At 33.6% G+C, this 72,089-nt stretch overlaps 3 protein-coding genes and 1 pseudogene across 7 annotated transcripts; all 4 read right to left on the bottom strand.

Annotated features, from left to right (window-relative positions):
- Window positions 1-16,238: 16,238 nt before the first annotated feature.
- LOC108204383 (serine/threonine-protein kinase STY46) lies at window positions 16,239-34,787 on the bottom strand. Of its 5 annotated transcripts, none has more exons than XM_017373784.2 (16): window positions 34,310-34,787; window positions 33,056-33,170; window positions 31,913-32,031; window positions 31,574-31,693; window positions 29,391-29,457; window positions 29,095-29,205; window positions 28,682-28,732; window positions 23,280-23,407; window positions 23,079-23,186; window positions 20,931-21,004; window positions 19,209-19,384; window positions 18,495-18,590; window positions 17,828-17,908; window positions 17,665-17,715; window positions 16,772-16,916; window positions 16,239-16,688 (listed from the first exon to the last, which is right to left on the bottom strand). In XM_017373784.2, exons 1-16 carry the CDS (start codon window positions 34,489-34,491, stop codon window positions 16,666-16,668), a joined length of 1,647 nt encoding a protein of 548 aa, XP_017229273.1. In that variant the 5' UTR covers window positions 34,492-34,787; the 3' UTR covers window positions 16,239-16,665. The 5 variants fall into 5 exon arrangements, with proteins under 5 accessions (XP_017229273.1, XP_063948268.1, XP_017229271.1 ...); XM_064092198.1 differs by having other exon boundaries at window positions 16,776-16,916; window positions 23,280-23,377; XM_017373782.2 differs by having other exon boundaries at window positions 16,776-16,916; window positions 34,310-34,785.
- Window positions 34,788-44,783: 9,996 nt separating this feature from the next.
- Window positions 44,784-48,650, bottom strand: LOC108218384 (probable protein kinase At2g41970; annotated as a pseudogene).
- An 8,854-nt stretch (window positions 48,651-57,504) lies between these two features.
- Window positions 57,505-60,257, bottom strand: LOC108208259 (abscisic acid 8'-hydroxylase 3). Its single transcript, XM_017378781.2, has 9 exons — window positions 59,693-60,257; window positions 59,300-59,618; window positions 59,059-59,211; window positions 58,700-58,966; window positions 58,541-58,627; window positions 58,352-58,430; window positions 58,155-58,261; window positions 57,952-58,070; window positions 57,505-57,848 (listed from the first exon to the last, which is right to left on the bottom strand). Exons 1-9 carry the CDS (start codon window positions 59,893-59,895, stop codon window positions 57,758-57,760), a joined length of 1,425 nt encoding a protein of 474 aa, XP_017234270.1. The 5' UTR covers window positions 59,896-60,257; the 3' UTR covers window positions 57,505-57,757.
- A 557-nt stretch (window positions 60,258-60,814) lies between these two features.
- On the bottom strand, window positions 60,815-63,884 carry LOC108208270 (transcription factor VIP1). The gene is made up of 4 exons (XM_017378792.2): window positions 63,354-63,884; window positions 62,942-63,074; window positions 61,781-61,865; window positions 60,815-61,288 (listed from the first exon to the last, which is right to left on the bottom strand). Exons 1-4 carry the CDS (start codon window positions 63,764-63,766, stop codon window positions 61,023-61,025), a joined length of 897 nt encoding a protein of 298 aa, XP_017234281.1. The 5' UTR covers window positions 63,767-63,884; the 3' UTR covers window positions 60,815-61,022.
- Window positions 63,885-72,089: the final 8,205 nt, after the last annotated feature.

Genomic DNA, 72,089 nt, shown 5'->3' with positions numbered 1-72,089 from the left:
TGTTCCTTTTCTTTGAATAATGTTACCTGTAGGGTTGCACGTTTATTTAACGATTTATATGTTCTTGATTTGGATACTCCCATCTATAATGTGAATAATAAATGTCTTAAAACTGATGACCCAAATAAAACATACCTTTGGCACTGTCGTTTAGGCCATATAAATGAGAAGCGCATTTCCAAGTTACATAAGGATGGATACTTGGATAAGTTTGATTTTGAATCATACGAAGCATGCGAACCATGTCTCATTGGAAAAATGACTAAAGCACCTTTCACTGGACAAGGTGAGAGGGCCACTGAACGATTAGAACTAATACATACTGATGCATGTGGTCCTATGCGTACAATGGCAAGAGATGGCTTTTACTACTTCATAACATTTACTGATGATTTCAGTAGATATATGTATATCTTATGAAGAGCAAATCCGACTCTTTTGAAAAGTTCAAAGAGTACAAAGCTGAAGTAGAAAAGCAAACTACCAAAAGTATTAAAACTCTGCGATCAGATCGTGGAGGAGAATACTTAAGCCAAGAATTTAAGAATTTCTTAAAAGAGTGTGGTATCGTATCACAACTTACTCCTCCTGGAACACCACAATGGAATGCAGTTTCCGAGAGGAGGAATCGTACCATGTTGGACATGGTGCGATCAATGATGATTCATGCAGATCTTTCAATTAGTTTCTGGGGCTATACCCTAGAAACGGCCGCCTACACACTTAACCAAGTTCCTACTAAAATGGTCCAGAACACTCCATATGAGATATGGACTGAGAAACGTCATAGCATGTTATTTATGAAAATTTTGGGATGTGAGGCGTTTGTGAAACGTCAAAATCCTGACAAGCTAGGACCTAAGTCTGATAAATGTAATTTTTTGGGATACCCAATTGAAACAAGAGGTTATTCATTCTATAATCCTTCTGAGAACAAAGTGTTTGTTGCTCGAACCGCTGTGTTCCTTGAAAGGGAGATGCTTTCTAAGAAAAACAGTGGGAGCATAATAGATCTCGATGAAATTCGAGAGCCACATGATAACATTGAACCAGAACAGGAACCTGAGCAGGATATTGAGAGTAATCATGTTCCAGAAACACAGGTCGTTCGTAGATCTAGTAGGATTCGCCATGAGCCAGAGAGATATTATGGTTTTCTCTTGACTCAAACTGGTGATGTGATGCTTATGGATAATGATGAGCCTCTATCCTACAAAGATGCTAAGAACACTCCAGATTCTAAGAGATGGCTTGATGCCATGAAATCTGAGATGGATTCCATGTATGAAAACCAAGTATGGACGTTGGTTGATTTACCCGAGGGAGTTAAACCTATTGTGTGTAAATGGGTTTTCAAAAAGAAAACCGACATGGATGGAAATGTTCAGACCTATAAGGCACGACTAGTTGCAAAAGGTTTCAGACAGATTCATGGTATTGACTATGATGAAACCTTCTCACCAGTTGCTATGGTCAAATCCATCAGGATTTTGCTTGCAATAGCTGCTTACTATGACTACGAAATCTGGCAGATGGATGTCAAAACCTCCTTCTTGAATGGAAGCCTAGAAGAGGATGTGTATATGACACAACCTGAAGGTTTTGTCGATCCGAGATTTCCCAAAATGGTTTGTAAGTTGCGACGATCTATATACGGATTGAAGCAAGCCTCAAGGAGATGGAATATTCATTTTGATGAAACAGTCAAAGAGTTTGGCTTCATTCAAAATGAAGATGAGCCTTGTGTTTACAAGAAAGTGAGTGGGAGCCATGTGGCATTCCTAGTGCTATATGTGGATGACATATTACTAATGGAGAATGACATAACTTCTTTACAGGCTGTTAAGACTTGGTTGAGCAAAAATTTCTCGATGAAAGACTTGGGCGATGCGACCTATATATTAGGGATCAGGATCTATAGAGATAGACCAAGAAGGCTGATCGGTCTGAGTCAAAGTACATACATTGATAAGGTATTGCATCGATTTGAGATGCAGGAGGCAAAAAAGGGATACGTCCCAATGTCTCACGGGATATTGATCTCGAAAGAGAACAATCCTAAATCATTGGATGATAAGGACTGTATGAGTAAAGTTCCATATGCTTGGGCAATTGGTTCTATAATGTATGCAATGATATGTACTCGTCCTGATGTCTCGTATGCCTTGAGCATGACGAGTAGATACCAGTCTAATCGAGGTGAGGGTCACTGGACGGCAGTCAAGAATATTCTTAAGTACCTAAAGAGGACTAAAGATCAATTCTTGGTATATGGAAGAGAGGAGAATCTAGTTGTAAAAGGTTACACAGATGCTAGTTTCCAAATAGAAAAAGATGATTCGATCTCTCAGTCTGGTTTTGTATTTTGTCTAAATGGAGGTGCTGTTAGTTGGAAAAGTTCAAAGCAAGAGACGGTTGCCGTATCTACAATGGAGGCTGAGTATATAGCTGCTTGTGAAGCAGCCAAGGAGGCTGTTTGGATCAGAAAATTTCTTACAGGACTTGATGTGGTTCCTTCAGTATCAGATCCGATAGATTTGTACTGTGACAATAATGGAGCCATTTCACAGGCTAAGGAACCCTGATCTCATTCCCGCACTAATCATATGCTCAGACGATACCACCTGCTCCGAGAGATTAATACTCGAGGGGATATACATATATGTAAAGTGCATACAGATGATTACATTGCAGATCCACTTACCAAGGCTTTGTCGCAACAGAAGCACGAAGGTCATACTAGTTCCATGGGTATTAGATACATCAGAGATTGGCTCTAGTACAAGTGGGAGATTGTTAGTATTGGTGTCCTAGAGACAATGCTATTATGTTTGAATGTAACCTATTATGGATTATGTTTTATTGATTATTGAATAAATATTTATTATGTTCTTTATTTACTGCGTGATAAATTTATAGCATAATAAATGTCCTTGGAATATGATATGTAATTCTATATCTCTAAGTGCGTGACTTAGAAATGAGATTATGAGAATAGTATCGATATTCCTAAAGGTCCCTAGTCGAGCACTATTATTAAGGGACAATAGTAATGCATTGAGACTAGTGTGTTTGTTGACTGATGATCACATCTCATTGATCATAAGTATAGTGATACTATAGTCAACAACACAAGTGCATGTATTAACACATGGCACGGGAATGACCCACCGTGAGATTTTACATGTTAATAAGTGTCATTAGAAATTCTCACTGTGATAATGATGTAATGATCCTCTGACTTGATATCATTATATTTCTATAAGAGAATTAATATACTTTGGTTGCATTAAAAGTTACCCTTGACCAGGTGATGATAAAATGTATATTGGGTATATTATGAATCATATGAGAAATATGAATGATCTAGAAAGGATTTAACCCTCCTATTTTAGGAGTGATATTATTGGCCTCTTGATTGAGTGAGACTATGAAATGCATGGCCGTGCTCAAATATTAATTTGTTTAATAGTCTACTCATTGATCAAGGAAATTCGGATTAAACGTTGAAGAGGATGACACAATGCATGCCTCGAGTTTGATCTATAATATAAGGTTAAAAGGATTATATTACATTGTACATTATTCACAAAAGGTTTAATTGAATCACCAATTATTATTATTACTTGGGTAGAAATGATTTATTACTAGATGCCGCTCATTATTTATAATTTTATTATGGGATATTAAAATTATTGCCAACGTAATAATAACCTAAAGGGTCACACACTTAGAACGTTTAAAGGAGTTATAATTTAAATTCTGAATTTAAATTAAATGATTAAATTCGAAATAAATTGTTTAGTTGAGCCGGTCTTAATTAAATATTCAGGATTTCGAATTTAATATTAAAACCTAAATCGTATTGGATTTGGAGAAGCCCAAAACCGATTAGGGTTAGGCCCATCTCTCTCCTTTTCCCTATAAATACATAATGATGTATTGTTTTAGGGTTGTGAGTTATAAATTCGTTTTATAAACCCTAGCAGCTCTACATCAGGAGAGGCTAGAGAGAGAGAGAGAGAGAGAGGCTGACTTCGGCTAGTACCGGCTCTGGTGATCATTAGGCGATCAGGCGTTCGTGTGGACTGTTTAGAGACGCGATCCTTAGACCGAGGGCTGCGTGGTGATTGCTTATTCCGGACCTCCATCTTTCACTAACGTAAAGCTTTAATAAGGTATTATTTCGTATCTCCATAATCAGCCATGCATTATAGATGGATCTCGCGGTTAAGGTTTCGGAAATTTTGATTTTACGTTACTTTTCGCTGCGTATTGCCCCGAAACCCAACAGATATATATGTGTGTATATATATATATATATATATATATATATATAGAGAGAGAGAGAGAGAGAGAGAGAAAGAGAGAGAGAGAGAGTTGGGCTCTATGGGGACTATTTTATTTAGAATCATTAGAGACCTATGTCTCTACCGTTGGATGAAAGACAGATCTAAAGGGCAGGATTAAAAATTCAAATATTAATTAAAATCTTTAAAAACATAACAGCGAGCGGAGAAAAACTATCCTATACGAGATTGGCGGGGCTATCTACAGCAGTTACGATTTTTAAAATATCCTCTGCAAGATAATCGTGATTCTCCCCAACTACATATCATCCCAATTCTGAGAGACAAATGCAAGACAACAGCGGAAATAAGCAAAGAGCAAGTGCAAGCATGAGTGAAGGTACGGAGCTCCTACTTTTCTTTAATCAGTTGAATGGTGATTTTTGTTGTATGTTGGGTATTTGTTTTGTGCAAGACAACTTTAAACGATAAGGCATACATAGGTTGATATTATGTTTTGATTTGGCTAGCTTTCAGGAGGAGCACCCACAATCTGTTTGACAAAATTTTGCAAAGAAAATTTTATCTTGTTCTAGTTCTTCTAGTTTGATTATTAACTATAGACCGCTTACATGATGATTATCCTTCACATCCTCTGTAAAGGATGTCTTGGTATAGGTATAGAATGTTTAAACAAAAAAACGCCAGATATCAAGTTATCCCTCACTCCCGCGGATTATACTGTCCCCTTTAAAGAGGCAGACCCGTATATTGAGAAAAAGTACAAATGCTAGTCACGACTTTTTGGCAAAAATATGTTGTCTAGTTTAGTCCGGGATGAGTTTTTGCTTTTCTGATTGGCCATAGTTTTGCCGGTCCTTTGAGTATAACAAATAGCCTAGTTATTACTCTGTTGCAGGACAAGTTTTAAAGTACAGGACAAGTTTTAGAATATGGAGGACAAGTTTTATCCATAAATGGTGACAAGTTTTAAAAAATAAATGGTGATTGTATTTAAGGAAAAAATTTGTCTATACAATTAAACTGTGAGAAAGCTTATGGATAAACTGTTAAAAAAAATTTCTATACAATTAAACTATTAAAAATATATTTTGATGTATGTGTACACTATTTGCAGCGAAAAGACGAAGAAGTAGTAGGCTCATTTGTTCACCGTGGTTGAACAAAGGGACTAAGAGGCCTCCGGTACACGTGGACTTAGACACGGAGCAGAGGTGTTCTGTGGTGGATAAAAAGGCAAGGCATCGAAAAGATTCCAGTGTAGAAGAACTCGAAATTACTTTTACAAGGAACATTAACTGGGGTAGTGGCTTAGGGAGTTTGAGGAAGCCAGAGAGTAAGGATTCCAAACGTAAGAACTCCTGATCGTCAAGCAGTGACCAACGTGAATGTTGGAGATGGTAGTGATGACGATGACTTTGTTACACCTCTGGAGAAATTTGGTAGCATTAGTACGGTTAACGAAGGAGGAACGAGTAATTCAAGGAGGAAGACAAAGGGAAACTCGAATAATCAAGCAATTGTTGTGGAAGCGAACACAACAGCACAACAGAGGACAACTAGGAGTATGAAAAAGAATGCAAAAAGGAATGATCGAAAAAAGACAGAGAATGTCTTGGGGACTAAGAATCAATATGCAGCCAAGGTATTTCAACTATATGTTGTTTGATTGGTAATGGTGACAAAAAGTAATCTAAAAGTCCAAAACTAGCTGAATTAATCTAAACCTGCATAGCTTTTATTCTATAATTTTCAAACTTGTTTATTGAAGTGCAAGACAAGCTGAATTAATCTTTTGTCCTGCATTTAATAATATACTGTAATGCAATTTATCTTGTGCATCATATTACATCATAATTGTTCCTCTTGTACATGTTGTACTAATATGTGAATTAGACTTGCTCCAAAACAGAATGCTTTTCCATATCTCTACTTGAACAGAAAATTATTATAGATTGTCGTACAAACAGTTGTCGTTTGTCCTGCATATAATTTGTAAGGGTTTCGTCGGCTATCAAAGTGCATTTCAGAACCATGTTATTTTTTTCAATACTTATTCTCTATAATGCAAGAGAATTTAGCCAGGCTGCGTACAGTGGTTGTTATTTGCAGGACAAACTTTATAAAGGATTGTCTATCACTTTAATATTCTTCATGTATATGCATAACTTTGTTGTTTAAAATACAGGGTGAGGCTGTTGGCTGCAAGGAAGCTGTAATTAATGAAAAACCACCGGAGAAAAAAGTACGCAGCTATGAAAACTACATTCAAAGGAAGTTCAGGCCGGCTATAATGCGAGAGGTTCTAATCAGTCTATCAGAGGAACAAGTCGCCTGGGTAAAACGCACTGGCTTTGGCGGAATCTTGGATGTGAGGATGGAAAAATACCCACATAGAATGGGATATAATGTGGTTGCTGCATTTAACGCGGAAGAATGCATGTTGAGTATGAAGGCAGGCAATATAAAGATCACTGAAGACATTGTTCACAATATAATTGGGCTGCCAAAAGGTAATGAGAGAGTAATAATTTCCAAGGATAAAGGAGCATATGATTTTTGGGGCCTTCAATTTCCTGGAACGCTAACATGCAAGGTGTCACCTAACATGGTGAAGACAAAGATTCTAAATTCACGGGTGGCAGACAAAATATTCAAGATAAATTTTTTGGTGCTGATGTACAACTTCTTTATAGAAGGAAATCAGAATCGACACTTGATGAGGGATATAGTGTCACATGATCGCATATGCTTTAGACAGATTAACATATACAAAACTTACGTGATTGATCGTGGGATTCCGTCATTGCAGAAGGATGAAAAACAGCGAGAAATTGTGATCGGACAAGATTAGTGCAGAAGATTAGTAACAATGAGAAAATGGTCGTGCTGGTGGGATAAGGTTTTGCAGAGTTTCCTAAAAAACCTCCAAAAGAGAAGAGTTCAGTGTACGTGGTTTCAGCGATGCAGTTATATTTTAAAAAAGAAAAATAAATGAAAACAATTGTGTATAAATAATATGAGCCCTTGGATGTTTAAAAATTGGACGGCTGTGATCCTGTCTCTCCATCCTCCACAAAAACCAGTCTCCATAGAACTATTCTCTCTCTCTCTCTCTCTCTCTCTCTCTCTCTATATATATATATATATATATATATATATATATATATTGAATCTAGTGATTTTACTCCCTATAAGTTACTGAATTTTGCTAATTCAAATATATTTTTTGTAGTCTGTTCGTGAGAAACATTGTGAAGTGGTAAGTAAGAGGAACTATCCACACCATCAAGAAAAGGATATATTGGTTTAAAGGAAGAAAAGATAACGAATGATTAAACATTGTTGCAATTTCGAATATTTGTTTAATTTCTATTAGTGCATATTTTTTGTTTTAGTTTAAATAGATAAGTCTGGAAATCTGGAAGAAGGAAAAGAACTTGATCGAGCCATCTTATGGAAAAAAGGCTCGTAAGCCAAAGCTAAATGATGAAGCGCTGGATAAAGATTTGGAGAAGGTTACCAAAAAAATTGTAAGCCTCTACCTTGTCTAATTAAATCTTTTCATAAATTACACATTTACAAATTTATAAATTAATTTTTTTGTTAGTTACATCTTGTGAATAGGATGATTTACTTTAAAATAAGGTTAATGGTGAATTCCACCCTTTTGGCAGCAATGATGTGCTAATAACTGCATTGGAAACCCCGGAGCATTCTGGCCGAGTTCGTGTTTTTGGAGGTTTTATTAGCCCAAAATCCTACTTCAATTTACCAAGACAAAGAAGGATTACTAAAGACGAGTTATTGGCTCGTGACAAGCAGAGGTCTGAGGAGCTGCAGAAAACAAAGGAGGAATTAATTGGGGAGATTGCCAAACTGAGGGCAATGATCGCTGCTAGAGCGAGTAATTCCTCGCCAGTCTCTAACTAATCCAGTAATTTCATAGCAGGAGAGGAAGCAGTTGCTCTAAAAAACAATATTTTTAAAGAATTGGTGTTTGAGGATGCTCAGAAAGAGATTATGGCCGAGAACGAGATTATGGATATTGACCCTCCTCCACCGAGTAATAAGATGGTAAAACAAAATATATATAGTGTAATGGTAATTTTGTTTTGTCCTTATTTTATATCATGTAATGGAATTTTTTGTTTATTCTATAACTTCAGTTATCGCAAAAATGCGAGCTGGCGGTGGATAACATAGAAAATAAAGTAGCTTTTGGAGTTATTTTTAAAGATGGCACAAGGTTTAGTAATAAGATCCATGGAGTGGATATGATGCCGGGATGTGTATGGGTGTCTGTAGATGGCTGCATAAATCCAAAAGCATTGCTTCCCATACCCGTACCTGGGGAAATGGAGACATTGATACAAGCTATCGGCTCCCATGTCGCATGGCCTGATGAGTTCATAATCTATCAAGACTCCGAACCATCTCAGGTGAGAATGGATTTAATTAAAAGTTTCATTTATTTTAATTATATATGCATGATGTGTACATGTGAATTATGTTAATGGTGGGTGATCAATTTTGCACAGAAAAAGAAAAGAGAAGTGGAGAAAAAGGAGGGAAAGAAGAAAAGTGAGATATCTAAGTTGCAAGCCTTGTTCAAACAAGCGCGGCCAAGTGAAAATGTGCCGAAGAGGTTTCGGTTGTTGTGTAACATGCAACAACCATAATGCAAACAACTGGAGCTTCAATTCAGATTCCTTAGGATGCTGAGGTTTTTGGGACTGTGAAGACAATTTTTGTCTTACAGGAAAATATAATGGCATTATTGGAGAACAAGCCAATCTGTCATATCGGCCTATATGATGTAATTTTCCCGTTATTAAACTTGCTAGAGACGTATCTTTTTAAACTTGCTATATGAATAATGTTGTTGACATATTTTATTTAGGTACTTGCACAATGTTGTACGTGAAAAGAAGAACTGGAGACATTTGCTTTTTTGGATCCAGGAGCAACATTTGGACTTAATGCAGAATTTCAATCTTGTGTGGTAAAGCGATTGACGGAGGGTAATCCTGACAGATTATTTTTCTTTGCTTATAATCAGAAGTAAATATTTAATTATACTACAATCTAATTTCTGATTAAGTCTACATGTTTAAAATTTGATTGGTACTCTTGTAATGTAAATACAGTGTGCACTGGGTTCTTTCTGTAATACGGGAAGGAGAAATTTACATTCTGAATCCATTGCCGCATCCAACACATTTTACAGCTTTAGGAACGCGCATTAACAGAGTAATTGATCTGATTTTAATCTCTTACTAATAAGTGTTTAATTTTTTGATGCATATTTTTTTTATTCATTTTTAAACCATAATTAACATGAAATATATGGCTTACACAGGGCAATGAAGAATTTCAATTGCACAACGGGGAGGGGAACACTCTTCCCAAAGTGAAGTATCTTCCTGTAAGTACTTCACATTTTGTAATGTAGTCGTATTGCATTTTGTAATGTGGTCGTAATATATTGTTTGATTTTGTGTGTACGTCATGGATAGGGATCACCAAAACAACCCGGTGGCCATGAATATGGATACATTGTTATGGATACGTTGTTATGCGCTATACGAAGGAGATAATCGAAGATCACAAGGACCTTAAGTTTACCACAAAGGTATTATATATACTCTGCTTGTACTACAAAACCTTTAATTATTTAGTATGTAAATAATTGTTTATTTTGGTTGTTGCATCTGCTGCATGTACCATATATATAATTATTCCAGTGGGCGTCAAAGAGTCGCAAGTGCTGCACAAGAGACGAGGTGGATGAGGTGCGCTACGAGGCTTTGGATGGCATCCAAGAGTGTGTGTAATATTGACCTATGTACTTGAACTGTATTTTGATTTGGGTTGGTAAATAGTCTAGTTGATTTAGTATCGTATGCCTCTAAGCTACTTTAGAACATAAAATGGTGGATGGAGTGTTTGTGGATGGATATTGTTTGGTTGGGATTTTTGCCGATGGATGGCTAGGTAATAAGTTTGGTATATATTGTCGATGGATGGTTAGGATATTTAGTTTGGTATATTGCCGATGGATGGCTAGTTTGGTGTATTGTTTGGTTTGGATGCATGGTATATTATTTCGGTTTCTATGAATGAATAGAATTTTGGGCAGCATCAATTTTTCCATATTTTTTTTTTTGCAAAAAATTGCAGTAATTACATTAGGCCTTTTAAAAAGTGATGTGCATGTGAATGAAAACTAGTGGCAAAAAACTAAATATACATCATATTCTATTTAAAAAAGACGATGTCAAAAAACACTTAAGACCACACTTAGTAGAACAAAAACTGATGTAAAATCCAACTCTAGCATTACTTTTGATGTAAAAACTGAGGTTATTCTTATGATATACATCGTTATTACAAATAACTGATGTCAAAAGCATACTCAGACAACAGAATTTTAAAGAAAATGATGTTATTATTCGCATATACATCGTTCACTAAAAATAACCGATATATAAAAGAGCCTACCACAACGAAACCTAAAAGGAAACGATGTTAATATCATCTAATTTCGTATGAGTCGCATGTTTAAATTAGTGTTATAGATATAATATTACATTATGCATAACTAAATCATGTAGTTTAACCACAAAAATGACTGATATACATCAGTATTTAAGCTAAAAAAAACGATGATAAAAGCCACAAAGACATTAGTTTTTGGCCGATGTCTTTGTATATGACCTTTAACATCACTGACCTAGACATCGGTGGCTAATGCACAAAGACATCAGCCAAAAACCGATGTCTATTAACTAAATTCTAGTAGTTAAATATAATCAAATAGTTGATAAGATTCAATTCATTGTTATAGAATCGTCCGGTCAAAATAATTATGGCATCCAACAATAATAAAAAAATAATAAAATAATGTTAAAAATTATATTATAAATAATAAGTTTTGAACTATATTGACGCCTCCGTTTGGCAGGAGTCTACCACGGTATCCAGTTAACCAATCAAAAAATAAGAATTATTTTATGACCAATGAGAGGTCATTTCCAAATTTTAGACTAATAATATTCCTTATTTAACTTTCCTTGTACTAAGAGCCTAACACAGTATCCACTTAACCAATGAGGAAAAAAAAATATTTTAGGATCAATGAGAAGCCATTTTTAAAATTCAACTTTTCTTCTACTAGAAGAAAGAAATTATTTTAGAACCAATGACAAACCATTCCTAAATTTTAGACCAGTAATATTCTAAACGGAGTATATGATATTGAAAGAAATTTACCAATAAAAATTTTAGAAAATATAATATAAAAGAATTTGAATTTTACACATAAGTTTGAAATAATACTTTTATATAAAAAAATTTCTTACACACTTTTCTAATAATATGGAAGGGTTGAAAGGCTTTCATTTACATCGGTCTCTATAAAATCCAATCTAACGTATTATATAACGTATTATAAATACTAGCCTTTAACCAGTGCGAAGCACGGGCGCATATATAGTTCGTAATTAATTATTTATAAATTTAAATTTTAACATCATTTTATTAGTATTTTAGTATTAATAAATTGAATTTTAATTAAATTATATTAACCAACTAATTATATTTTCTCATAAAAATTTAACTTTTACAATTTATTATCTATTTATGAATATTTTTTTTCTTTTTTTTTTGAAAAAAATATTTATATTTATGAATATTTATGAATTTTTATATTTATGAATATTTTTGAATTTTTTTTCAAAAAATTTATGAATTTTTTTCTGTTATTAATATGTGTTAATATATTGTTCAATTAATTTTAAATCAGATTTTTCATATTTCGTATATATCTTCATACATATAAAAAAAGATATTTGTTGTATAATAAATTAGAGTTAAGAAGAATTATATTAAGGATAATGTATTAAAACTCAAAAATAACAATTAAAACTCAAAAAACTATTAAGTTTATCTCTTTGAGCTATTTCTTTGCCTCTTTGTACTGTATTTTATGTGAAGCTGCGAATGCTGAGTGTATGTGTGATGGAGAGGGAGACTGATACTTGGATGCCGTGATATTCTTTGCTGCTGTTTGTAAAAAAAATTTGAATTATCAACTAAGGCTTGGAATCTAATAAGAGATTGATTGTTAATTGTATTCTTTATATTTTTAGTAGGGGTAAAATGGGTAAGTCAATAAAATATGCCTAAACCAAAAAAATCTAACCAAAATTTTGTACGACTACAAATTAAACCTATGTTGGCTTTTTATAGTGAATCTAATAAGAGATTGATTGTTAATTGTATTCTTTATATTTTTAGTAGGGGTAAAATGGGTAAGTCAATAAAATATGCCTAAACCAAAAAAATCTAACCAAAATTTTGTACGACTACAAATTAAACCTATGTTGGCTTTTTATAGTATAGTATAGATAACTTCTACTTTGGCCTATTTATGTAAATAAGTAGAAGGATTTAAGAAACTGAGAATACTATAGTTTCTCTCTCATCCGCTTCTTTTTCAAACACTTTATTAACATATTTACGTCTCACTTCTAATCTATTTCTTTACTTTAAATAAAAAATCATTTTTTTTAAAATTTGTCCAAACGGCCCCATATTTGGTCATTCATTTTTTTGAAAGAATAAATTTGGTCACTCTTATTGATTTGAACCAGATTAATATAAATTCGAAATAGCCAATATTACCAACTCGAATCGAGTCATATCATGATTATCATGGCCAATTTAGCATGATACCTCTTCACAAACAGGGATTGATCAAAGGATTAATCGGAGTGAAAATCGGATATATTAAAATATTATTTAATATTTAGTTATTATTATATTGATTGTTTATCAATAAATATATCTTTACTATATTATAAAATCTATAATTATTCATATATGAAATGATATAGAATTTTAAATTTAATAAATTATTATATATATTTCGATTAAAAAAATTTAAAAGGATTAATCAAATTTCAAAAATGTGTGTATCACAGAAGAGGAACTATTTTAGGATTTTCTAAATTTTAGACCGATTATATTCATTTTTCAATTTTTTTATTAAATTTTAATTAAAATATTAACCACATGCGAATATTATTTTTTAATACATAAAATAATTAGTCAATTGATCTAATTTATATATATATACATCGATATCATTTACATAATCAGAAGCAAAATACAACCGACAACGTGTATAAGAGGGAGTGAGGGACGCTGTGTAAGAATATGAGATCATGTACCATGGGTTGCCCTTTTAGAGCATTCGCATTGGGTACCTCATCCCTATCCCTATATTCTTACTAAATTTAATAATTCCCCAAAATTATCTTCATGAATTTAAAAATCTTTCACATCTCATTCCCCATCCTATCTTACCCCATCCCTATATTCCCTTTTATAATATTTCTTTCTCTCTCTTTCATTCATCATCTAATCAATTGCACTTGAAAATAAAACTAAAAAATGAAAGAAAAGAGGATGGGGAATGTACAGTGAGTCCCCAAATATGGGGTTTGAGTTAAAACTAAACCCTATTTTAGGGTTTCGGATGTAGCTTCAGTTTTGATAAAAAGTTACTCCCTCCGTCCCAGTCATTTGTATACAAATGGCTGGGACACGGAGACCAAGAAATTGTGTAAAAATGAGTAAAGTTAGATGAAAAGTGAGTATAGTGGTGGGACCCATTTATATTTAATAATAGATTTGAGATGGTGGAGGAAAGTAGTGGGTGTAATAGTGTTTATATTATTATAAAATGGAGATAGTGGAAGAAAGTAGTTGGTGTAATGATGTTTTATATTATAAAAGTTTACTACTTTTGGAATGTATACAATTGATGGGACGTCCCAAAAAGGAAACTGCATATAATTCACTGGGACGGAGGAAGTAAGAAATTCCATAAATTACGAGGATAGGGAAACATATGGGGGAGCCAATTAGGGGTGGCAGTTTCGGGTAACGGGTCGTGTTCGTGTCAGCAATCGGGTCAATTTCGAGTCGATTTCGGGTCAAGCTAAAATCACTTAAAATTGAATAAAACTGAAAATTGAAGTTATTAGAAACGAAATTAGAATTTCGGGTCATGTCGGGTCCATTTCGTGTCAAAACGGGTGATTTTCGGGTCACTTTCGGGTTTTGTCTCAGTAAATCGGGTTACGGGTTTGGGTCGGGTTCGGGTCGGGTTCGGGTCGTGTCTGATATTGCCAGCCCTAGAGCCAATGGGAATGCTCTTAGTCTACCAAAATCAATAAATCATGTAATCACAAAACTTATTTTTAATCACAAAAGAATATGTAATCACAAAAGAATTATTTTTAAAAAATTATATAAAATTATAATGAAATAATAAATACTCCCTTTGTCTCATTTAATTGTATACGTTTCTTTTCAACTGTTCGACACGCATGTCAATTCTCTTATAAAATATAGTTCCGTAACTTTATTTTGAGATTTTCTTATTCTGAATAAAAATATAACATCCAAACTTTAATTCAGAAAAAAAAAATTCAAAAATAAATTACACAACTACACTCTACAGGAGTATTAAAGTCCGTGCCGCGTCCCCGTCCCCAATGTATACAACTCAGGGGGACGGAGGGAGTACTTATTAGAAGATGCGTCCGCTCAATCTGAGTATCTGACCCGTCATTAATTTCACCAAACTTCTTCGTATCCTTTCCGATCTTCATATATATTATAAAAAAATTATACATAAATATCATATAAATTATTAAATATAATAAAATTTATATGTACTTTTATTATTATTATTCAAACTTTTATTAGTTCATACCGTAATATAATTTATATCTTATAATTTTATGTTCATTTTTTGGTCATACGATAATTAAGTGTTAATTCATTTTTGATTAATTAATTAATTAAATATCTCAAATGACACTCCCTGCGGTAGTTTTTTATTAAGCACTCATGCTAATAATACTAACTTATAACCCGTGCAAGAGGTACGGAAGTTTTTTAGTTATTTATAAATTTTTTAAATATATTGTAAATGGTGTGAAAAAATTTAATTTATAATTAATAAATTAAAATTTTCAATTAAATAAAATTAATTTGCATATATTTATTCTACAAATAACACCGGGAGGAAATATTTATTTTGGATTAAAATTTATATTAGATAAAAATAAGTTTGTGATGGTGCGATTTATATGATTCTACTAATAAAACTGATAGAAAATATTTAGTTTGGATTAAAATATGCGGTTTATTAATTTTAAAATATATTAGATAAAAATAATTTTATGACGGTGCGATTTTTATAATTCTACAATTAAAACTGGTAGGAAATATTTATTTTAGATTAAAAAGAATCATAAACATGTGAAAGACATAATTCGTTTTGAATTCAAGAAAGGAATTAGAAACATGCAAGTAAATATCAAAATAGAAGTTAATTTTGTTCAAATCTAACGGTACTTATTTAATCGATAGACAATCCAACGGATGAGAAGCTTTTGGACCATGCGACCAAATTATCTCTATTACACTTATTATATGTAAGTATATAATAGGCCGGTTTTTTTTTTTTTTTTTTACAAACAAAGTGATTTTATTAACTTGCATCAACCAAAATTACAGACTTAATTCCAATGGGAATAGAATTCCCATCGAAAATCCGATTTGGAAAAGATATGCAAAAACAAAAATCACACTCAAGACAAATCTCCCTGAGCTGACACTACAACCTGAATTGAAAAATAAAAACGAGTTAAGCAAATAACCGTTAACAAGTTAAGCAAATAATCGTTTATGTTTTCAGACTGTTTAATATACTAATTGGCTTTTACGGCGAAAAAATAAATAAATTATTGGCGCAACGATTAATCAAATGCACCAAAAATTAAGCAATTTTTTTTTAACGTATGAACCCGCAGCCGCTACCCGCTCACGTAATTGCCTACAAACTACTTAAACCAAGGTAAACTGCAATCGCAATTAAGCCACAGGATCTGGCCGAGACATAATCACAAATTCTCCTCCTTTCGGGAGTCGAACTTGTGACCAAAAGGATACAAATCTCCTCAAACTTGTGACCAAGAAGATACAAATCCCCTCTTTTAGTCGACAAAAGACCAACATTTCATTGATTGACTAATTTGCACAACTACACTTGAAGTTCGACTATGAACCCTCTTCGATAGAATTTAAACGCTAAACTGTGACAAGTCATAATTCTCTCACCTCACATTGTCCTGATATTGTGCGTGTGACTTGCACTCTTTTCAATTTCCCAAGAAGACCTCTATATCTATATACAGAGAGGGGTGGAGCGGAAGGGTAATGAACAAAAGAAAGGCTGATCTACCCTATATAAATTGCAGTAAACACTCAGCTGTCAACTGGTGCTTCCGGAGAAACCTGAAAAAATGCATAAAAATTATATATAGAGTTTTAAAGGAGGAATAGAATATTTGTGTGTGTATATTAGTACTCAACAGTACCTACCCTACTTTCTTCAAGTATTTTCTCAAGTTCAATTTTTATCTCTGAAAAGGAAGGCCGTTTGCTTGGACTAGCTTCCCAACATTTCTGCATCAACTCCACCAACTTTGGAGGTGCATCTTTGGGAATATCTGGTCGAAGACCCTGGCACATTGAACGTAAAGAAAGTGAGAGAACAAAAAATTATGCTTATAGAACAGTATTAAAAATGGGACAACGACTTTTAATAAAATAATAAGAAGTCATCTTATGTGTTATGAATTTGTAGGAGTGTAATCACGTTATCAGTGTGGAGATTCTTAATGGAATAAAAACAAACATGCTACCAAGTCCTAACTAATATAATATACTAGTTACAGCCAGGTATTGCAAGGAGTGAACCTGCTTTATGCAAATATATCATCCATCAGTTCATGAAAGTGAATACTATCTACCATTGAAAACTCGTTTTTTAACATTAGTAACAATATAGACATATACATCCAATAAATAGACCCATAAGTAATCCTCCTATTCCAAAGTAACACGAGATTAATCTTTTAAAACAATAACAACGATGCATAATAGTATCTGGATCACGATCTATCAGAAAATTATCCTGAATTTTAGTCCTTACAAAATACTATAGCCAAAAAGACAAAATTCACCATACCAACAAAAATGACACAAAGACTAATTGGCACACTGGCACAACGAACAAGAGCATGCAATAATTGACATCAAATTATCTGACACATGGCCAGAGTAATTTGATCTCACATTCTCACATAGGTTTCTTGTATATTTGCATATATGTATACCAAAAGGTGCATCTTCACAAGATATTTTATATGCCATTTCTATTCTGTTTAAGTGCCACTATTCTATGCTATCTTATTCTGTTTTTACTAACCTGTCTCACCCCCAAAGCAGCTTGTAAGGGTGTCATGGTATCATATGGAACCTGCATCACAATATACAAAAAAGTGGAGTAAAGATCATCTTAATGGAATAAGAATTAACTCAATTATAAGCAACTTGACAGTTATGCACAATATTCAAGCTACTAAATATACCTTTGCTGTCACCAACTCCCAAAGAACAATCGCGAAACTGAACACATCAGCTTTATGATCATAAGGAAGATGATTTATGACCTTCACAGTAAGCAGCAAAATAAGCAATACCATAATGAATGCTCTTAGAATTACAAATACTAAGACAACACCACAAGTAAAAATAGAATGAGGGGTTGCAGAGGTTGATCCCCCTCACACTGTGGACCCAACTTTCATATGCACTCAAAAGAATTGTGAAGAACACATAGGACTAGTTGAAAAGTAAATTTATTATACTTGAAAAGTGCTTCTATACATAAAAAATAATTTTCATTTGCATCCATCTTATCAGTATTTGCCTCGATAACTTCTTCTGATTTTTTGGCAATCATCAATTGCAAAGTTAGAAGGGCTGTTACCAGTAGGCAGTAGGCTACAATGTTAGGAAATATGCATTTGTTGCATCTGTACATATTTTATATTCAGGGTAACTGGCATGGATTTTTGGAGTCTCAACATTTGAAAAATAATATAAAACAAAAATAAATAAATTCACACAGAAAGGGTAAATATTTACTATGTGATACTTGAAAAGTACTGATGATCTGATAGATGTATATCTACTCATATTTCTACCAAATTAAGAAACCATATGATACTGACTGCGAAATGGTTATAATCAGACCTCGGGGGCCATCCATCTGTATGTTCCAGTCTCTGCAGTCATTTCCCCTCCTTGATTCTGGAACCGAGCAACACCAAAATCTGCTACTTTCACAACCTTAAGAAAACAAAAGGCGGTGAATTTGATTTGACTGATCTCGCTAGGGGTACAAAGTAGAGCATATGAAACAAAAATGTTTCTCTCAGGTCCCAACATAGCATATCAAAAAGTTAATAAGTAGTATCTGAGCTCCACAGAATTACTGCTCGTAGTTTCTCTGTAGAATTTCATATAACATGTTAAAGAACAAATGAAGTAGGAATAATATAGTTTAAACTTTCATTAATCATAATGTTTGTAAGGTATATGCAGGCTATATGCTCGAGGACCCTGATATTGTGTGAACATAAATTTATCTTCATCCAAAATTACCTTTATGTTGCCACTGAAGGCATACTTACTCGGCAAAACAATAGATCACCAATATGTAGTGCAAGATATATTTCAAATAATTAATTTATTTGAAGACTAAATAAGTAAATATATATGTGATACTAATTTGAGGCTTTCAATTTTTATAGAGGGAGGGAGGGAGGGAGAGAGAGAGAGAGAGAGAGAGAGGTGTCGAGTGTGTGTGTGTGAGAGAGAGATAGAGAGAGAGGTGCCGGGTGTGTGTGTGTGTGTGTGTGTGAGAGAGAGAGAGAGTCAGATGTGCAGTTTAGTTGTAATACATACACTTTCTGCATCCATGAGAAGATTTGCCGCTTTCAGATCCCTATGAATGATGTTACTTTGATGCAAGTATTCCATTCCACTACAGACATCTATTGCAAACTTCACCAGCTGAGAGAGCTCTATCTTGGTATGCTTCTTATGCAGATATTCATATAGACTCCCTCCAGGCATGAACTCTGCAAGTACCAATGCAAGTTCTTTAGGTTTTCAAGTGAGATGACACTTGCAAATGCAAAGAAACATGCAAGCACAAACAGAAACAAGCATCAACTGGTAGTTTTTCCACCCTGAGACAAGAGTGACAATCAAAGTCAACTAAACTCGATGTATATAAATACAACCATAGAGTACAAGGCAACATAACAGAAACTTACAGGAAAATAACGATAAAGCTTCCAAAATGTTAAAAGACAAAATATGCAACGATAAATGAAAAAAATAGAGGAATATTAACATTATAAAAGTAAGTGTAGAGCAACCGTGATTATTTGAATAAAAGGGTAAGAAACAGTAACTGCTACAGCCTGTTTGACCTGTGATACATCAATTTTCTCCAAATACTACTTTAGGAGATCCTCGCATTTATTCTACTCCAACAAGACTCTTACAGCCCCCTCTTTTTCCTTCCATCTCAACTTTGACAACACATCAATCGGCCCACAGGTAAAAAATATTTACAAGATCATCCCACAGGCAACATTGAACATGAGCACATAAGTAGAAGCATCTACATTCTACAAAGTCACCCTATAGGCTAAAGAGAAAGAAGAGTATACAACTGCAGTATCTCATGTAATACACACTCCTAATATATACAAGTGGCGTTCGACCCTTTTTTGAGAAGAGAGAGGTCAAAAATTGTATACAAGAAAGCATCACATGGTTCAGACTTCAGTAGAGTCATCCCAGTTTAACATTTCTGATTGGTAAATAATATCTAACATATCCTTCAGTTCACTATTTCTTTGTGAACGAGAGCCTGAAGAAAACGATGAACCCCAAAATGATCTTCACTGGAATATTTGGCAATACGTACAGGCCTGTTTGTCTGGTCTTGCAAGTGAGGAGAAGCGCCAATTAGATAGGTAAAATTTCTTATTACAAGCCAGTTATAGTGTTAAAGTATTTAGTGTTAGAGGACAAGGGTAGAGTTGTACATATTGATATAGTTAAGGGTAGATGTGTAAATAGCTAGTTAGTTAGTTGTTAGTTAAGCTTGCTGCTGTATATAAACTCTTGTACATTTTCATTTCAGTAATACAATTTACTCAAGCTGTTTCCAGCTCATTCTGTTTTCCATATAGGACCATGAAAGCTCACTTAAAGGACCAGGCAAATAAGATGTATAATAAGTTTTCTTTCCAGATCTTTCGGTATCACCATCTATTATTTATCATTTGCTGTTAGTCTGTCCAAATGAGAGTATACACTTATGGCTCTCTGAAGCTGTATGTTTAATTTGATCTACATTACATTTGTTGATCAATAAGAGTTCAACTAAATTTGTTAACTAAGTGAAGTAGTTGCCTACATGACAAGACATAAGTAGCATATAATATAAGAGGAAAGAAATAGAGAAGATAGTGAATGTGTATATATGCCATGAGCTTAGATCAACTTTTTAAACAAAATTGTGATCCTTGTAATCTTCATAAAGAAGCTAAAAGGTCAAGTGTGTGTGTGCAGAGCAAATAATAAAGCTTCTCTTTCAGAAGCCCATACCTGTTACTATGCACAAATTAGGAGATTTCGTACATGAACCAATAAAACGAACAACATTCCTGTGTTGAACCTCCCTGCAATAAAATCATATTATAGTATTGAACTACAAGAATACTGCTTAATTAGTTGACTTTCAGAACAGTCATGTAGAATGCTAGAGTTCTATAGGATCATAGTCAATAAATTATTAATTGGTAATCAACAGATTGAAAGCTATAAGTTAAGATTGAAGCAAGGCTGACCAGCTTATAAGTTAGGATGACTGCTCACCTAACACCTAAGCCTACAGGTGCCAGGAGAAGCGAAGTGTAAAAAACAAATTATTTCTTCTTACTTCTTTGACAACTCAGATCACATATTTTTAGTACTTCTCTCATTCCAGAGCCAATTTTGGGCATAAAGAGAGGATCATTCGGAAGTGAATCTAACTCCCCCAAATTCTTAGTGATATAAGAACAAAACTTAATACAGATTTACAACAGTAGCTATAGCTGATGGACATCCATGAGTAGGTGCATCACTTAATAAGCATGAAAGGAGATACTACTGCATAAGCAAAAGTCTATTATATTTTGGTATTTACTCTAAATGGATACTCAGAAAATCATAGAACAATATAAGTTAGGAAAGTAACCTTAGCCTTTTCTTTATGCTTAGCAGCTGGTCGTGTTTTAGAGAAAATTATATAAATCTAGAATTATAGATGGTAGCAGAAAACAAGCAAACAGATACTCAAGAAAAATGTTATTAGATTTTATAAAGGATTGGTGGAAAGGAAATTGTATCTGTCCTGAGCCCCAACCCCATGAGAGTAGCTCAAAAGGTCTTGTGTAGATATCGTAGATATCTTCCTCAGTTAATCCATTAAGTTTACTGACAGATTTGATCCTGCAGCTTCCCCGTACAGGACAAGAACTATAGTAGGGCTAAAGTTCATACGAATTTTTTTTGAAATCTCATTAATTATAAATCACCATAACAAGACTAGAACTGGCCACATACCGAAGAACTTTATAGATGGTGGCAGAAACAAGAAAACATCATATACCCAAGAAAAAAATAATAAGAACATGTCTTTATAGAGGGTTGATCGAAGGGATATTGTATCTAACCTGAGCCCCAACCCAAAGAGAGTAAATTTACAAGACTAGAACTGGCCATGTACTGAAGAACTTTATAGATGGTAGCAGTAAACAAGAAAATATCATATACCCAAAAAATAGATAATAAGAACATGTCTTTATACAAGGTGGGTGGAAGGGATATTGTATCTGCCCTGAGCCCCAAACCAAAGAGAGTAACCAGAAAAGGTTTTGTAGATTTCTTTCACAGTTATTTCATATAGTTCTGTAATATTGACCCCTGAACCTGCCACTTATAGGTAGTGCTGTAAAAAAAAAATTGTGAAAAATTCGATATCCGTCCGAAAAATTCGCAATCGTATATGAGAAAAAGCGGATATTATCCGTATCCGAATCCATGATATTCGAATCCAAAATTATATACATGTATGATATTTAAATTAAAAACATGATATATAACTATATATAATTAAAATTTTATTCTATTAGCTTGTAGTCAGTGTATATGCATTAAATAATACATTTATACAAATTTTATATAATTGTACATATACTATATACATATATATATATATATAAAAAAATCCGACATCCGTCCAAAATATCCGCATTCGTATCCGAGAAAAACCGGATATTATCCGTATCTGAAGTAAAGGGGATATTATCCGTATCTGAATCCAACAATTGCGGATACGGATACGGATCCGAATTATCCGTTTGACAGCCCTTTACAGGACAAGAACTATAACACCACAGCTAAGTTCATTAGATAATATTTTAGAATCTCATCAATAAAAAGTTCAAAACTCACTATTACAGTGGTCATCTGTTGCAGAACTGTCCATGCATATGGAGAGAAAAACTTATTACTAGTGACCACAAATAGGAGTTCAAGCCAATTTAATTTACCTGCCAGGAGTCAGGCAGGAAGCTACGAACAAAACTTAAAAAATATTTTCTTGACTGTTATAACATGTTGTCTGACAATACATTCTTTCGGAATTAATGAAGGTAAGAGATCTTTAACTCCAAAGATATATTTTGTTCTCACTGAAAATTTACTTACCTTAAGATATTGACTTCATGAGCAAATTCATCTTCCAATGTTTTATTCAAGTGCTCAGATCTGAGTACCTTTACAGCAACATCCTGACCACAGTAGGTTCCCCGAAACCTATCATGTACGCCAGAATTATGGTCAGCAGATATATGTGTAATCACGGGAAACAACATATATTTCCGATTCAGAAAAAAAAGCCTCACTCACAAATCTGCACAAGATCCCGTCGCAATTTTCTCATTAATCATCAGTGCTCTTACATCTATATCCCAGTCCCCTGGTTTTGTTTGTGCTACTGCAGCTGGCTGAGAATGTGAAGAACCAGACCGAGAGCGCTATAAAGTTGAAGATAATATTTATACAATATTACAATCAGTCTTAAACAGTAAGATATAGACCTGAATAGAGCACAGATACCTGAAGAATAAATCAAAAGAAAACTAATCAGGTGTTCAGGTGTCAACACGGAAGAATCAAGAGTTTGCACAAGTCGAGGAAGTCAATTTCTCTTTACTAAATAGTCGAAGAAAAATAACAATGACGGGCTCATAATTTCTCAAGGATTCTTGATTAGCATTGATACAAAAATAAGGACAATATAGTTGTATTTGTAGGGAGTCATAAACATTAGTAAGTGAATATTATAATACAGATTTGTAATGTTATACTACAATCACATAGCTACACCATCATCCTGTTGTATATCTCCTTTTTTGCGTCATAAACCTCCATTTTTAGAGAAAAGGCCCGTAAGAGCACTGGATTAAAGAAAAAGGCCCAGAAGGGCACAAACAAAAACAGTGCCTACATTTGTAACTTATAAACGTAGATTTCATTTGCGTTATTGTTGCAGTACAACAAATCATTTAAGTTGGGTGATAAGAAGTTGGAAATGATGGCAGCAACACATGGGATCTATCCTATGAACTAGACACGGATTTCAACAGAGGACATGACTGCTTTTAGTGCATCACATGCATGAAGAATGTTGCTGAATAACGCATTTATTACATGCGTTGAAGTCAACGCAAGTTCATGTCACGTTCTCATAAGCACAGTTTACGAACAAAAAAGCAAGGTAACGAATTATTATAATTTATTTGCAACAAACGTTAATGTAATATGTGTTTTCCTGTGTCAAGAAAGGCCAGTTTTTCAGATTGTGCTTTTCTGGGCATTTTTCTAGAAATTGTGCCTTAAGGGGCCAACACCCCAAGTTTTACTAGATCCAACCCGTACATTAAATTGAAAACTAATCAGCCTATTCAATAAATCCAACACTAATAGTCCAATACAATCACAACCGTCAATAGATATATACACATAAAGCCACTCGCTCCGATGAGATTGATTATCTTGATTGGCTATATTTTAAAAATGGCGTGTTATTATTATTTCAAAGAATATATTGTTTTAATATGGTAATAGATGATGTGAAATCTTGCTACAAATATCTAGAGGTTGGCCAAATATAACCAGTATGAAATGGTTGGCTATATTTTTTTGCTAAGAGGAATGATCCATTCGAGAGTGCCCATCTTTTTTACATATCATCTACATTTTCTGTTCACGGCATTGCCGCCTAGACTTTGCTTTTATAATTTTCAAGATGCTCCAACTGGTACACATCCCAAATTAGGTATAACTTTGACTTTCACACGTATTTTAGAGTGAATATAAAAGATAGCTCTACAACTTACTTTTTTTATTCTTTTTTTGTGCACAAAAATTCGAATATTATATTATTATTCAAAAGAATAATATTTGGAAAACAAGTCATAGAGCTATGTTTTTTATGCACCTTAAAGCGCGTGCAAAAAGTCAAAGCGAAATCAAATTTGGGATAGAGGGTGTAACTTCTTAGTCTTCTAAAAGACTCGATAAGAGTTGAGCTTGTGGCAGAGGTAATCATATCAAAAGATACCGAAGAACCAGAATTGAGCATAATATGTCCACGACTCCTAGTTGTGGCTAATTCAAGAGAAACCTGGCCCATTTAAAGTAATATTTATTTACATGTACACTCTGTTACCCGGACTTACCATTTTTGTCCTTGCACCCGTGAACACCGGACATGGGACATCACATGGATGTGGGGTATGGGATATAAGTTGGATTCTTGTTTTTAAAACCAGACACTTCACCTTGAAGCATTCCATTTTAAAATAAAAATGAAGGTCTTTACACCAAGTTTAAAGTGCAAGGTCCATCTACGACTTGTTTCTATGTTATTCTATTGGTTTTATGTCATAATTTAACATACATAATCAAGTCTATGTGATTCATGTGAAGTAGAAACTAATTTTATGAATGTACTATAAATCATCAATATACTTATATAAAGGAGAAGCGAGGGGCGTGTATGTGGCGCCTCTCACATCGCTCCGTTCTATTTTCTAATTTTCTGGAATTTTTGGATGAAAAATATCAAAAATTAGAACTACCTTTTTTGGTTTTGGGTATATTAGAAGCAAGTTTTAGAATCTGATTTTGTTTCAGATTATTTATGGAATTTAGTAGCTTGAAAATTATACTCTGATTTTGTTTCGGATTATTTAATTATTGCAAAGAGTAGCATACAAGTCTTTCTGCACCTATAAATACCCCTATAGATTGTAAGGTTTTGGATCATCAAAACACAACCTCCTCTTTCTCAATACCACAACCCTACCTCTCTATGGTGATAGTTCTCTTGCTCGATTTCTAACTCAGTGGTGCCTATACAGTATTAAAAAAATAAAGATTGTTGCAAGCAAAGGTAGTTATAGACCGCTATGTGGGAGTCGACAAATCCAAACACGGGAAAAGAATATAGTGTTGACATGATATTGATATATAATATTAACAAATGTACTATTAGTGATGTATGTTCGTTGGTTATTCTTTTATAATATTTGTTTTGTTCATCGGACATGTTTGTTATTATTAATTTTTGAGAAAAGTGCACTTTGTGTACCTGAACTTAACCCATTACAGCACTTTCAATACTGTACTTTAATATCCTACACCCGATGTATCGTACTTCTCGATTTTATGCAGTTGGTGTACTTCCGTCATCTCACGCATAACGCCGTGAGATTAAAATGTAATTAGCAGGGTTAATTTAGTCTTTTAAATAATTAACACACATTATAGCTATCTTTTTCACGTGCTCTCTCCAACTCAGATATCTCATCATCTCCTTCTTCCCCATCATCTCTTCTTTCGCAAACTCATTCTCACAAATTTAAGTTAGATGTTTTTGTGCACAATCAATCCAAAAAAATTAGAGGAAAGTGACAATGTAAGAACATGATTTACTTTTCAAAAAAAAAAGACAAATAAAATTAAGATTCGTCATACTTTAAATTGTTAATTACGTGTATAAGTTTATTTTCATTTTTTTCACCATGAATTATAGTCCAATTTTGCAATTTTATATATTATTATTGGTATTACATCAAGATTTTTATAATATAAAATTTATTTTATCCTACAAATATTAATTTTGAATCATTAATATACTTTTTATAAACAGCCACAAGATTATATTATTCTACAAATATTAATATTAAATCATTAATACAATTTTTATAGGCCCCCGCAACGCGCGGCTTTTCAACTAGTTACTCTATATAAAGTTTTACTTGTATTAAGCCTAAGTGCCGAGTACCTGATAAAACAGATAATTTATATATGCTTTTATACGATTTATTCCCATAATTTTAGTATTTTGTAAATAATCGGGGTTTTACTAATTGATTTTAAGTGCTTAATGGCAAGAAACTAAATATTCCTAAAGTTGGATTAAATCAAGCTTATTTGGGCTTAGTCAGATGGAAATTCGGATTTTATGGATAGCCTACAAAGCAAATCTTTTTTGGGCCATAACTGGATTTCTAGACATCAGAATTAGACGATTCAACAGCCCACGCGAAGATAATGGAACTTTCTACAAGTTAAAGGTGGTCCAGTACTTAAAATCCAACTAAAACAGCCAGAAACAGGCCTGAAAGTCAGCCTACAAATTTATTTTCAGAATCCAACTTAATTTAGGAAATTGGATATGTTTTTCAAGGAAACCATTAAAAACACAATTATTATTAGGGTTCGTATGCTTAACACAGTTATAGGAATCGCGAACCTATAATTGAATTTATAGGATTCATAATGAATCGGGAGAGATTTATATTTCTTGTTCATGATATGACATACATAACTCAAATAATTAATTGGGAGATGATTAGGCGAGTTGTAAAACAAGAAAACCTTGGTTCGTGATAGCTTATAATTTGATTTTGGTTGATCATGGGAGTTACTTCAAGGTTAAATTATAGTTATTATTTTGTTTCTTCGGAGAGAACATTATAAACAATAGAAGGGTTGTTTTTAGCAGAGTAGAGAATTAAATATCACAATTGATTGACATTCACCGTAGCTAACAAAGAAACCTAATTCTTGGATTGCTTATTATCATCGTTAATTCATACTTTTAATTGTTCACCAGTTTAATTTAGTTGATAGTAAAAACAACAATTTTCCTCTAAACTTCTAAATAAAAAGAAGTAATATACTTGATTTGATATTGTATTCACTTCTTTCCCGAGAACGAACTTTATAGAAATTCACTACAACAGTCCCTGCACTCATGTCTAAATTCGGATCGATATCCAAGAATCCTAATTATCCTAAGAACTAAGAATCTGACTCTTAGAGTTGAACCAGTGTCGGACACCCGTACCCAGGTCCGGGTAACATAGCCTGTACACCAGACCAGAGGGTCGAGATGAAATACATCTTTTATTACTATGCAATTCCTCTATTCCTCTTTTTGATTAAACTGCTCTTGGCATATTCTTCCATAATATACTATTAGTTTGCAGAAAGCAAAAAAGTGACTGCGTACTTGACAAAACAAATTAGATGCTATAAGCCAAAAATGATTTCACTTGTGATTTGAACAGAGGGAATTATCTTCTTTTTGCTTTTGATTTGAACAATTATAAGAGATAATAGATCGGAATTATAATGGTAAATCTGTAAGGTCTTCTTTTACTCTCTCTGTTACACAATAACAGTCCTATTGGAATTGTGCATATATTAAAGGGACTTAGAATTCTTTACTTGTGATCTGCTAGGTTGGTCATTTGTACCCCTAAAATTGACCTATTAAGAAAAACAAGGGTGTTGCTGCGTAAGTGTGGACCTTCTTCAGACTGCAAATGTAGAATTCTTTTGCACTAGATAGAACTTAGATTCGTTAAGGGTGTACTTTATTTCCACGAAAGAGGATACTGTAAGATTATATGTTATATTACCGATGATTGTTTGTTGAATGCACACAAAACAAAGGCAGGCATGTTTATAGTTCAATGAAGATACGGCCCTTGAAATCCATGGGGTATGAGTTTCGTCAAGCAGTCCTACTAGTCTGACATATTACTTCTATGTAATAATTTACCTGAACTCATGTATGATCTACTTCAACATTAAAATAATCGTTGACAATAATCTACAAAGTTGCTAATTTCCAGTACACAGGAGTAAACTTATTATCATTTCAACCTCCTACATTTCCACGGATGAAAACAGTACCAAAAATAAACCAAGAGAGTATAGGTGGGCTGTACCTCACTTCTTCTAATCGCTTTATCCACAGCCTCGTGCAAATCATTGATATCCTATTTACAAAGTTGCAAATCAGCAATAATGGACAAAGCAGAGATCCTAAATTAAGATTTATGATTAAATTTTATCTATTACATGGCACTTCCCCAGGGAATAGGCAGAATTCAGTCAAGAAAATTGCAGATAGAAAATGGTATCATTTTATCCAGATTAAATATGAGAGTAAATAAATTACAGAACAAGGCCATTTTCTCAGATATAACCATAGTTTCAAAAACTGCCATAGAAAAATTTACACTTACATTAATGAAATCCATTAACACCAATCAGTCCCCAAATTGAACAGTTTGATTTAGGTATGGTAAGTTTTTGCAAGGGACAAAAAAGAATATCAGTATAAGAGGATAGGATGTACCTCAACAGGCCATCCATCTACCACAAATACATCCAAGGAATATCCATCAGTTGTTGAAAACACGTGAGCTTCACGGATGTTGAGTCCAATGTCAGAAAGCAAAGCAGAAAGCTATAGAAGAATGAATGGAAAGAAAAGATTTAATATGTTGAATAATGATTATATTACAACTCAAATTAGTATGTAAACCTTAAAATTCCTTATTCTTAGAAGCTGTTGCATGTCCATATAATAAGATCAACAGTATATTTCTTTTAAAACAAATAGTCATCAAATAACCAGCTCCACAAGAATACCTGGCTGAGAAGCTTGGGTTTGTCAACTGTAGAAAATATAACTTCATGAACCAAAACTGGTTCCTGTCTGCATGATCTCGAACAGGGACCGAAAGAAGAGGGAAATGTAGAATGTAAAGCTTAGTTAATAAAAATGATTTTTCTAATGAAAAAAGGTTCAAAATAAAGTAAACAGAAATTGTTTAATTGAATAGCATAAGGGTCTCAAAGAAGCTTTCATTTGCATAACAAATTCTGGTATACAAAAACTACAAAAACTAAGAATCAACAAGAAACTGTAGGAGACAATTAAAAACATAATATAACTAAAAGGTAGAACCACAGTAATGGTTGTAACAGTTATTGTTGGCAATACATAAGCTTGTGTTATACTCAATAGCTTAAAACCTTCTAGTCCCTTGAGTTGTCAAAACTAAGGAAATACTCTTATAACTTAACGGACTGCATTTGGTACTTACGATCCTTCTATGGAACATTATCTATCATTTGTAACTAGTAGATTAGTAGAATAGATGATTTCGACTTTCATTGCAGATAATACTAATTTCTAAATGTAGTAGTACAACTCAAAAAGCATTTTTCACACTCAGATAAGTAGTTTGTGACACTGACGACCGTCCAAAGCTGCGTGAGAGCAAGTCCAATGGTTGTGATAAAATAGATGGAGCTATTGCTATAATTTAACATCAAATAGTGATTTTTGGTGCTAAAATAACAATATCTCTCCAATGGTTGGTTCTATATCTTGTTCCAAATTTAACTTATTCTCCAAGTACCCCACTTTTTTAAGAACAAATTTAATTTTTCAACCTAACTTTACACCAAGGTCCCACTATTTTCATTTTTGGTGAGGTGGCAATTATAGCTCCATCTATCTTTTGTTCTATATTTAGAACAAACTATAGCATTGCAATATTTTTGCACAAGATATAGAACACCATTGGAGTGGTGATTTTTAGTTTTAGTTCTATAAATAAATATAGAACAAGAACTAGCACACCATTGTACTTGCTCTCATGTAGCCATCTCAAGACTCACTACTTTTTGATGATTAAAAATTTCCTAATAGAGATCCATTAATGAAGCGATACCTTTACAACTGCAATTTTAAGGAGATAAACAAGTTCAGGTTTTTTATTAACAAGCTAGGGCTAGGCCAAGCCTATCCCAAGGGGCTACATCATCCTGGTCTCTCTTAAAGTTTGGATTAGTAAATCTCTAGCTAAGCTCAAGCTTTTGGAAGCAACAAGCCAAGTGAAGCTCAAGTGCAACTCATTTTTTCCTCTAAACAAGCCAAACCAACCATATAGTTTATTAAGCAGACCAAAGATTTGCAAGCCGGAACTTCGCATACATGTCTACATATATGCATATAGGGTCAAGTTCCACTACAAACATGAAAATTCACTGAATGTACAAATAAGATTCGGCTAAAATCTGAACGTGTCTCAACAAACACCTTAATGTTTTATGAAGTCGAACAGAATCCACATTAGGATAGGTGTGGAGTTCCAACCCTTCACCATATTCTCAAGAGAAAAATGATTTGGACACTTATTTAATTTTGACCCATAAAAGGCCTCCTAGTCATTCACTCCTCAATCCATAGAATAGGGCAATAGGTTGTTCAAGGAGTGGAAGTGTTTGAAATGTTTGATCCATCGAAGCCTACTACTAGTAACACAAAGCCCATAACTTAATATATTTTTTTGTAACATTCTGAGTGTTTCAGCATATTAAAAACTTCAAATAAAATAAAATCTACCTATCTCAAGTTTCTCTGATCCGGATCTAGTATCAGTGATTTACCCAACTGAAAACAGAGATTTTACTGTATTTCATGGATTATCAAATATCCTATTTAATATCTCGGCAGCGTCATGCTACCGGTTTGATCACAGTTCTGACTTCTGGGTACACAGGATTTCTGATTTAATTCACTCTTCGTACAATAAGCCTGGATACAAGAACATGTAATTCGCTAAAATCAGAAATGTGATTCAATTAATGTATTTTGTCATCTAAATTAATTTGTATTTGAACACATACCTATGTTCACATATATTGCATGTCGAGTAGAACTTAAAAGAAATCAAAATCGGCAACTTGCCAATTTGCTTCAACATCATACAATTTTATATATATGTAATAGAACGATAATAAATAATTTCACTAAAAATTACCTTTCAGGGAACAGTTCATCAAATTTTGCCATCTCCTTGACCGTAGAATTCCTTTTAACATCCAAATTTAGGTCACCAAGCTTAGAGCAAGGCTCAAAGTCAATTTCTAAAGTCCTGTCTCTTGATAGAGAAATTAATGATTGTTACTAAATATAAAGGAAAACTGAAAGAGTAAAAAGAGAGATCAGGCATTGAACATTGCTTAATACATAATTTGAAGTTAGCATAAGGGACAATCTGGATAACAAAGCCAAATTTTCTTTACATCATTTTACACAGATCCGATATTTGTCAAATAACAAACAAAAGTTTGTTTATTAATATGAATAAGTAAAACACCTGTGCTGTGATGACTTTATCCCTTTATTACTATCTTTTTCATCTGTACAATGCATTGATGTGGATAGAACACTTGTAACTTGTTCTTCGTTGTTAGTATCAGCTCTAATTCCAAAAGTCTATCCGCCGCAAAATCAACGCCGTACAGCAGACATGAAAAACAAAAAGAAAACGTAAGTACAGTGTAACTAATAATATACAAGAACAAATAAAGACTTACATTAACTACCCCTCCTGATAAACATTTTCTTAAAATGGAATCATTTTAAACTTCCATTAGTTACTATCTTCGCATAATCTTGTCAATGCATTATTATGTAGAGCTGAATTAGCACTACGCATATGCGACCACTGACTATCACTGGGTTCAACTATAAGCTTAAATGTTGTCGAAATAATGTGCATATTAAATTCAGGCAAGATCATATCCCATACTAACCAGATACATCCTTTGATTAGATAAAAACAAGCGATCAAAATATAACGTGAAAAGTATATTTAATTTAGATATCGACAGATATGCTTGTTACATTTAACTTTTAAGATTAAGAACTAAACTGATAGAGGGTAAAAACTAAAAGAAGAGATGTGTAAATTCTAAGTTCAGACTTTTGGAAACTTGTATGAGAATCACATAGAATCCAATATAGAATCCCTCTAAGATGTGGTGTATGTCAAAAGAGATATAGGAAACAAATATAAGTCAGCCTCTTTCAAATTGTATCCTTGAAACTTACAAAGAAAACTGAAAGTTATTGACAGACGTCTGCGTGGATAAGTGCATGCAATGGATATGCTATAATGTGTAGCTTCATAATTCCAGATATTCCTCTTTATTTATTTCTGCATGACAAGTGCGTGTTAAAAGAACTTGCACAACAATTTATTAATTGAGTTCACCTTCCAAGCTTTATGGTATTCTCTAGCTACACTGTGCTTCTTTTTTATTTAACAGTTCCAATTTTGAACAAGTAATAACCCTTTACCACTAAGCAAGCTTTGAATAACTTCATCCATTACATAATGGATAAACTTGAGTACGACTATTTAGGTAAAGTGTAACTAGTAAACACTGATAATGCACCATTTCCGGTGTAATAACATGCAAAGCAGTGCTGTTGTATATCAAATCTAATGCAGTACCTCAACAAGGCGAACATTGAAAACAAGTTGATTATCGGAATCCTTTGCTAGAGTAAGAAGCTTGTGATGCAGCAGAACATCATCCACTCTATCCATATTGATATCCAATGCGTAACTTAAATAAAAGGACAAAAAGAACATCAATAAAAAATTAAAAGGATCATCACTAAAACAAATGCAAAAAAAATCGATAGATGATTGTCATTAATGGCTATGTTTGAGTGACCTGTGTGTTACTCTTCTACCTAAAAACAACCATAAATTGTTATAATTCCACCAGCTTATAAATCTTTATTATTCCACCAGGTTATTATTATAACATTAAGAAGCAGTAAAGCACAGAAGCTCTTAACACACTTTGTGTACAAAACAAACAGAATTAAGGACTATCACTATTACAAAAATTTCCAAACTGCACCATTTCAACCAAATCCTTCTTTGCTAATACATGGAATATACGCATGCATATATTAAAGCACACATCACAAACTTAAACCTTGTACTCCATTCATAAACAGACAAACAAAGTAACATGTAATTAGCAAGGATATAATTTCACATCAATTAGAACATTCTCATATATCCTCATTAGCCTTGTTCAATTTCAATTGTCACAAATTAAGTGTTGTGCTTACATGTACGAACAATAAACAGGAACTGTAATCGTATGAACAATACACCTATACTAATCACTAACACAGTACTATTTCTAGAAGTTTAGGCAAAATTATAACTAATGAACTAAAACCACAGCGGAACTTAGAATTTGTATGAATATATAGATGTAGATAAGTAAATGTGACGTGTTCATGTTATATGGCTAGAAGCCAAGCTACTGAAGTGATAACTCATAGTTTCCGGTCTCTATTTATCAATTATGCACATCATTTTTAGCACTTCCAAATTTACAAATTGTGTTTTATGTGTTGAAAACCGTGTATGTTTCTACTGAAAGTAATAACCAACACATTAACAACACAAACAAACCATATGAACAATATACAAAAATTAATTGCCAACACATTATTAACACAAACACGTTCTAAGCAAGCTATTTTGAACTAACCTAAACCTTTGACCTAAGTTTAGGCAATCTATAAACGAATCACCAACACATTAGAAACACGTTTGAGGCAAGTTAATACGAACTAACTTCCAACACATTCCACAGAACTTAGCCAAATTACGAACTAATTGCGGAATCGAACTTGAAATTTACACATAAATGTGAATACAAGCAAGTTAATGTGATACCTAGAAGGCAAGCTATTGAAATGAGAATCGAGCACTTGCCACAGCTGAGTATTCGAACCGAAATCTTGGTTTCCGGCCTCTACTAAGCGATTATACACATCATTTCGTATATCGTAGCCTCCGAAGCTCGGAACAGTTCTCGGCGGCGATGAGCTCTCTCCGACGCCTTCAATCAAATCCATAGCAACAGTATTGTGTGTGTGTGTGTAAGTATACTATGTGTGTGTGTCTGTATGTATAGCTATGGAGACGTGTAGAGTTAGTTGTTGCGAGTAAATTTAAGTAGAGAGATAGCAGGTGGTGATCGGAGAGAGAATCCGAGGCGGTTGAGGGAGAGATGGTGTTTGTATATGTGGAGAGAGAAAGTGGTGTGGAAAACGTTTGAACTAGCTATAATTGTTGTGCTTTTTGAGAGAGAGAGAGAGGGGGGGGTAGTGGATAGGATTGTGAAATAAGTGTAGTTAGTGAAGTGGTAAAGAAATGGAAATGCAAGGTTTGGCGTTGGAATCCGAAGAGAAATTAGTTAGGCAAGTAGAAATGGAATCTAGTTAGTTAGTATATTAATTATAGTAAGGAGTAATGTTTATGTCCCTAATTTCTCTATGTATTAAGAGGCTTGATTCTAAGGTATAAATAATTAATGGCATAGTTATAAGTAGACAATGAAATTTCGGTGAAAACAAGTTTCTATATTTTTCTTCAAAAGAAAAGGACAAGTTTCTATTTTTAAAATTTTAAAAATTATATATTATTATTATTATTATTATTATTATTATTATTATTATTATTATTATTATTATTATTATTATTATTAAGTTGTGTACTTTTGTTTATGCATAATCTTTTAATTTGATTCTTTTCACCAATCTCTAATTTTTTCTTGAAACCTCTAACATCTAAACAAGACAAAGTCACGTTGTTTAACACTATTTGGAATTAAAATGAAAAATAATAATTTGATAAAAATTGAGGAAGCTATATTTTAAGACATTATATATTGAGATATATATATATATATATATATATATATATTGTGAGAATACTTTTGATGAATGAGTCCATATCTGAGATTTATTTTTCAATTTTTATTTTTTAGTTCTGTAAAATTAGTATTTTTTTTATTACAAAAGTTATTGAGTTCAATATATTTGATGACGAGAAAAAGCTATGTTTATGAATTAAAAAGTATATACTCTCCGATATAACAAGAAAAATAGATTATCTTTTCGTTATTGATAAGATAATAAATTTAATAAATTATAAATTTTTTTTCTCTAAAATTTTGTTATTTTAAGAAATAGAATTACTAGTATAAACATAAAGCAAAGAGCAACGGGCCATGTTGAATATTCTCTGTTTTCTTCATTTTGGTGCTACAGAGTAGGGGTGTACACGGGTTGGTGAAACCGACCGAACCAACCCAAACCGACCATATCTCACCCGAACCAATCAGAATTTTTTTGACCCGATTGATAATTGGATTGAAAAATGAGTAACCCGATTTAATTGGGTTGGACACGGGTTTCGGTTTTTTTTAACCGATCCAACCCAACCCGATTAAAAAATATTAAATTACATATAAAAATCATTCACCCCACTCTAGTAACCCATAATATGTTAGCCTAGTTCATTTAACTAATTGTTGATTTGTTGTATTTTGCAATTGTTGATTTGTTGTGCTTTACTAATTGTTTCTGTTCAACTTGATTTTTAAATTTATTGCTGTAATTCTAAAGTTTGTGGTATCGAGCTTAACTTAGTATCGAGCTTTAATTATTTTGATCAGTAGTGCAAGTTTCTTAAGATGTTACAGTGATTAACTCATTTTGTATACACCGGGTATTTCACATGCTTCTTGTAGTACATTCGGTTAAAGTTTTATCTTTTTATATGTCGAAATTTGGTTTTGCTAGATTATGGAAAAGAAATTATTTTATATTTCATAACCCGATCAAACCGATCCGAACCAATCCGAACCGAAGTAATACAAATTGGTTTGGGTTATGAATTTATTTTTCATGGTTCGGGTTGAGAATTTGAAAACTCGATTTAATTGGGTTGGGTCGTTAAATTTCTTTAACCCGCCCAACCCGAACCGTGTACACCCCTACTACAGAGCCATATTGGATATTCTTGACATGGAGTAGCAGACCGCGCAACACCGTGCACAGATGATGATGACGACACGCCAAAACGCATCATAATCATATTCATCAACATTAGGGAAAGTGGGATTAGCAAATAGAATGCATAGTTGAAAAGTGTGATGTGAAATTCTAAATGAGTACTATAAAGGCTATAACGACTTGGACAAGTAGACATGATTTTTCCATTTAATTTCCTTGCCTTCTAATTTACGAAAAGTATGAAAGGTATTCCCTCCGTCTTCAGGTTGTTTTTCGTTCACTGTTTGCATGTGTTTGAGCATATTTCTGGATTGTTTTTCGTTCACTGTTTGCACGCGGTAAAATATAGTTTCATAATTTTTTTTTAATAAAAATTTATATATCAAATGTTTATTCAGAGCAAAAAAATTTTAAAAATATATTATGAAACTATACTTTAAATGAGTATTGAAAAACGTGTCTAAAAGTAAGACGGAGGGAGTAGCTTTTTGCTTCGCCTCCATGACCATCTCCAAAGACTCCGGTTCTCTTCTGCAGACTCCCAATGTCATTGTCCCAATATTTTTCTTGGGTATTTCTTTCTGAGATCAATTATTTATATATTTGATTCTAAAATTTGATAATGCAAAATTATTTAAAATCGCTACAATCCTTCATAAAACACACTTTGTAGTTGAATATTAATCAATCTCATCATTTTATTCATTTATATTTTCATTTCTCATTATTTTATATAATTTTTTTTAAAATCTGCACTCGAACCATTTATAAATATGTGAGGAGGGGAATATAACTTTACTTTGACTTGATCTAAGGTGAGTTCATTTTCAACTGTATATTTGTATTACTTCTTATTTAATATTTAATATATGTTAGAATAAGTTCAATTTATAAGAAGTACAAGAATTACGTTTATGTTAATATTTATATATATTACATCCAATTCCAACTGGATGTGATGCCTACTTTATTTTTAAATGATACAGTAATTGTTAGCCCTGTCTTTGAAATTCAACTCCCGTCCGTCTTCACGAGTATATCTGTTAAAAAGTCCATTTGAGTGAGTTTGTAATAAGTATTTTTTTTTATTAAAATAAAAAAGTGAAGTATAAGATGCAAGTTATAAGTAACTAAATTGTTTGTGAAAAAATTATGAAATCATGAAATAATTAAAAGCTACTATTCTTCAATTCTTATAAGTATTTATTGACATTTTTATACAAATGATATGAATAAATAATTTTAACTTATAAACCGAACCCCAAGCCGAGTTTAAAACTAAACACCACCTAAATTTTAATATATCCTGCTTGTATTTTAACTCAATTCGACTTAATAACCTTCAACTTTTATGTATTACTTTAGTTAATTGATAATCTCCAACCAATTTATATATATTATTTCATACTAAATTGCGTAATTCGTTTCCGACCAAATTTTAAAATCATAAAATTTGTTGTTACACCAAAAATTACATGAAATTTAAACTTTTGATAAATTTCGACATTATCTTTATACTTATAATTAATGTTATATTTTCATAATAATAGAATAATTTTGTATAATATATTAATGAATCTTCTTTACGTAAGTTTTGGTGTCAATATGTTGGATAAATTCTAAATTTGGGATAAACTTTAAACCAAATTTGCAGTAAATGTATTATAAATTTAGATGAATTTAGTGTAAGGATATTGGTAGGCTCATTTATGATTTATTGGATGATTAAAGCGTTAATTATGACAATTGATTGAATGAAAGGGAAAAATTTGAGTGTTTGGCAGGATGGGCCAAGTGCCAACCTAGTTTTGCATATACAGGAAATAGAATTTGCGACACCATTGATGGGGATGTGTAGCTATAAAATACAAATCTTTCATTTTATTAAAAAATTAATTAATTTGGGAATAAAATGAATATCTTTTTTTATTAAATGCCCAAAGGTCAGTAGGGTTGCGACTTGTGAGACTAGGCGGGACGTTTCTGCTTTAGTGAAGGATCAAAAGGCATTATAGGTAAACATGGTGAAACAATTCCGGATGCTTGGAAGAATATATTTTGGAGTGTTGCAACATGAATCTTTCTACCTTTACATATAATAATTTAATACTTTTATATGTTAGATTTAATTGATAATGTCTTTTTATTAGCATGGGCTCACATAAATTTTTTTGTGTTACATTCGAATCTTCAACTTAAATTACGAGCTTGTTTGTTAGTTACACTGTTGCCTAATCTTTCTCGTATACACGGTTCTCCATAACTTATTATTATTGGTTATGTTTGTCTCGCTTTTTCCATAAAAGTGAAAGACTTGTTTCGGAGAAAAATTTTATATTTATATTTGGAGTAAATTTCAGAGTTGTGGCCAAACTTTACACCGATTTTCAAAACGGTGGCCAGACTTTCAAATTTTCAAAACAGTGGCCAAACTTTGCCTCCGCTTTTTAAAAGAGTGGCTGCCGTTAAAAGCCACTAACGGGACTAACGGAAACAGGGGTAAAAATGGGTTTTTCTGCATCTTTTCAAACATAACTGCACAATGTTCAGTTGTTAAACATTTCCAGACGCTTGTAACATAAATAGATAAAATAAACTGCAACATAATAAGAATATCTTCATTTCAAAAGGATTAAACTTGTCATAATAAATTGTATCTGAATTTAACCCAAATAAAATTCCATCTGCTAGTGTGCAAAAGACTACAAAAGATGAAGATTTCCAAGTTTGCACAGTGTAACATGAAGAACAGGTTCAATCTTGATATCTCTTGTTAATTTTTCTTTCTCTTGTACTTCTTGCCCTTAGAATCTCAGCCCTTGTAGTTACAACTTTTTGTTTTTTCTGCCAAGCTTTAGGAACAACACCACAAGTGGAAGGGCTTTGTCTAGCTGGTGGTGGCTCAAAGACACCTCCCTGACTGTCATGGAGGTCATCTGTTGGTTGAGATGCCCCTGGAGCAAATTCAGTTGTTGTGCTCTGGCCTCCAACATTTTCTTCATTCACTTCATTGTTCTGACCAGCCTCAGCCTCATCCCTTGCTTGTGTCTCAGCCTCTGCTTGTGACTCTGAGCCAACATTTCTCTGGAACATAATATACAGTGTAAATAAATCTGTGGATATTGTGTTAGTACAACTACTGATAAGCAATGACATACCTTTGCTTTACAACCTCTACGATTATGACCCCATTCTTTACAGTTTCCACATCTTAAACTTGTTTTTTGCCTTTTTAATTTGTTTGAATCAGGAGCTGGTGTTGGTGTTGGAGCATCATTTTTCCTACTCCTTTTCATCTTAGGCCTGCCTGTAGTTGGTTTAACATTAGGAGGCAAAGGCTGTGTGTAGGGAGTTTTTGTCCAAAACTCCTTTCCATTGATTGGCTCAACAATGTGTGAATAAACCTGTGAAGAAAATTAAATGACAGATAAGATGGAGATAAGATGGACATATAGTGTAAATATAGTGTGAATACCTTCTTAAACATTTCAATGGAATAACAGTCATGCAAGCCTTCTGTTAGATCCATTCTCCTAGAGTTCATACATGCCACTGCATGAAAACAGGGCACTCCACTGAGCTGCCACTTCCTGCAGTGGCATGTTTTTTCAAAAAGGTCCACAACAATTTCAAAGCCACCTGCAGAAGTTTGAACTAAAAATCTTGGTCTTCCTGACCAAGTAACTTGACAGGTAATGGCTTTTTTATTTGCCCTGGACAATATAAAATAGAAGAAAATTACAAGAAAATTACAAGAAAAATGAAAGCAAATTACAAGAAAATTACAAGAAAAATGAAAGCAAATTACAAGAAAAATGAAAGCAAATTACAAGAAAATTGAAGGGCACTTACTCAGCCAACTTCGCAAGTGAGTTAGGACAAAATTTTCCAACCCAAGTATCAGCCTCTTGTTTTCTTTTTTGAATTCTACGCATCACAGCAGAGTGTATATGCCTTAGCATTGTAACAATGGGAAGGTGCCTAATTTTCTTAATAGATGCATTGAACACCTCGCAGTGATTGTTTACGAAGATATCACTCTTGCAGAGGGTTCTAAAACCACACCTACTCCACTGCTCCTTGGGTTTAGCTGCTAGCCACTCATAGCATTTTAAATTCATCTGCCAAGATTAAAATAAAATTCCATGATTTTAATTGAAACAAACAATCACATCTTAACATCTCCAACACAGGCATACCTTTTTAATTGCATCCATATTTTTATCAAAGTGGTAGTCTATGGTAGACCTAGCTGCACTCCACATCAGGCTCCTGAGTCCAAGTCTCTTGTGAATCTTACTCATGTTGCTATACAAATGCATTGCACAAAATCTGTGCTCTGCATTTGGACACAATTCCTCAAGAGCATTTATCAGTCCCTAAAACAAAGAGAAAATGTCAGTGCTAACCAGTAAACAAATAGGAAATGTTAGTGCTTACCAAAGAGAAAATGCATACCTTTTGCTTGTCGGAGATAAAAGTCCAAGAAGCATCATTCTCCATATTTAAATCTGCTTTCAACTTGCTGATGAACCATGTCCAATTTGCAGTATTCTCTGCATCAACAACTGACCAAGAAATAGGATACATCCCATCCTCACCATCTATGCCAACTGCTGTGAGTAATTGCCCCCCATAGGGGCCTTTTAAATGACACCCATCCAATCCTATAATGGGCCTGCACCCTGCCATAAATCCTTTCTTAACAGGCCCAAGGCATATGTATATCCTCCTAAATCTACTCCTTTCCTGACCTGCTTCAAGTTCTTCTAATTCAATTGCAACTGTAGAATCTGGCATTACCCTCTTCACCTCATTTCCATAGTCCCAAATCATAGCATATGATTCCTCATGTGTGCCATTTATAACCTTAAGAGCAAGTACTTTGGCCCTATAACACATGGATTTATTCACTTGGCAGCCAAGGTCATTGACCACTTTCTGTTGAAAAGAATCACAGTCCCAACTAGGATTTATCCTAATATCATCTTCATACCTTTTGGCTATCCACTCTGCAGTTACTTGCTTCTGTTGAAATGTGAGCTGACATGTGTGATTCCCACTGTAACTTCTAATCTGATAATTATCACTTCTCTGACACCTATTTGCATATATTTTCCATTCACATGGTGGTGTGCACTTGAACTGAATTTTATGCCCCATATTAGGTGTCCTAACAATGGGTCTTTTGTCCATTATGGCATGGGTTTGAATAGCTCTCCTCAAAACCTCTGCACTACTAAAAAGCATGCCAATTTTAAACTTTGGATTTTGCATATCCACCTTTTCATTGAACTCAGTGTAACTGTCTCCATCCTCATCTTCACTATCCACAACCACCTTTTCATCCTCACTGCCAACAGGTGCCTCATCATTAAATTCAATTCCATCATCCCAATTTTGAGGGGGCTGTTGACTCTCTTCTTTGTTCATGCTGCTAACATCATCAGTGGCAAAATCAGTTGATGAATTACCATCATCATTGCTATCAAGATGCCATTCTATGTCATCTGACTCACTACCCATCATCCCATCATCCTCATTTCCCAAATTTTGGTCCCTCCCACCATCCCTAGTTTGTTCTTCATCTACAAACCTAGGCCCTGCAGCATTCTCCTTTCTTGGAGTAGGTTTTTTACCCACAGTTTTCACTCTTTTTTGCTTTTTCTCAGGTGTTTTTTTAAGTGGATTTTCAGGTGAGTTTTCAGGAGGCTTCTCCTGGGGGTTTTCAGGGGGCTTCTCCTGGGGGTTTTCAGGGGGGGTTTGTAGGGGGTGTTCAAAGATTTCATCATCACTTCCAGAACTGTGATACCCTTCATTATCTACATCATCAATTTCTACAATTAGGGGGGTTTGTCCACTACTATGTGCAACTCCAATGGGTAACCCTTCAACAACTATAGGTTCCAAAAGCACAGCAAAAACCTCTACAAATTGAACTTCTTCAGATATAAGTGTAGTCATAATCAATATGTCACTATCATTTTCTAATTCTCCTAGCTTTTCCATTCCCTCTTTCGGTGATTTAAAATACAAAGTAGCTCCAACAGATTTACGACCAACAGACTCAAACACCATAGCCCCAACTTCAAATACTGACATTGTATCCACATTACAGAAATCATAGTAATCAATCTTGTACTCCATAAATTTTGACTATAAAGTGTCAAAGTGACCACCATAATACAACTTGACAGTAAAATATGAAGGGTAATCTGCAAAGTATCATTTTTTTATAGAATATCAGTGAAAGAGGAGACATAAGGGACCAGTTCAAGCATTTAAGAAGACAAACACATGGTATTGGGACCACAGATGAATAGAATACAAGTATAGAATCCAAGAATCACAAATAAACAAGTCGAGGGTAGGGTATGAACACATACCTTTATAGTCAGGACACTCAGCATCTCCATATTTGTGCATCTCTTTCCTAGGTCGCATAAACCACTCCATCTCTCTCTCGTTGATCTCACTCTCGCGTGCTTCTTCTTCTTAATTAGGGTTTACACTGATAAAGTATGTCAATTGTGTTTTTACCCTTTTTAATCGCCTGATATGTACCCTTTATAAGAAATAGACTAATATACCCCTTAAAAAACCCGCTCAAATTAGTTAACGTTAAGTTTTTAACGTCTCTTTAACGGCAGCCATTCTTTTAAAAAGCGGAGACAAAGTTGGGCCACGTTTTTGAAAATTTGGAAGTCTGGCCACCATTTTGAAAATCGAAGTAAAGTTTGGCCACACATTTGAATTTAACTCTTATATTTGGGATAAATTGCATGGAGAACACTTTTTCATCGGAAACTTAGAGACACTAATGTACTGCAACTAAAATACTCCATAAAAACATTGCAAAATATATTATTTTTCGAATCATGTTCTACAAAGATCATTATTTTATTGACAATCATGCAAATTTTATACACTTGACAAATAAAACATTAAAAAACATATTATTTTATAAAAATATGTTTAGTGTGTAGAACATTTGTTGATCTTGCAGAACATACATGTTCTTTCTTGTTTTTTTTTATAATGAGAATGAATCTCAACGAATATGATCCGGCAATTTACCGTGATAATTCTTTCATTCAGGAAAGCTTATCATCTAACCGTCGGACATGCAAGATGACCGGGGAAATTTAGATAATAAAACTTTAATGTCCGAAAGGAAAAATCTGTCTTCTTCCAAGCATCCTGAAAATATTAAACAAAGCAAACGAGAAAAATATAAGTTGATATATATGACAGGATATATATATTATATATTATAAAACTAAAAAATAATATATCCAATAATTAAACAAGCCAACAAATTGGCACATAATTGACTCTACAAGTCAAACATTAACGCCTTCAATTAAGGCACATAAACGCCTCAATTAAGGTGCAAAAAAAACTCCCTCAATTAAGGCCTAATTAATTAACGTCTTTCTTGGACCGATTCACGGATCTGATCCCGGAACAGCCGCGGTCACCGGAATCCGCAATTACACCACCAGATGTCCAAATCTTCAACCATGAGTCGCGATGATTGGAGCAGCCGCAGCAGTAGCATTGTTAGCAGCACCGGAAAAGAACGACAGGAAACGAACTATTCTGCTCACCCTGCTCATCCAAAAACAAATCATCGGGCGCTCAAAACGCACCGTGCGCACACACAATAGCCACCCCAATCATCAACGCAGAGATCTAAATCGATCCATCGCTAGTCAGGAACACCACAACGATCTTCGACATGATCAAAAGCCCTACCGTCTCGTGATCGGAGAAACGTACGGTTAAAAACTACAAGCGGCTGATCCGATAGCCTGAATAGGTATAAGAAACAGCCACGAAGCGAGCAATCCAAGGAGGATGATGAGAGAGAACAGACGATTCAAGATTCTTAGGTGAAACAAACTATTTCATTAACTGAACAACGAGTTGGAGTTGTGTTTAGTGAAGGAGAAAGGATGGGTTTTGAAACAAGAAGAAGAAGAGAAATTTTGATGTTCTGGTATGACAGAGAGAGAGGTAATATTGTTCTTGTTTAACATAAATAATTTTCAACATTTTCAATGATATAGTGATATTTATAGAATGTACTTTGCAAAATAATAAATTTTGTAGTGTTTTAATTGCAGAATATAAGTGGTCTCCAAGGTCTCCAATGAAAGAGTGGTCTCCATGGAACTTTTCTCTATTTATATAATAATTTTTATTATGATATATTTAATAATTGTTCAATTATTTGTAGAAACTAGCTTTATAGCCCGTGCGAGGCACGGGCATACTCTAATTTCATTTATTGTAGGTTTTTATGCAAGGTTGAAAAATTACATATATGTTGAGTAGTACTAAAATTAAGAAATATTAGCCAGTTTTGCATTCTCAGATGTAGAACTTTCTCTTGCCGTAACAAGAACAGCCTGCAACCTGCAAACTATCATAGGCTTCTACAAAAACACATATGAATAAATTAGGGGATGGTTTTATTATGTGCAGAATAGAGAAGTCAACATTATCCTACGTACAAAATCATCAGACAGAAGGACGTTGCTGGATCTGACATCACGATGTACAATTGGAGGCTGAACCTTTTCATGTAGAAACTCAAGGCCTCTCGCTGCACCATAAGCAATTTTAACTCTTTCGACCCAACTATGAACAGGACCGGGTTCAGCCCCTTGTACACCCTTCCTCCCTGTGCCAGTATAATTTAAAACAGTAAATTACTTGTTATAAATCTAATATATATACTACTGTGAAATCTTTCTGTCGTACCGTGTAATACGTCATGTAGTGATCCTATAGTGGCATATTGATATGCCAAAATTTTATTATTGTTCTCTAATCAATAACCAATCGACTCTGTGAAATGATAATTCTTGAGTCTCGATACCATGGAAAGCTGTCAGAAGACTAGAAGGCCATATAATATTAACAAAAGTTAAATGAGATGACAATATGAACAACATTCAGTATTACTCCTTCTGTCCCATTTAATTCTATACGTTTCTTTTTCACTGTTCGACAAGCACTTCAATACTCTTATAAAACATAGTTCTATAACTTGTTTTTAAAATTTTCTTTTTCTGAATAAAAATATAACATTCAAACTTTTATACAGAAAAGAAAAATCTTAAAAATAAGTTATACAACTAGAGTAAAGTTCTATGGAGACCACTTTTATTGGAGACCGTGGAGACCACTTATGTTCTGCAATCAAAACACTATAAAATATATTATTTTGTGAAGTATGTTCAACAAATATGATGTATTCATTAAAATTGTTGAAGATCATCTATGTTTCATAAGTATATAATGTATGTTCTCCAAGTTGAACAATGTCCTGCAAACTAAATATGTTTCGTAGAATATAATATTTTGTAATGTTCTACATGCGGAACTTATATGATATTCAAGATTTTAAAGTGAAATAATGATTTTGTACAACATGATGTGCAAAACTATACGTTTTGCAATATTTTTATGCAATATTTCACTTGGAGAATGGTCTCCACGGTCTCCAATAAAAGTGGTCTCCATAGAACTTTACTCTATAGAACTATACTTTACGAGAGCTTTAAAGTCCGTGCCGCGTCCCCATCCCCCAATGTATATAACTCAGGGGGGACGGAAGGAGTACATAATAAAAATGGTACTGCATTCTCCTGCGCTGTAAAATCAGAGTCTGTCTCTTGGGAAGAACCAGTATGAAGCTTCTTAATTGCAGCACTTGCTCTGTTGTTCAAGTTTGCATAGAAAACACGTCCATAGGAACCTTCTCCAATCAAAGATTTTCTGCCAAAGTTACCAGTTATCTTATTCAATTCATCTAGCGGCAAAGCTGGTGTTTCAATAGGTAAAACTTTGTTTGCACCTCCACCTCTTACCATCCCAGAACCTCTTGGTTCTCCTCTATTGTTGCCTAAAGAATAATTAGACATCAATAAGTACTATAGACCATAGTAAATACCATATCATAGTTGTAACAGTGTGCTATAAGAAACCAGACATCTTTCAGACTTTTAGTTGCTGAAGAATGCAGCCTGTAACGGAAAGCTAGATCTATATCTGAACAACAATTAAACAAATGGCAAATTTTACCTCCTGTCCTCACTCTAGGAGGTGCGGTATATAGAATAGAAGGTGAACCGCCGCTCTCCTCTTCTGCATCTCCACAGCAATTCTAAAAAACAGCACAACAATGTAATAATATGCCCTAGTCCCTACCTACAACAATTGTCTATGGAGGTTAACCGCAAGAAGTGGACCGTACAGAAATTGTTGTTCTCTTCATATCATTTAGAATGAGCTTTTACCGATTTAAAAGGTGGTATAAAATAAAGGGGAAAACATTGCGTCCTATCACCTATGCTGGTAACATGCATACCTTCCTCTAACCTGCCCCAATACTTCTTGTGTTTTAGCGCCATATCAAATCTCAGCAAAGCTCTTCAAACAATTTAGAAACAAAAATACTTGTAAATATATACATATATACTGATAAAATAAATCTCATAGTCGGAGATGCAAAATAGAAAACACAAAAGTTCTAGAATACCTTTGCCCAGTAAGAATTATCTTGCAGCTTCTCGTCAGCAAATTCCACCTTATCAATTTTCACCCTCTGAAATGCATTTACCGTCTTTGGCTGGAAAAATAACACCCATCAATTTAATTTTTTTACATAAATTTAAATGTTTAAAACTTTCGCAATTTTGCAAGCAGACACAATAGAACCTAAATGTGTAAAGTCTGCTCAACCAAACCATTGACATGAACAGAAGACCACATCTATTATTTAGAACCAACTACTCTATCTTTAAACAACAATAGGTACGGAGCAAATTACAAAAACTTAAAATATCTAACCGGTACTATTTGAATTAACGCAAATTCCCCCTTTTTTTTTGTTTCATTAGTAATGCCTGTATAATACTTACCTCAGCTGAACCGTTATGTTGCTTCTTTGATGTTTTTTGATTGCTAGACTTTTATCCACTCTTCTCAAGATTTCCATTAGAATGATCAAGCTGAACTTTTTTTGTATTCTCAAGGTCCCCAACTTCATGTTCATCAGGTATTTTCTTCGATATTTTGACGCTGTCATTATTGGCAACTCGGCTGTTCTCCTTTGCACTTTCTTCATTTCGCCACCTACCGTCCTCTTATCTTTCTTTGTTTTTTTTCAGGCCTTTTGGCCGTTTTTTGGTTTAACTTCTTCTGCTTCCTTACTGTTGGACTGGATCTCATTTTCATCAGAAACCAATCTTTTTCTCTTCTTGGAACTTTTCCCCTTCACTTTAGCAGATTCGATCAAATCATTAACATCTGAAAGCTCCTCAGATTTCTTCTTAAAGTTGTCGAATTCTTTCTCTACAGTATCAGGTTGGTATGCAACAACACCTTTTTCACTTTCGCTTCTCTTTTTCTTTTTCTTCTTGACAACTTCATCCAATACAGCAGTACCACTCATAGTATCCTTGGTATTTCCATTTGTTCGTAATTCTGTAGCAGCATCCAATGTAAATGGTCCAAATCCAAATATTCCTGATTATGTTGAAGATAATTGCTTAATCAATAGATTACCTCGATTGTTGATATTGTTGTCAGTTGTTTCAACATGCTAACTGTACCAAAAAAAGAGAGAAGGTTTTAATGCATGAGCCAAAAAAACTAATAAATGAAATAGCTAGCTTCCTGCCACTAAACATTATTATTATTATGTCAAGCTAAAGAGTAAAGAGAAAGCCAGCTCCGGGCCAAAAAATGAAGTTGTGTTTAAAAGAAGGCTGGACGGGCTAGAATGAAATATATAAGAGGAAAACAAAAGCCTTGTTTTAAGATATGTGAAGAAATGGTGAAAGAAAGAATGATTATTTATTATTTTAGAAAATGAGGCATAGCTTACCAATAAAAGAGTATAAACTAATAATTATTCATACACGTGTTAAGAATTTAGTATAATTTCAATTTCTTTACCTGTCAACCTATTTCTAAGTTGAACACACCCTGTAGTCCTGTATATTACAGCTTGTCCAGTTGGAACGATGAAAAGAGGTTGTAAATTTTATAATACTTGGTGTGTATTAAAAAGGAGTATTATTTTCACTTACATTCAATTTGTACAAGAACTCAATCCCCAGCATAATATAAGTTTAAATTCTCAATCCTAGCTCCTCAATGTATCTTTTACAAACCTTATAGTTGAACATTTACACATACTCATTTTTTCAACTCTCCCCACTTAAATCCTGCACTTCCACTTTCTATTCCTTTACAATTGCTTATTTATCTCGATCCATTCCCTCTACCCAATCAGAGTGTAAAATGCAAATAATATTAGTTCACTCTCTACACAAAAAGCTCTTCGCTCCATATCATAGTACACCTAAAGTAATCTGGCATCAATGGAAACATATATGCAATAATACACCGTTTGCCCTATATAATCTGATAATTACAGGTAGCACAAAGAAAAAAGCTATGCAACAATAAGGTATGCATTTAGGAAGGCACGAACCTTGCAATGCATAAAAATGGTAATAAGCAGAACAAATGTAAGAGATTGGAAAAATCCAAAGGCCCTTCCCATTCTATTTTCAAACTCAATTTAAAAGCTTACATATTCACTTCATAAAAATATAGTACCCCAAATAAAAGTCATTTTTTTGTACAGAAAAAAAAAGAGAGGCTAATTTCTAACAGAAACAACAAATCGCAAAACCCCATCAAATACAACCATTACAACTCAATACACACGCATATACATACAAAAAAATAAAAATGCATAACTCGTATGAAAATAAAGCTAAATTGATCAAAACACATACCTCAATTTGAACTTCATATTGAGGTATAATAATGATTAATCGGCATCAAGAAATGGCTTACGATCATATTTTGATTTGAAGAGAGACGGTACAAGGAAGAAGAAGGGTTGAAGACGTAGATCGATATATGTCAACATAAATAAGATAAATAAGAGGGTGGTATTGTATTTTGATTTTTTATGACTTTTATTGACTTTTAAAATCAGGGTGTATTCAATTAGGATTTTTAAATACTCTTTAAAAGTAAAGAGGTATTGTATCAGGATTTTTAAAAAGTCTTTCAAAGTTTGAGGTATTGAATTACAACTTTTAAAGAGTTATTAAAATTTAGTTGTTATTCAATATATCAATGACTTGGGTGGAAAAATATAATTGATGACTTTTAATGACTTTCTATGGAAAATTATATATATTTCTTCAGAAAATTGTCAGGCCATTATTGTCAACATTTGACATGACTTTATCTTCCCTCAATTAACCAGTCGGTCCAACATAGGGTTCATTCTCTACAAAAAGTCTCTCCAATTCACCCTATATGAAAAAGCCTTTTCTTCTCTATTATCATTCTCTATTATCAATATGCACAGAAAAATGGGCGATGCATGTCAAGAGAATAAAAATTCGAAAGGAAAAACTGTTGGGTATAAAACTTGGACAATTGAGGAAAGTAATGAGTTATTGAATCTCATGGTTGATGCCGCAAAACGTGGTTGGCGAAATAGTAATGGTTTATTCAAGAAGGTTACCGTGGAGAAAAAGATTCTTCCTGTTTTGAATGAAAAACTCGTTTGTCAAAAAACTCATCCCCAATATCTTAGTTGTTATGCATACTATTTGCCAGTGGCTTATCAACAAGCTAAAGCTGAAGAAAAACAAGAAAGAAAGAAAATGATATAAAGCACTTAACTATTTGTCAGTGGTATAGTCTAATAAAAAATTTTAAACTAACTGCAGAGTACTTGAGTGGTTTTCAACTTTTCCTAAATGCTAAATCGTTGAAATATACCAACCAATGAATTAACAGAGTACAATCCTTTTTGAGGCCAAAAACTATAACTTGGTGATGATCATACCAAGTTAGGAGTTTTTGTGCCAGAAGAAAAGTAGGCTCTCGCCCTATAAATGGTCCAGCTAATGGCATGAATAAATATACCCTGCTAATGGCATTGCGTTAATAGTGGCAACTTAAATATCTTTAACAGGAAGGCTTCTGTTGTATCAACATTCCAAATACCAATAGACACGTTTATTAGTTCTTAACAATTGTCACAATTATGTGCAGGCTATTTATAAGAGAAGATCGAGAAGGTATGGTAATGTAAAAGGTCCAGAGGGTTTCAGAGAGGTTATTTATGATTTTAATAAAAATCTATTAAAGTATTTGAAAGTCATGAATTTGTAAAAGAAAGTCTGTTAAAGTTTTTTAAAAGTCATTGTCTTAGGAGTCGTGATTTTTTTTTTGAAATCTTAAGAAGTCAACATGACTCATTAAAAGTTCATAAAATTCATTAAAGTCATCCTCCCAAAATTTGTCATTAAAAATCATGATACAATACCAGCCCCTAAATAAAAAAGGATAAAAACGTAATTTCATATGATTTAATTGGCTCACCAAAACTCATGTTGCAGTATTATATATATATAATAGATGGATCATATATATCTTAATATTTATCTTATCAAATTATTAATTATTTCGATTCTTTCCTATATTTTATGTTAATTAGATTTTTAGTTTGTTATATTATTCCCGCATATGTTATGATTTGTGCGTGACAGTATTAGAGAGACAACTTAACATATTACATTATTATTACTTGTACTTAGTTTTTACTGTTTTTACTAAGCTGAACATTTTGTCACAGCCAAAGAATATCTTTATACTGCATTAAAACAACTGTCATGTAGTAAATGTAAACTTAGAAGAAGTTTATTTATTGTTCAAGCCTCAAGAAGAACAAGGAATAGACAACATAAAAATACGATGCTACTGTCATAGGAATGACACTAGAAGTACAAGAAGACATCATGTTGCAGTGCACGACAGATAATTCTTTGACAGCAATATTGACGAAAGTTTTGAAGACTGAACATTATTTCTCAGATAGCAAGTTTGGATTTCTTGACAACAACATGAGCGAAAATCTCACTGTCAAAATGTCCATTCCATGACCGCAACCTTGTCGCCTGAAAGTTGTTGTCTCCATGAGAATCGTTTAAATTGGGAATCTTCCGAGGCAAAATAGTGACATCAATATGTTCAAAGATCAGGCGTGTTGCAGTATCCAATATTGTAACAGACCTACAAGACTACGACAGAATCTGAGAGTCAACAAGACAAAGCTTATCAATTCAAGAGTATGACAAATCGACATCTACTAGAATTGTATTGGCTTAGTATGGAATGTTTTCAGGTTACTTTAGCTGAATTGATTAGTCTGTTTAGTTAACAAATTAGGAAAATCATATTTTCAGGCAATCTGTAAGGAACTGTCAAATGAAAATGATAGCAGTTTGTTTAGGGTTTGATAAGATGGGTCATGTTCAAGAGAAAACCATTAGAGAGAGAACCCATGGAACCTTGCATTATTTCTAGTATTAGTTAGGATTCTGCAGCAGAACTTCACAAGCAAAAAATGTCAATATCTATGTATTATGTTTTAAAATTATTTTTGAACACACACAACGATGAAAAAATATGAAAAAAATACGTATTTAGAATCTATTTAAAATTTAGAGTGCTGCAGCAGAACCTTAGTGCTTCTATGGTTCTATTTTAAGCATTGGTTCTCTCTTGAGCGCGACCCTTGATAAGATATATTTATTTTATGAGTAAAACTTGAGTTCTTACTTGTGTATGCATTTGTGTATCTATTTTAAGTATTGGTTCTCTCTTGAGCGCGACCCTTGATAAGTATATTTATTTTATGAGTAAAACTTGAGTTCCTGTTTGTGTATGTATTTGTGTATCTGATAATCTTGAAAATTAAATCTATTATTTAGGTTAAGATTTTAAATTATCAGTATTACATTCAACCCCCCTTCTGCAATACTAGGGACCAACAGTATAATTACTATTGTGATAATATCCTGTTAATCTTTCCAGGTTTGTTTTATTTCCAGACATTAATGTTTTATTATCTTAATATATATTCACATTTGCATGTTTTTCGATTAGATGATAAACTTTCATAAATGAAAGAATTATGTTTGCACGGATATCATATTTCGATACAATTCATCCACATCAAAGTGATTTCTGTCGAAGAAAGAAAGAATATGGGAGCGATAAAAAAAAATATTCTATGGATTCCGATAGTATATTGATAAAGCTATTCGTATTTCATATAATTTTTTTTTCTCTTGTAATGATCCAAAATTTATAGACAATTCACACGCACTACCTCTATCCCCTAGAACACCATAATCACAATATAAATGATGTCATTATGTGAATATATTTGTAACGTACAAATATAATTATAAAAACACATAATAAATAAATGAATTTGTAACTATTAAATGCATCAATGATAACAATCACAAATTTATATATAATTTCTATCACTAAATACATTATTCGTGTGTTTATTTTCTTTATTTTATTCACTAATTTAGTCAAATACTACTTCTCCTACTTGACATATTTATCACATAATTAATCTGACTCTCATTTTATCCGGAATCTAGATGAGTTTCCAATATTTATAATGTAACATTATTGAATGTCACAATCATTATTTTAAAAATTGGTGATTAATCATGATTAATTAATGATTAATCATTGTTCAATAAGTCGTAAAACTGATTAAATATATTATTATTGTGTAATTAATCTCTAAATAATCCGATTAATCCTTGTTTTGTACCTTTATCGATTAAGTTCGATTTAAACTTCTTATTCCCTCCGTCACTTTTTAGTTGTCACGTTTGGTGAAAAAAAAATTGTCCCTAAATAGTTGTCTCATTTTTGTTCCAATGCATATTTATACATATTTTTTTTCATATTTACCCCTTCATTATTAGTTTTAATGTTTGACTTTACAACAAATAAATATATTAATGACTTAGCATTTAATGTAATAAAAAAGGGTATGCATTGAAACAACTTGCAAAATATAATTCTTCTTAAAATGTGTGTTTTTCTACGAATCTGACAACTAAAAAGAGACGGGGGAGTATAACACTGGTGACAACTTAAATATTTTTAAGTCGTATCAAATCAATAGGTTTGATAAAGATATTTTCTACTAAAGTATTTAGCCATTAATGAAAATGTGAGTTATAAGTTCACTTGCACTTTTTAAAAATATTCATACTCCCTACACCCTCAACTTCATTTATGTCCAAACTTAAATTCTTGATATCTACATCACATTCAATATTGCACTACAATAACTAGTTATTTTTGGCACGTCTTCCTAATATACCAATTTATTGTGCAACATATTTTTCAATTATTTTATTACCCCTATATAACCTCTCAATAGGCTCATTTAGGATTTCATACCATCCAATAAAAAAATTAATTAATATGTCAATGTCATGTTTTCCCAGTACTTCCTGTGTGTGGATGCTTAGGACGCCAATTGCTACTTAGCGGTGCCTGTTATATGACCTTCAAGTGGCGTTCTTTATGCTACCTCTACATTGTTGTTGTTGATTGGTTTTTGGCTCAGGAGAATTGGATGTGGCGCCTCACAGGGGAGCTGTGAGTTCCTGGTCTTCAAGTGGCGCTCTGTGAATACTTTAGTTACTCATGCCTCGGATGATGGGCCTCAGCTAGTGGCGCTCGGCCTTGAAGTTGTGTCTTAATACCAGTTAATTGAGTGGCGCTGGAAGGAGTTGCGCTTGGAAGAGCGCTTTGGATGTCTTAGCTGGATGTTGCTGTGAGACTAAGTGCTGAGTTGCGCCTGGATACTGCGGTACTAAAAAGCACCTTTAGCGCATATTGTGGATGCTTATTTAGGCAGTTGGGCAGCCATGTAGGGCGCCAAGGGCCTATGTGGAGGCTTTTGCTTGAGAAAAATTCTAAGGCATGGAATTTAAACATTTACATAATTTGAAGCATTTGGAACAACTTGTCTTCACAATGGATAGTTGTGGACAAGTCTATAAAAACCCCTGAAATATTCTCACATTTTGGGAACGCCACATTTGGTGGAATGACTCTGGTATTTAAGCAGTGCTTGCACTCTACTCATGATATACACACCCTAACTTAATTTTGTAATACAAATATCTTTAGTGGTTACGATTTGTAATATCTAGAGTAGTAGCCATATGTAGCAAACTTTCGGGTTTAAATTTATAAAATCTTTCAGTATTTTATAAATAAAGATATACCTTGAAAATATTATGTGTTGGTTTATTATTTGCAATATCATCATAAACCGACCTGATAAATATTTATATTGTTATATTTCAAACCTTATAATGGGAGTCAAAGTGGAGGGGATACTTTTTCTTTCGAAGGTTTCACCAAGTATAAATAAACACGTAGAAAATTGAAAGAACATGTTGGAAAGCATAATAGTATTTATAGTAAAGATGGTCGAGATTTTATCAATCACAAGCAACATACTAAACTAATAAATCCAATCGAATTGAAAAAATAGGCATGAGTATCAAAAACTTTTTGTTGCAATAACTGATGTAAGTTTTAACACTGGGATAGCTATTCCACCCATTTTGTCTAGATACCAATTTTTTTAGAGTGTCTAGATATAGATTTTGTTTGAATCAAGGGATAGCATTTCAAGGACATGATAAATTTATATAGTAAATAAATCGAGAAAACTTTTACTCACTTTTAAAGTTTCTTGCCTACCTTAATGAAGAACTGAAAAAGGTTGTACTAGATTAGGAACCCAGTAATAATAAGTTTAAATCTCCGGATATTTAAACAAACATTGTTCGTGTAATGACAACCGAGACTACAAAAATCATTCTTGATGACTTGTTGGGTACTTGTTTCTATTCTTGTTGATTAATCATGCGACATATCAATCAAAGATCAAATGGTGATGCTTTTGTGGTATGTTGACAAGAAAGGAATGTATTATCGAATGTTTCTTTGTGTTGTACATAAAAGTGATATTATATCCTTTCACTTAAAGCAGGCAACAAAAATCTTTTAAATAAACATGATAATGTCTAACAAATGTACGAGAACAAGGTTATGATGAAGCTAGTAATATGCACAGATCAAATCAAATTTAACTACATCATTGTATCACATTTCGTTATTAAATTCACCACAATCGTTACCATTGCCCTTCGACCAACATACCTTCTTGAGGAGGATGAGAAAGCCGACCAAAAAACTATTCCAGCACTGTGATTGATTACTTATCTACTTAATCTACTTAGTACAGGATATCTGCAGCTCACCTAATGATTGACCTCGTTGGTACTTATTATAAATTTATTTCCTACATCTATTTCCGCATCATGTGGCATGTCACATGTGTCATTAATAATGTAATTTCATCATTTGATGTAGGATCACAACCTTTAGTGTCTTATTTATTTATTTCATAATGCTAATTGGTAGCTTTTTCAGCTTTGTGTAGTATATTAGAAAATGGAAAGTTCGATGCATATTTTTAATTTAATATATCTTGATGTATTTTTGGAAACTAAAAAGTGGAGTTTGTTCCTTACTATAAGGATTTAAAATTTTATATTTAGTAGAATTCATAAATAAATGAGTTTAAATGATTAGTTTGAAATGAGTTATGTGGTTCCTTGAGTTGTAAAAACTTGAATACCACATTAAATTGATAATGATAGGCTTGTGGTTTTATATTACATCACATATGCAAGTGTAGTGTACAACTACTAAGGTGCGTGAGTGTGCATGGTGATAGTGGGTGTCTCATGTCACCTATGTCTCGGCATCTCGTGTACGCGAGACGACGTGGACAAAAAAGTTTATGATAGACTTGAAAATTCATGATTTTTGTATATTATGTACAACACTATTATTAAGCACTATTAAATTCTCTGCTCTCTTACATTGAAATATATACATAGTTTTGACGACCATGATTTGTGAAGTTTTATTATTAAGCACTATTAAATTCTCTGCTCTCTTACATTGAAATATATACATAGTTTTGACGATCATGATTTGTGAGTTTTGTAAAACGCTTGATGACACAATGGTTTCTTGATCATTTTTATTTCCTGTAAAGCGATAATGATTGGTGTGCTCTTTTTTCTTTTTCTTTTTTTGAAATATAAGATCGATTTCAATCAATAATCAAAACATCCGACAAGATTGTCTCCGACAAATAGAATGGAGGAGACGAGATAACAACCCAGCTGTTAGGTAGACATGAAATTCTAGTCAATTCATGAGCTACCTTATTTGCCTATTTTCTAATAAACTTAACCGAGATATCACCTCGATTTCTAACCATTTCCTTGCATTGCTGCACTAGAGTTCCCAACTCCATATAATCCAGGAAGTCCTTGTTTACAGCATTTACTCCTAGGGCTAGAAGCGAGTCACTCTCAACAACACTATCTCTGCTTCTACAACACTCGTAGAGCCCTGGAACCTCGCTGTCTTCCCTGAGATATAGTGCCCTTCATGATTTCTGAGCACCATTCCTATAGCGAAAGAACTCTGTCCTTGCTTAACAGATGCATCCACATTTAGCTTAAGGGTACCCAACTCAGGACGTTTCCATCTTTGATCTTGCTGCTGGGGACCAGTTCTCAGATGAGGTACTGTCTTTATCTTCCTGCTGTTCACAGTTTGCCACTCTTCAACCTGCCGTGCTCTTCTTTCCTATCTTCCTATATACAGTTGTGATAATTGTTTGTTTACGACCTTCGTGCTTATTTTGTTAACCGGATGTCTGATTTTATCGACTGTTCTTTCCTACACTCAACACGTCTATTTGGAGTTTGCCAGGTTATATGATCCTCGACTATAATCTGTGTGGAAATTACTATCAGCCATAACTGAAATTCATTTCTCGATTACATTACGCGCTTTTATGAAATTCAAACATGTTTCTGTCTTGGAAGGTGCAACTAGTCAATAGTCTTATGTCTGTTTATTCTCACGGCCTGGCTCCATGTTGAATCAAATATGACTCGCAAAGTCGTCTGAACATTATTCCAGTAATTAAGTTTCTGGAGAAATGTCAAAATACAATAGAGGATGCTTGTTTGGAGGCCACATTCATGTTCGGGGACATGTTATTTGAGTACTTATAATTAGTACACGTATCGGAAATTATAGCCACTTTATAGTATATAACTTGCAACATATAGATTATATAACCAACAGCTTGAGGCTAGTCTCTCAGATTCTTTGGTTCATCTACCGGAACATTTGAAGATCAAAACCTGTCCTTCTCCGTCAACACAGACAAATTCATTTTTGCTAATTTCCATTCTTGCTTATTTCCGGACTTACAAAACTTTGATAATGCTTACAGTATGTTTACCAAAGAAAAAGATACAGTTGTCAGATTTGTTCACAGTGCCTCAACTTTGATTGGTAACTTGTTCTTTGGCATCCGGACTAGTGTTGCATGGACACTGTCATCTTTCTCTAAAGCTGTCCACCTGCAGCCAAGGCAACAGTTTTACAATAGAACGTGTATTATTTTAGCACCTAAATCTTTTTGAGAAAATAGATGTATCAAAAGGAGTTTGATGAGCAAATTACTTGTATCTGCAGACAAGATGATGAACAAATATACAAAGCTCCAGCTTTGCAAGGTTGATTCCAGGGCACATCCGAGGTCCACTTCCAAATCCAAGGTAGCTAAAGGGCTTTATGGGTGACTGCAATTGAATTTAATGTTTCAAAATATTAAAAAGTCGAATGGAAAACGTCTGTAGTCAGGTGATGAGCTGAGAATTGCTTACATCGAACCTAGATGGATCAAACTTTTCAGGGTCCCGGAAATTCTCAGGGTCATGGTGAATCGACACGACATCCAAATTAACAGCCCAACCTTTCTTGATATCACAACCTTAAAGGAATATTTTAAAAATAAATAAAAAGGTTCGCACTCTATGTTGCAGCTGGGACATTACTGTTACATTTAGTTGAGAATTTATACCATTAATCTGAAAATCCTGAGCAGCTTTTCTTGAATACCAAGGTAAAATTGTTGCCATACGAAGAGTTTCACTAATAACCTGATTTAGGAAGATTAAACTGATCTAGGAAGAACTAAAACAATGTCGACGTAGCTAAATATTATGGAAAATATGAAAATCTTTACTACAAATTACAGTTTAGTGCTTACTTTTGTTGTGTAAGGCATGTTTGTTACTTCTGACCATGTGAGACTTGACCCTGTCTTTCTGTTATCTAGAATTTCCATGTGTTCTTTCTGCAGAATGAGAATTAGATTGTTCAGTAGTAGTAATCTTAAATTTTTTAATAAACATAGAATGCTTTTTACCCTGAGACGCTCCAAAACATCTGGATTTTCCGCGAGAAATTTGATGAGCCATGTCAGAGCTGCAGTTGTTGTATCATGTCCTGCAACAAGCAATGTTAGTATGTTGTCCTTCAACTGTTTATCTGTCAGTTTATCATCTTGATCTTCTCCAGAGTCATTTTTAGTATGTTTCTGTATCAGCGACTCCAGGAAGTCCTGGTGTACACTTTTTCCTGATCTTCTGTTGGAAATAATTGAATCAAACATGGCATACATCCTATCGCGTGCCTGATAAAGAAAATGTTTATCAATTTATAGCTCTTGTAATATTTTTGTTCTGATGAGATACAAATTATTGTTACATTAATCTTCAAGCATACCTTGATACCTCGATCATAAGCAGTTCCAGGAAACTTAAGTGGTAAGGATGCAAATGAAGAAGAAATGGATTTGAAATTAGTTCGAAACTTTTCTTGCTCTGTACCAGTAGGTTCCAAGCTCATGATCATGTTTCCTATCACCTTTAATGTGAACTGCAGAACAGGAAAATCATGGCTTATTTACTTGTGACTACCGACGACAACCTTCTAATATAACAAAAAAATAAGAAAAGAGCTCAACTGTAGAAGCCTCTTCAAGAACCAAAACCTCCCGGTCTAGCCACTGGTCTAATGTTTCAGCAGCCAAAGTATTCATAAACTGGAAATACTTTTTAAGGCTATCAAAAGAGAGAGGCTCAGCAATTAATCTACGGAGCCGCTTATGTTCTTCACCAGACTGTTGCAGCAAGCTTGTCGGGCCAAGCACTTGTTGTCCGGTGTAGAAGAGGTTTAAGGTAACCAAACCATCTTTTCCTGTCAATAAAATCTTGCCTGCATCTCTCCCTGTCATGAAAATCGTATACCTACCTAGCACATAGCTCTTGAACACCTTGCCGTACCTAGTACACAGGTTAGATAAGAAATGATTAGCGCTGGCTTATATTGTCATGTCGCTTAATAGTTGTTAAAGTACCTCTGTTGTCTAGTCTTAATGAAGCTGTAAATCCCCTGAGGACTCGAAAATTCTGACAGAAATGATTTACTTTCACCAACAACCGGCCAACCCAGGTTGCCAGGAATCCCCTCTAACCCCTTCGGAGAAGCCCATACAATTCTCCACAATACAACTAAAACCACAAGGAACAACGCGAGAGCAATCAACATGCTAATGGCCATCACCCCTCTCGTCTGACGCAAAGTATAAAAACTCTGAAAGTACTGACAAGCGCGATTATTTGTTGAACCACTTGACGTCTGATTGCTATATATGCGCGTTAATTGTAAGCCTTTTTCCAACCGCACATTCTACATTGTCGTTACCGTTAACATACCTCAAGAGCATTGCATATACTGACGGCATGGTGTCAACTTATTAGCATAGCATAGCATACATCGCAACAAAGATAATATGCCATGCTTTTGTTAGTATCGCCTTGTGTAACTGTAAGTGCCTTTCATCATGTATTGTCTTGGCCTTATGATAGAAGTTATCGAAGTTATGCAGGCCACAGCTAGCTCTATAACCAATGGATAATGTGATCCTCCTCTATTCCTCAGTTGCTTCTCAATTTGTTTGCTCATCTCCATACTTTACCAAGCTCCCAAATATAAAGAATGTTACGATTTTGGGACGGCTCTGTGATTTCATAATACTACCATTTCAACAAAAAAGACGCAGAGATATTATAATCTAGAAAGAGTGCTGTAGTTATCGCATCAAATACAGATTTTTAACATGGATATTGGCGTGAACAAATTTAAATTTTTTTGTCTTGTAAGGGTATGGTTAAGCATCAAGTGTTCACTTGAATTTATATTTTGTTAAGATTAGAATTTGGATTTTGTTTTAATTATCTAATGATTAAACTAATTATTATTATATTAAAGTAAGTTAATTTGTAATCAAGCAGAGAAATATATTAGAACATTCACCACTGACCTTATGAAACAACTTCAAAAGTATTTTTTCTCTCCAATTTGTTTCATTTATCCTGACCAGAGTTCCACCATTTGATTCATTAAAATCATCCAGAGTTCCAGACTAATAACTAGATACCAAATATACATTAGTACATAACATACATTACGATAAGAAGGCCACACAAAAATTATTACTGAACTAGGACTAATTGATTGATTCATATAGTATATCTGACAAACAATTCAGCATCTTAAATGCGGACATATATATATATATACATGCATACTGTACATACACATGTTCAAGATGCTACCTTGAACATAATCAGCTATATTTGTAGTAGATTTATCATAATCACCGGAGCAACACTGGCCGTTAGCCGTTAAACTCTTTGATCATAGTTTGGGAAGCTAGCTTGTGGCTGACCGTGTCGAGCTTCATCATAATTAATAGCTGACGGAGGTATGCGAGTAGGCTGCTGCTGTTGAGCCTGATATCCTTGATGGTTGATGAAGTTATTGTACATCTGTGGATGGGAGGAAAATTGAGGTGGCAAAGCTTGGTTGTAACTGTTTCCATTGAGAGGTGGTACCTGCCCTGTTTCTATCTTAAGCCGATTCACTTCTTCCCTTAGTGTTTCATTAAGAGCTGCTTCAACAAAAGATGGATAGTAAATGACTTGTAATAAGCAATACACTGATAAAACATTCTTTATTTTCAACAGGTCAATTACGGAATTTAAATTAGCACAAAAACATGCCTCGACTGACCCCTTATGCACAAGAGAAGAGGGGTATCCACTATGCTACATTGTTATGGACATATACACACAACTTACCCCCACTACCATGAGTGAGGAAGACCTAAAAGGCAAGAATCTAGAAGTTCAATACTGATAACTGATCAAGCACTCAAATGTACTGGCACACCTACTCTAGTTGTATAGTAAAGTAATATCTGCTCATCTATTATATACAGGCAAAGAAGTGGATGCAATTTGCAAGATATTCATTTTCTCTGCTGTGGCGAGTACTGGTTAATTATTCAACATTTTCATAATGTAATGCGGAACTGTTAGAGGCAATATACCGCAAGTCCCTTGCAACTTTCAGGAATATAATATAGTTATTACATGCATACCGTCTCTAAGCTGCGCCTGTTGTTCCAAAGCTTGTAACCGCAGCATGAGCTCTTTGTTCTCAATGGTCATCCCACTTGTGTCTCTCTGTGTCACATGTAAAGTACAAATGTGAGTTTGATTGTGTTTTGATTCAAAATTCTTGCATTTCTTAAGAAAAATTGTTGAAAGCTAAATTTTCTTGCAGCTTTCACTGTCATGAAAGAGACATATATTGATTGGGGAGCAACTTAATAAAGCTAAATTAAGCTCCAAGTGCATAAATAGATCAAGGTTTGTAGCACAATGGATTTACTATATAGCACTGTTATTCACACACTGCAGTAGACTGTAGACAGAAAGGTGAAAGGAGTCTCTCTATGCCTGTGCACAGGGACTGGATTGATGTGGAAGACTTGAGCAATTTTTTTTGACATAAATCAGAAAATATACATGCACAAACTGAAAGTATTCTAATTTACATAAATCTCCTAAATCACAATTTGCAGTAAATAAAGTATAATTAGCAACAAAAAAAAAAAACTTTCAAATGTTGTAAATGATACAGCCGAATGTTACTGGGTTTTTTGTAACTGATCAGTCGAGAGAAAGGACATAAAAAACTTGAGACAGAAGAAAACACCGGAAACACGGTGCCAACTGCCAATCTTATTTAAGGGGCCTTTTATTTATTTATGATGCAATATATTACAATTAACAGCCGTCTTGATTTTTACCAAATTCAATGAAATATTTTACTGAATAAAACTAGTTATGAAAAACTATGGCTTTATTGTTGTTTTTGAATAAAATCATGATTACCTTGGTCAAATCTAAAAAATCATTGTACACTGAATCCAGATGACATAAACACGTGAAAAATTAATGATTTCTGTGTTATTTTAAAAAGAAGCATGCATAAACCCCTTCAATATTTGTAGTCACAGACATCCCAAGTCATACTCTAAGAATTTCAACTAGTGACCTATGTGATTTACACATGGTAGGTAACAAAACAAAATCCAGTACTAATCAGTGCACTGCTATAAACTATTGACTCTACTCATTTTCCATGTGTGGATTTTATGAAATTTCTTGAAATACATTAATTCTTGCACAAACAAATGACATTCTATGAAATCCATCAATCTCGCAAGAGACTAAAAAATAACGTGATATGGTACCTGCATCATTGTGACTTGTGCAGAGAGGGTGGTTGCTTCTGACTGAAGCGTCTGCACTTTCCTCTCTAGCTCACTAGTATACCTCACCTTCCGCTCCTTCGACCGTGCTGCAGACTGCCTATTCGCAAGAATCCTGTGAACATATCACCACAAAAACATCATTTCAACTATCAAAATCAAATGCTGTTTAGCCTTCCTTCTATAATGTCTTTCCCATGTGTACTTGCATATTCCTAAATGTGACTTAGACATAAACTTGAACCAACAACTAATCAACATTCTAGTTTCCTACGAACATAAATATCGACAAATCGACACAAAAATACAAAAAGGTCACACCTTTAAGCAACAATTATTCAATATTTATATAAATAGAACGAACTAAAATCAAAATTTGATGCACACAGAATACCTTTTAGCTCTTTTGGGGTCAACTAAAGAAAGCTGAGCCATCTCATCAACCCCCACACACTTCTTGTCATGCTCAAACGACGTCGTACTAACCCCATCACCCAAACCACTCTGCTGATTCAGAGTCTCACAGTCAAAGAAATCATCATCAACAGAAAGGCTTCTAAAATGGGTTGAAGAAGAGCCAGTGGGCCCCACTTGTTTGGACCTCTTGGGTTCACAATCTGGGCCGTAGGATGAGTCAGAATCAATGGCTAGAGACGGGACGTCCAGATTAAACAAGTCCATGTCATCTAATAGTATGTCGTGGAAGAAGGACTCTGAGTGGGCCCGTCTGTGGTGGGCCATGCGGGGGAGTGGGTCAGGCGTGGTTTGGGTGGCGCCGGGGGTTTTTCCGGCGAGGGTTGGATCCATTGGGATTGGAGTGGACAAGGAGGTGAGTGCAGAACGGGGGTTGTAATTTGTGGGATTTTTTTGATTAGTTTGGTGTTAGGTGGGAATAAAGTTGTTTTTTTGTGTTCCAAAACAGTCAACTAGTGTGAGATAATTTCACATTACTAATATGCGTTTGAGATAGCCACTTTTTTTTAAAAAAATATAAAAAGACCACTTAAAAAATGCCACTTAAAGGCAAGTGAATAAGATATCTAATTTGAGCAAGTCCAACGTTCTGGTAAATGCCTTACAAATATAATTAAATATCCTAATGACTTAGGACATCATTTTAATATATCATCTCCAACAGCATGCCTCATTTTTGTGCCTTATTATTAAAATAATAATGTATTTGAATTGTTATCGGAGGGAAATGAAAAGGAGAGAGGAGAGAGATGTAGTGAAATGATATGAAACTATTTTTTTATTGATAGGACATGCATAGTGGTGCCTCAAAAATAAGGCACTTGTTAGAGCAAGTCCAAGGGTGTCTTAGTGGGTGCCTTATAAAAATAATAAAATATGATGTCTTAGTATTTTAGTACATCATTTTTATACATTCACTCCAACAAGAAGTCTTATCCACAAGCCCTATTATTAAAATAGTAATATATTTAAATCATCATCGGAGGGAAATGAAAATGAGGGGAAGAGAGAGATGAAAGGAAACTATTTTTTTATTGATTGACATGGTTTAGGACAACCCCTTCAAGCCCTATTTTTGAGGCACTCTCTCTTCTTGCCCTATCCCATATTTTATAATAAATTCCTACCAACACTCTCTTTCTCTCTCTACTTTATATTATGTTTTAATGATGAAAGTGAACTTTTAATAATAAAATATTAAACATATAGTGAAAATAAGGCACATTGTTGGAGTTGAAATTGGTAGAATATGTCCTAAAGTACTAGGACATAATTTTTTATATTATATTTAGGGCTCCAACTAGGACACTGTTGGACTTGCTCTTAAGGCATCACTAGGACACTGTTGGATCAATATTTTTAAGCAACTGCCTTATATTATGACTTTGGACACTAAATAGGGCAGCTGTTGGACTTGCTCTTAGTTGTTACACATCATAGTGTTTTAAGGCACCAGACATTGTTGAAGCATTAATTTGCTTCAGATACCTTAAATTTTGATTTAGGACATCAATATAGTGCACTCTTGGGCTTGCTCTTAGTGACGCGTGAACATTTCTATAAATGGTCACGATATATTTTTATCTTCTCTATTTTTGTTGCAAACTATTGTATATGATGTTTTGATTTATGTTTTGATTCAAATAATGTAAATTTCTCTGAGTTTAAAAGAAAAAAACACTTCCTCATGTACCTTATTCTTCTCTCTAGCTGCTCTTTCTTCTTTTTTATTTGCTTAGCAGCCGTCGGAGGTTTCACCGGATCTCTACCGGTGGAAAACCCCAAAATCCTTTATTTCCTTTGTGTTTTCTTTCTTTCAATAAAACTTATTTTAAAGTTTTGATTGCCCCAAAAATATTTCTTGGTAGGTAAGATTAGTCTGTTTTTTCTTAAGTTTTGGCATGAGTTTATTTTTTCGGATCAAAGGATTCAAAGTCTCTTCCAATTTGGCCTTTTTTTATATCAATTCGACGGAAGTATGGATTTCTCGTTCTTCCTAATGACTTTGTTTTCGAAAGTGGTTTGAGTTATTGTTAACGGAGAAATCTGGTTTGTTAACAAAGATGAGGTTCGCGGCGTGAATCAAGATTCTCTACGGCGTAATTATCGGAGGTGGTTGGTGGTTTGTTATGGATGTGGCTGCAATTGTAAGCAAAGGGTTCTAGATTGCTAACTGGAATAGCTCTCAAGAATGATCGATGCCTACAATCTGCCTACGTACCCCTATTTATAGGGGATCAAGCTGGTACGTAGTTCTTTCTCCTAAGAGACCCAAGTGGGCTGGGCCTCCCCTTTTGATATCTTCCTCCTGGAAGGGGCCTAATACGATGAGGCCTAACCTTGGGCCTTATAGACTCTCGAGCACCCAAGGCTTACCCCAAATGCAAGTACACTACTCTACTCCCTGACAGGGACAACCCGCCAGACTACAGAGATAAAGCCTTCCAGGGCGCGTTTTTTCCTTAATCTCTAGCTCCCAAAGAGGACAACTCCTCAGACTACAAGGTAGAGTCTTCAATAAGCCAACAGTAGGGTCTACATACACACCCAGGTTCGTCCCCCTAAGTAGGACGTATACCCTTCTGTTCTTCAAATAATGTCTTTTATTTGTTATTTTATCTGCCTCCATCCAATCTGGGCGCGCCTAGAAGATAGGGCGAATCCTGTCTTCTAGAATTGTCTAGGTTGTCTTGTTTAGTCCCATCATAGTCCAGTATAATCTTCCCTCATGGGCCTGGCCCACTTTAACAGAGAAATCGTATTTTTGTGCATAAAAGTTATCTTGTTTTTGTGGGTTTGTTTCCCAAATCCAAGGATTGTCTTGGTTTAGCTAGTATTTCATTTACACATTTTCAAATCTAAGATTGCTAGTTTGTCAAGTCTGGTTTTGATTTTTTTGTTGTCTCACCGTTTGTGTGAGTTTTGTTATTTTCTCACCGTTTTTGTGAGTATGGTGCATTCTCACTCGGTAGCTCAAACTGGTTATGACGGAAGCGAAAATCGTGAAGCATGTGTATATATCATATTCAACAAATCACGTGATTTTATCTCCAAGAAGAATGGATTAATCACTGATTGTTTCTATGTTTTGACTGTTCGATGTGATTGTTTATGTAGATGACGTAAGGCTTTTTATTATTGAACTAACTCATTAACAAAAAAAAGAAAAAAAACACTTACGTTCACTTTTATGTAATAGAACATGAAAAAATTTAATAATAATTCTAAAAAATATTTATAAAGAAATAATAATGACTAAATATGAATAACTATAAGATGAGTATTGTAAGAAAACATGATGAAGAATAGGGTTGTACACCGATTAGCCAACCCATCCAAATCAACCTTATTTCGACCCATCTAAATCGGATTTTTCAAGTCCAATATATATTTAGATTATAAATACATCAGTCCTTAGCAAAAAAAAAAAGATTATAAATACATCAGTCATTGGTTGGATATACGTTTTACTTTTTTCAAATTGGCTCAATCTAACCTGATCTAATTAAAATCAGAGGAATTAAAAAGATAATAAATACACATTTTATTGTCATAATCTAATACGAGGGGATATTTCTATCAATATAGTTACTTTTACATATGATGCTAATTTATATGCTCATTTTTGATATATTTGGGTGGGGGAGGGGGAGCAACTTCCCCGAAGCTTAGATTAATATCTAAAATTCATCGCAGCATGTTTGATTGATAAATTAAAAGTTTGGCTTCGTGTAATTTTAACATGATATTTGTTGGTATATTTATCACTTTATGATGTTAATAGGGATGGCAAACGGGTCGGTCGAAACGGGTTTGTAAAAACCAAACCCGAACCCGAATTTATATTATAAACCCGAACCTGAACCCGAAAAAACCCGAACTATGTAAACCCGAACCCGAACCCGTCGGGTTTTATTCGGGTTCGGGTTAACCCGAAACCCGAAAAATATAATTATTTAGAAAAATTGAAAATTCAAAAATTCAAACAAATTAAAATGAACTACAGAGAAATCGATGAGCTGCAATGTCTGCTCATAAATTATTAATAAACATCATATAATATGATAGTAATACCAAACAATACATACCTGTTCTTTGGCAACAAGCCAACAACAGTCGAGAGCAGCAAATCGGACAATGAATTAATCCATTCATTACAGTTTAAGCACATTGTAATTTCCCCTCCCTGAAATATTTCCTCCATATATATATGTACATATTACTGATATATATATATATATATATATATATATATATATATATATATATATATATATATATATATATATAGGGTAGCACTCCATAGCATACCTTCTTATATGGAGTTACGCAGCACACCATTATAAATATATACATAATATATATTCTATTATATTTATTATGAAATATAATTGCAAATTATGATTATTAAACCGAAAACGAAGTTATACAATTTTTTTATTCCAAAGATCATCTAAAATTATGCAATATCTCAACATGATTCTATAACAGAATAATAATCATCCAGGATTATTCTGTCGTAGAATCAGTTTCGAAAATATACTTTTTTTAATCAAATTGTAAGTGTTAAATTACTTAAAATAGATTTATTTTATAGTATTCTATATTAGAATCACGTTTTATATGTATTCTATAACAGAATTTATATTAAAATTGATGATTTATAGTGGCGCACTATGTAACTCTATATAAGGAGTCCCTCTCTGGAATGTTGGTCTATATATATATATATATATATATATATATATATATATATATATATATAAACGGGTTTCGGATAGGATCGGGTTCGAGTTCGGTTTGAAACGGGTTTCGGGTTTTCGAGTCGGGTTTGAAACGGTATACCATAAACCCGAACCCGACCCGAGAATAGTTCGGGTTTAATAATTAAACCCGAACCCAAACCCGAAATATTCGGGTTCGGTAAAACCCAATCGGATCGGTATGGATCGGGTATCAATCGGTTCAGTACAAATTGTCATCCCTAGATGTTAATAACTCTTATATCACTTTTTAAAATAATAAAATAATAATTATCTGTTATCTGATATATTCTTTTCTTGATGTTAGAGCTTACAGTCTTTGCATTGCCAATTTATTTTGGAGCTTCATTTATTTTCAAGTATCAATTAAACCGATCTATCTGATCAAAATACATTTTATGGGTTGGGTTTCAAATAATTTTTATATGGGTTGGGTTGAAAATTTACAAAGCCGATTTAATTGCGCAGGGTTATTGAAATTTCTCAACCCGTCCAACCCGATTCGTGTACACCTTTAATAAAAGAAGTCGAATGAACATTCCTTCTAAAAAATATTAAGTTAGATTTTTGAATATACCAAACATTTTATTTAATGAGCCTTTCTCCATCCCATTTCATCGAAGTAAACACAACTTTAGAATGCAGTTTTACTATTTTGTCGATGAAAAAAGTGCTTTGATAAGAATAATATGGTTATTTAATAATTTTTCTGATACTTACCTATTTTTAAATTATAATATTATCTTGTTGGATTTGATAGTAAATATATGTGAAAGCTCCCTAAAATTAAAATTCAATATTTTCCAAAAGTATGGAAACCAGAAAAAATAACTTTGGAGACAAAAATTAATGTTCCAAAAAGCATAGACACTTACTTTATATAAAAATAATTTTTGAGAATAGTTGTTCATTAATTTTTTAAATATATCAATCAGTTTTAAATCTTGTACACCAATAATACAAAACATATCTTATTAAAGGATGACATCAATTTTTATTAGTTTTTAATAATAATAAAACTAGCACATATTTTTAAAAAATATTATTTTTAAAAAAATCTTCTCACGAAAGACAATATCATCATCTTGACTATTTATATTGAACTTTATAACAAAATTTCTCATTTATTATTTTACTAAAATTAGATATTATATTCATAGTAACTTGAAACAATACTATATTTAAAATAACGTTAAATGATCCTATCAGAAAGAAAGTTGTAGGAAATTGAAAGAGTTTTTCGAAAATTGAAGAAATATTAAATTTCGATAAAAGTTGAATTTACTAATAATTTGACAAGACAACTGATTTGTGTGAATAAGAATCCTGCAAATTTTGGTAGTAGAAATGAAGAAAAGATTGTGCGGCTCTCAAAATAATATAAAATAAAAAGACAACACAATCAATATACGGAGAGATTCAAAACCCTAGTTCTAGACTTCTAGTCTTACCGATTATCTAAATACAATTCTAATTCATGTTCAGGGAGGTTCTTTAACCAGAAAGAATTCGATTCAGATGTAGGATACCTATCCAAAAATTTTCGCAACTCAATCATATATGATGAAATCATCAAAGATTTGACCTTTTCAAACTCTATCTGTAACTCACTAGAGGCCCGAGAAACAAAGATGACGACAAGTTTAAAATCTTAATGCGGATAAGTCGAAGACTTCTCGTCGAATATCAAAGGAAACATCGTTTTTCAATTCATGCTTGGGTATTAGCAGCCGTTTCCAGCTGTTGTTCCTCTCTCAAGGGCAGGTTCTTACGCGTTACTCACCCCGGGTCGCACGACAGAAGAACACCTAACATACAAATGCACACTCCTCTATGTGAAAATATTCATCTTCGATCAGCATCGTTGTGGGAAAGGTCGTAATGCCAGAGGAATCATTACCGCAGGGCATAGAGGGGGAGGTCATAAGCGTCTATACAGTAAAATAGATTTTGCACTTCTTCCAATCCTAGATGGGGATCACTTGTAGGAATGACATAATGCTAATTCATGTTCCACACGGCCAAAAAAGCTTCGGTTTTTAATCTCATTATTACTTGATAGAACTACAAGGGCACTTCGATGTCTGTTAGGAATCAATAATTTTTGATGATAACATAAACACTTTGTAACATGTTTTATTTAGAATCTTTATCAAAATTTCAGTTGTAATTATTATACTTCTTATCTTTGAGAATTATCAACGGATGGGTAGAATAGGATGACCAATTGTAAATATCCAATGCCATGAAATTTTATCTAAATGAAGGATATTCAACTGATGAGATGTAACTATTCAACTGATGAAGACTGCATCATGTTTCAACTGATGATGACCAAGCATTCAACTGAAGACAAAGTATTCAACTGATGATGCTAAGGAATTCAACTGATGAGACTGGAACAACATTCAACTGATGAAGTCTGTAATTCGTTCAACTGATGAAGGAACTTTCAACTGATGAAGCAAAGAGCAGTTGAAAGCGACTAAAGCTTAAGTCTGACAAATCACATGGATCGAATTACACTAAAATAGACATGGAAGCCTAATTAGGAAAATAAAGAAGAGCCAGAAACATTCTTATCTCATGCAACGCAATCTGGATCAAATCAAGATGATGGTCAAAGATGAAGACATCTCAGAAAGCATGCATAAGACAAAGATGTGCAGCATTGTTTAGATTAGAGTGCAATTTGTATTCTAGTTAAAAGCTTTGTAAAACTTGGAGTATATAACCAAGTTAGTAGCATCAGTTGAACTTGTTCGAAAAACTTGAGAAAAATTCTGAGAGTTAGAAACTGTTCAAGTGATGAACCTGTAGGAACAATCGGACCTTGGCCCTGCGTTTTATGATATTAATTAAAAGTTCGAACAGAATATTAACCTTAATCGCTACGGCGCAAGCGATTCAAATCCACGTCTTCTACTGTATTCCTTGATTCTCCTTGGACTAAGTGTGGCCTTCGATCTCCCAAGATGTGCCTCTCCTTAAAGCTCCGAAAACCCAAAACCCTAGCTGTCTCCTTGAGAAAAACGTGTGCCTCTCTCTGACTCTAGGATTAATTCGTTTTGGTGTGTCTTTCAGCTTTAGGAGAACGAGAATATATATAGGCTACAGCAGGGATCATGGATCATTAGGTCAGGCCTTCCAATGACATTCCGGGCCAGGCCCAATGTCATTAAATATTAATTCTATCCACTAAAGAACTAATATTTGCACTACCTTTCCTAATTCCGTAAATTAATTATTTAATTCGGCTCCCATATTAATTGCTTATAAATTCCCCATGTTTAAGATATCGCATGTCCATTAATTAAATTAATTTCTGACAATTAATTTAATCAATATCTTTTATCCTTGATCATCCACTCAACCTTATAATTATGCAAGAACAAATCTGCCTGCAGGACTAAAGCATAATTATCTTTATGAGCTTTCAAGAGGACATCATCACCCAAATATATTTTTCGGACACGGTTTCCTTCTATAGTCAATATCCCACTCTGTATATAATGTCATTGCCCAATACATAAATTCGTAATTTAAAATAAATTACTTAATTTATGAGTCAAGGCATATGCATTAAATACAAGTGTCAATCACTATATCCGGATTAAGAACTTAAGCATTAATAACATTATAGAATCTTAGTTCTTTATTGTCAGAATTAAAGAAACAATTATTCTACTATTTTGATCCCGTTCAATATACACAAAGTATATAAGTATTATTCAATAGTCAAGATAAACTATTTCCAAATAATACTTATGCCGTTCTAGTGGTTTGTCTAACACCACCTCGACTGTGAACCTTTATTATATTATATAAGGAGTCTGACAATCTAATCTTCTGCTATCCCATTTGATACTAGATTGTCTACAATATATAATATA

Source organism: Daucus carota, chromosome 1 (genome assembly GCF_001625215.2).
Source record: "Daucus carota subsp. sativus chromosome 1, DH1 v3.0, whole genome shotgun sequence".
Classification (NCBI taxonomy): Eukaryota; Viridiplantae; Streptophyta; class Magnoliopsida; order Apiales; family Apiaceae; genus Daucus; species Daucus carota.
Note: the sequence above shows the minus strand (reverse complement) of the source record. Positions and strands in the feature narration are given on the sequence as shown.

Excerpts from the sequence above, each read along its gene's own strand:
- LOC108208270 (XM_017378792.2), bottom strand. The coding sequence starts at position 63,766 with ATGGATCCAACCCTCGCCGGAAAAACCCCCGGCGCCACCCAAACCACG. Across the intron at positions 63,075-63,353 it reads GACCCCAAAAGAGCTAAAAG|GATTCTTGCGAATAGGCAGT; the intron begins GTATTCTGTGTG and ends ATATGTTCACAG. Across the intron at positions 61,289-61,780 it reads ACAGGCGCAGCTTAGAGACG|CTCTTAATGAAACACTAAGG; the intron begins GTATGCATGTAA and ends TTGTTGAAGCAG.
- LOC108204383 (XM_017373782.2), bottom strand. The coding sequence starts at position 34,491 with ATGGATTTGATTGAAGGCGTCGGAGAGAGCTCATCGCCGCCGAGAACT. Across the intron at positions 29,206-29,390 it reads AACCCAAGCTTCTCAGCCAG|CTTTCTGCTTTGCTTTCTGA; the intron begins GTATTCTTGTGG and ends ATTCTTCTATAG. Across the intron at positions 17,716-17,827 it reads GGGAGTTGGTGACAGCAAAG|GTTCCATATGATACCATGAC; the intron begins GTATATTTAGTA and ends ATTGTGATGCAG.
- LOC108208259 (XM_017378781.2), bottom strand. The coding sequence starts at position 59,895 with ATGGCCATTAGCATGTTGATTGCTCTCGCGTTGTTCCTTGTGGTTTTA. Across the intron at positions 58,628-58,699 it reads ATGTTTTGGAGCGTCTCAGG|AAAGAACACATGGAAATTCT; the intron begins GTAAAAAGCATT and ends CTCATTCTGCAG. Across the intron at positions 58,431-58,540 it reads ACATGCCTTACACAACAAAA|GTTATTAGTGAAACTCTTCG; the intron begins GTAAGCACTAAA and ends TTCCTAAATCAG.